We start from the raw sequence: 72,089 nt of genomic DNA, 5'->3' as shown, positions 1-72,089 counted from the left end.
TAGAGCAAAATTGCGACTCTTGTCATAAAATTGCCAAAATTCTAAACTTTTCTTGTAAAATTGCTACTGTTATTGAATAAAATTCCAACTTTTATCATAAAATCACACAAATGTTCAGTTTTTACTGAAAATTCTGACTTGCGTTGAGTAAAATTCTGACTTGTGTTATAATACTGCCAACATTCTAAGTTTTTCTTGTGAAATTCCAACTCATTTTTCACAATAATAGTTTTCATGTTTGCATAGTATGTATATATTATTAATGTTGTAAATACACATCTTTATACTGCAATCTAGTGCAGTGTTTTCAACCACTGTGCCGCGGCATACTAGTGTACCGTGAAATACAGTCTGGTGTGCCGTTGGAGTTTTTTTCTCACAATGTGTCGACTTTTTTCTAATAAAATCTGGAATAATTTCTTATATTCTTTATGATTCTGTAATATTGCAATTTTTCTCGTAAAAATATTACTTTTTTTATGTAAAAGTATTACTTTTTAATTAAAAAATTTGTAAAATAGTGACATTTTTTGAGTAAAATTGTGACTTTTGTCATAATTTTGCCAAGCAAAATTCAGATGATTATTAAAATAGTGCCAACATTCTTTACGTTTTCTTACAAAATTACGACTCTTTTCATAAAATTGCCTAAATTCAAAACTTTTCTTGTAAAATTGCGACTTTTATAGAGTAAAATTCTAACTTTTATCATAACATCACACAAATGTTCAGTTTTTATTGTACAATTGTGACTTGCGTTGAGTAAAAGTAGGACTTGTATTATAATACTGACAACATTGTAAGTTTTTCTTAAAGTATATTTTGGTGGAAATGTGCATTATTCTGATTTAAATGTTCAACTCTTCTAAATACATATGTATATATATATATATATATATATATATATATATATATATATATATATATATATATATATCCATTTTCTACTGCTTATCCCCTTTGGGGTCGCGGGGGGCGCTGGTGCCTATCTCAGCTACAATCGGGCGGAAGGCGGTGTACACCTTGGACAAGACGCCATCTCATCACAGATATATATATATATATTATAATACAAGTCCTAATTTGACTCAATGCAAGTCAGAATTTTACAAGAAAAACTGATCATTTGTGCGATATTATGATAAAAGTTGGAATTTTACTCAAAAACAGTCACAGTTTTACAAGAAAAGTTTAGAATTTTGGCAATTTTATGGAAAGAGTCGCAATTTTGCTCTACAAAAGTCACAATTTTATAAGAAAATGTAAAAAATGTTGGCACTATTATAATAATCATCAAAATGCTTAGCAAAATTATGAAAAAAGTCACAATTTTACTCAAAAAATTTCACTATTTTACAAAAACCACAAAAAAAATTGTCAGTATCGTGATTAAAGTCAGAATTTTATATGACAAATGTCACCATTTTGCAATTAAAAGTAATAATTTTACATAAAAAAGGAATCATTGTTACGAGAAAAATTGCAATATTACATAATCAGAAAGAATATAAGAAATTATTCCCGATTTTATACGAAAAAAAGTCGACACATTGTGAGAAAAAAACTCCAACGGCACACCAGACTGTATCTCACGGTACACTAGTATGCCGCGGCACAGTGGTTGAAAACACTGCAATAGATTGCAGTATAAAGATGTGTATTTACAACATTAATAATATATACATACTATGCAAACATAAAAACTATTGTTGTGAAAAATGAGTTGGAATTTTAGAAGAAAAACTTAGAATGTTGGCAGTATTATAATACAAGTCAGAATTTTACTCAACGCAAGTCAGAATTTTACAAGAAAAACTCAACATTTGTGCGATATTATGATAAAAGTTGGAATTTTACTCAATAACAGTCGCAATTTTACAAGAAAAGTTTCGAATGTTGGCAATTTTATGAAAAGAGTCGCAATTTTACTCTACAAAAGTCACAATTTTATAAGAAAATTTAAAAAATGTTGGCACTATTATAATAATCATCTGAATTTTGCTTGGCAAAATTATGACAAAAGTCACAATTTTACTAAAAAAAAAAGTCACTATTCTACAAGAACAACAAAACAATTTGTCAGTATGGTGATAAAAGTCCGTCTCCAGCTTGGTTCTGGACACAGAAGTCATGTGGCCAGCAAGTTAGATCCAGGTTTGTGAATTTGCATGGACTGGATGAGACTCTGCTGCCAAACTAAGTTATGTGTGGAATTTGCTGATGGCAGAGAGAACAGTTCTGCCTCTCGGTCACTTCTCACTCTTTTTTCTCGTCCTCCTCTCCTTACTTGTATCCTTTTACGTCACCTTTAAATGGGTTGTACTTGTATAGCGCTTTTCTACCTTCTAGGTACTCAAAGCGCTTTGACACTACTTCCACATTTACCCATTCACACACACATTCACACACTGATGGAGGGAGCTGCCATGCAAGGCGCTAACCAGCACCCATCAGGAGCAAGGGTGAAGTGTCTTGCTCAGGACACAACGGACGTGACGAGGTTGGTACTAGGTGGGCATTGAACCAGGGACGCTCGGGTTGCGCACGGCCACTCTTCCACTGCGCCACGCCGTCCCTTGTCACTTCCTCTGCTCTCTCAACAACTAATCTGTGTCTTTGTTGTTGGAGACAAGCACAAAGTTCAATTCCAGCCTGACAGAACTGCTTAACATTCTCGAGTTTTGGATCTCCACATTTCATCTTTGGCCCCCCACCAACCCTACACACACACACACACACACACATACACACACACACACCCCAAAAAATTATTACCTCTTTAGGACCAGCCTTTCTAGATACATAAAGATGTGTATTTACAACATTAATAATATATACATACTATGCAAGTATAACAAAAAATTGTTATGAAAAATGAGTTGGGAAAAATGTCACAGTTTCACAAGAAAAACTTTGAATTTTGGCCGTGTTATAATAAAAGTCGTCATTTTACTCAACGCAAGTCAAAATTTTACTAGAAAAGCTTAAAATGTTGGCAATATTATGAAAATATTTGTAATTTTACACGACAAAAGTCACAATTTTATAAGAACTCTTAAAAATGTCGGCAATATTATAATAATACTCGTAATTTTGCCCTGCGATGAGTTGGCGACTTGTCCAGGGTGTGCACCGCCTTCCGCCCGATTGTGGCTGAGATAGGCACCAGCACCCCCCGCAACCCCAAAGGGATTAAGCGGTAGAAAACTGATGGCTGGATGGATGGATAATCGTAATTTTCCGTGGCAAAATTGTCAGAGTTGCCACTGACAGTTTGTTTGTGTTTCAGCTTCTCCTCTGTGTGTTTAGTATTTCCTGTCTAGTGCTCTTATTTTGGTTCAGCTTCCTGTTTGTCTCCCTGTGTCCTGTTTTCACTCAGCTGCGGCTGATTGCCATCTGGTCACACCTGATGTCAATCAGCCAGCTCCTATTTTACCTGCTTTGTTCCTCCAGTCAGGGTTGAATCATTGTATTGTAGCGGCTGCTACGGGGTGTTAGCGAATGGCTTTGGCCGGGGGGCGGGATTTCCGGGAAGATATAGGGAAGTGACGTTGATAGGGGTGTGGGTGTTCGAGTTGCCCGGGAAGTCGGCTGGAAAGACACATGAGTGCTGTTGTATGGTTGTTTTGCATCTTGTGCAATAAAGATACAATAAAACGGAGAAGTTGTATGAGCCTGCATTCCTGGGAGTATTACACTGGTGTCAGAAGTAAAACGGCGAGTTCGAAGGAGACTTTGTCGCGGTAAGGACGCATTAGCCAGTTAGCGTCAGTCTGTGAGTTAGCTAGGACCGCTAGCCGTTTATCATGTTTAGCTCCGGTGAAAGGAAGTATAAAGTGGAGCGGGATGACGCTGTTTTGGAGCGGGTGACTGTCGAACAGCCACGCTACTGCTCGCACACTAGCGGCTCGTCGACCCGTGAAGATGTAAAGTTTCCGCCGCCGCCACCAGCAACTGCCCCGCACGGCGCGGCCCCCCCACCGTCTGCTGCATCAGTGAAGACGCCAAAATTTGCCGGTGGATCGGATTGGGAGGCGTTCCACGCTCAATTTGAACTGTTGGCAGACGCTAGAAGGTGGGAAGCAAAGGACAAAGCATTGCAATTGGCTTTGTGTCTAGAGGGAGAGGCTCTTTCGTGCCTCCTGCTGCTGGATCCCGAACAGCAGCGATGCTACGCAGCCCTGGTGGGGGCGCTCAAGAGGAGGTTTGGGAGATGGTCTCAGCCAGCACTTCTAAAAACTGAACTGAGAGGGAGGTGCAGGAAGCCTGGCGAGCCACTCCGGGGGCTCGCTAATGACATTGAGGGCCAGGTGCGCCGTGCATATGGTCACCTGCCTGCTGAGGCACGAAACGAACTCGCAACTGACCTGTTTGTTGGAGCCATTACTCCTCCTGACCTGCGCGTGCAAGTGCAGCTTCAGCACCCGAGGTCCCTGCAGGAGGCACTGGAAGCTGCTGTTGAGAGGGAGATGCTGGGAAGTGCTGCTGCAGCTGGGGAACTGGAAATGAAACCCCATCCAGTGAGGGCGGTGTCGTCACACCCGTCTGGTGACATGGCGCCGGCTTGGGCGACAGAAATTACCGAACTACTGAGGGCGGTGACTCTGCAAAATCAATGTGGCCCGCGCCCCATGCAGGTCTGCCGGGGATGTGGCCAACCTGGACACTTTCGCAGGGAGTGCCCTGCCACTCGTCGTGAGCCGGGAAACGGCGCTGGGCCCGCATAGTCGGGGATATGCGGGCCCCTACGGCCACCACGAACCCTGACTCGCCAGCACACGCTCGTCAGGCAGGGGAGGGAGCCCGTCAGCACAGCCAGGGGGGAGGGGGATCCATCCCCCCCAGAAGTAGACGACGACTCCCCTTCTTCTACTCCTCGCTTTCTGGCAACCGGAGGAGCCCAGCGGCACAGCCAGGGGGGAGGGGCTCCGTCCCCCCCAGAAGCAGACGACAGCAGTGTGCCACCAATGGCGCAGGGCTGGACTCGAGGGGGCCCCAAGGGAGGGGGCTCCTGCCATGTTGCTGTCTCTGTCCAGGGGGTGCCTACCGCGGGCCTGGTGGACACAGGGTCATTAGTAACGCTGGTAAGACCAGATGTTCTGCCCAGCAGTACAGCTCCGCACAGTCACTGGCCAGCTTGCTCCTATGGTGGGGAAGGGGTTCCTGTGGTTGTGCGTGGGGGGGAAAAAAAGTCCGCCATCTAGTTTGGGTGGCAGATGTGCAAGACTGATGCATCTTAGGGCTGGACTTCCTCCAAGTCTCTGGGTGCCTGCTAGACATGGGGAGTGGTACACTTAACTTCCCGGGGGGCCCAACAGTTGCCATGGGTACCCTAGTTCCCGGGCCCCTTCCCGTTTCACCGCATGCCTCTGCATTCTGGTTGCCTCACACCGCACCAAGTTACTACTCCTGCCCTCACCCTGTCTCCCTTCAGCCAATGAGGGGGGAGACAGAGCTGTTTACTACCCGGGGATGCCATCCCCGGGCAGCCCCGGCCACATCCCCTTGCCCACTGCCGGGCCCCCCGGTCATAGGAGGAGGGGTGTGGAGAGAGGAGTACGGAGACCTGGAAAAACAGCAACAAGAACAGCTGAAACAGCTGCTGATGGAATTTCAGGGCAGCTTTGCAACAAATGAGAGTGAAGTGGGAAGAACCCACTTGGCAGAGCATGTAATAGACACTGGCTTGGCGTGGCCCATCAAGTGTCACGCGCGCCGCATCCCCCTCGCTCGGCAGCAGGTATGCGACAAGGCCGTGGATGACCTGCTGCGGGCCGACTTTATTGAGCCGTCTGAGAGCCCCTGGGCGGCACCTGTGGTCATGGTCGCGAAAAAGAAGGCTGATGATTGGCGATTCTGTGTAGATTACAGACGGTTGAATGAAGTGACCACAAAGGACTCTTACCCCCTACCCCGTATTGATGAGTCCCTGGACCTAGTTTCCGGCTCTTCGTGGTTCACCACTCTGGACCTTAAGAGCGGATATTACCAAGTACCCCTTTCTCCCGGATCTCGCCCTAAATCCGCCTTCTGTACTGGCCGGGGCTTGTGGCAATTCAAAGTCCTTAGTTTTGGGCTCTGTAATGCACCTGCCACTTTTGCCCGGCTTATGGACAAAGTACTGGCTGGTATTCCACGCCAAGAGTGCCTGGTATACCTGGACGACATCCTGGTACACGGGCGTTCTTTCGAAGAAGCTTTGGGGTCCTTGAGGAGAGTCCTGGAGAGGATTCGAGCAGCGGGCCTTAAACAGCACCCTGAGAAATGCAGTTTCATGCGACGAGAAGTAACCTTCTTGGGACATGAGCTGGGTGCCGATGGCATTGGCGCCATGGGTGAGAAAGTGCGGGCCGTGAGAGACTGGCCCGCCCCTCGAGACCAAGGACAGCTGAAGAGCTTCATTGGGCTTGCCTCTTACTACCGGAGGCACGTGTGGGGTTTTGCTACAATCGCCGCGCCCCTATACCGTTTGCTGGAAAGAGGCAAAGACTTTGTGTGGTCCGAAGGGTGCCAGGAGGCATTCTGGGGGTTGAAACGGGCCCTGTGTGAGGCCCCGGTACTCGCCTCACCTGACCTCGCCCTGCCCTTCTTACTGGACACTGATGCCAGCGGAGTGGGGGTGGGGGATGTACTTGCACAGCCGTGGCAGGAAGGGGAGAGGGTTGTGGCATACTTCAGTCAGAAACTCACAAAGTCAGAGCGTAATTACTGCGTCACCCACCGAGAACTGCTGGCCGTGGTGCTCTCTATCAGACACTTTAAATACTACCTGTGTGGCCTCCCCTTTGTGATTAGGACTGACCACTCTGCCCTCCAGTGGCTAATGACTTTCCGGGAGCCGGAGGGGCAGGTCGCCAGGTGGTTGGAAGAGCTACAAGGATACGACTTTAAAATAGAACATCGGCTGGGCGCTCGCCACTCCAACGCGGACGCACTCTCTCGCCGGCCGTGTGCAGGAGACGGATGTCGTTACTGCGAGCGCAGGGAAGCTCGGGAACAAGAGTGGCGGGCGGAAGGCGCTGAGGGTGTGGCCGTCAGTCAGGCTGATAACGTTGCCTGCAGGAAACTACAGACTGTGACGAACACTGATTGGAGGCACGCACAGGAGGGTGACACAGACCTCCATCCTGTCTTGCAGTGGGTAGAGGCTGGGCAGCGCCCGCCTTGGGAGGCGGTGGCACCATTCTCCAAGGCTACCAAGGGACTTTGGGCCATATTTGACTCACTGCGGGTGTCCCAAGGCGTGCTGCAGCGGGCATTTAAGGCCGCGGCCACGGGTGAAGAACAGTGGCAGGTGGTGGTGCCAAAGGGACTGCAAGGGGCGGTGCTTAGGGCAGTGCATGGGGAAGGTGGGTCTGGACATTTCGGGGTCGCCAAAACACTTAAGCGGCTGCGACAGGGGTTCTATTGGGGTCGGCAGAAGAGAGATGTGGATGATTTCTGCCGCCGCTGCGACCCCTGCGTTGCCCGCAAAGGCCCCACTGGGCGCTCACAGGCGCCGCTCCAACAGTTCCCAGTGGGGTGCCCCATGGACAGGGTGGGGAATGACATTACGGGGCCGTACCCACGATCGGACAAGGGGAACCGCTATGTCCTTTCCGCCATTGACTATTTTACAAAATGGCCAGAGGCATACGCCATTCCCAACCAGGAGGCAGAGACCATTGCTGATGCCCTGGTGGGGGGCATGATAAGTCGGTTTGGCGTTATGGCGTCTCTGCACAGTGACCGGGGCACGAACTTTGAGTCCCGGGTGTTTTCCGCCTTGTGCGAGCGCCTGGGCATCCACAAAACCCGCACTACCCCATTGCACCCTCAGAGTGATGGGTTGGTGGAGCGTTTCCACCGCAACCTGGGAGACCAGCTCGCCATTGTCACCTCCCGCCACCAGCGTGACTGGGACGAACACCTACCGCTGGTGCTGATGGCGTGTCGCTCTGCTGTCCAGGAATCCACGGAGTGCACACCGGCGCTTCTAATGCTAGGGAGAGAGATGCGCACACCAGCAGAGCTGGCCTTTGGCCGCCCTCCTGATGCCCCGGCCTTCGCTGCAGGACCAGAGTACGCCAGGAAATTACAGGACCGGCTGGACTCAGCCCACAGTTTCGCTAGAGAGTGGCTGCAGGAAACTGGTGTGAAACAAAAGCGCTACTATGACATGACGACCCGAGGTAGGGACTTTGTGCCAGGCGAGTTGGTCTGGGTTTACAACCCGATTCGGAAGAAGGGCCGCAGTACCAAGCTGGACAGCAAATGGACAGGGCCCTGTAGGATACTCCAGAAGCTGGGAGAGGTTGTGTATCGTGTCCAGCTGCCCCCCCGGGGAAGGAAAATGGCCCTCCACAGAGACAGACTAGCCCCCTACCAGGGGGCTCCCCCTTCCCCTGCCTCGGATACACAGGTGACCTCTCCCTTGCCCACCCAGCCCGTTCCCAATACCCCGCTTACGCCCCAGGGAGAACCATTTCCCTCCCCCCTTGTGTCCCCCGCCCATTCCAGCTCCCTCCCGAGGACTGGCACACCTGACCCAGTTGTCCCATTCCTGGGGACTGGAAGGGAGCGGCCGAGGCGGAAAAAGAGGCCTCCGGACCGCTTGCAAGACTTTGTGGTGTCCTTAGACTAGGGAAAATGGGGTGGGGGTGTTGTAAACCTATTTTGTGTGATGTAAAGGTTACGTTGTCTACATTGTTTTGTTTGCACTAATGTGTTGCTCTGATTGACATGCTGTTGTGATGTCACCAAATGTTGCCTTTCATGTCAGTCCTCGAGGGCGAGGACTTTTTGTAAGGGGGGGGTGGTGTAGCGGCTGCTACGGGGTGTTAGCGAATGGCTTCGGCCGGGGGGCGGGACTTCCGGGAAGATATAGGGAAGTGACGTTGTTGATAGGGGTGTGGGTGTTCGAGTTGCCCGGGAAGTCGGCTGGAAAGACACATGAGTGCTGTTGTATGGTTGTTTTGCATCTTGTGCAATAAAGATACAATAAAACGGAGAAGTTGTATGAGCCTGCATTCCTGGGAGTATTACAGTATTGTCATTCGGACTTGTCGTTGCCATATTTTCTCTCGTCGTGTCTGTGATTCTTTTCAGGTATTACCTGTCATGCTACATTTTGTCCTGGTCATCGTAGCGGTAAGCTGTTCTTGTTAGCCATTAGTTGTTTCCAGTTTTTGTGTTTGCTATCCACTAGCTTCCATGCTAAAGTTCCTTTTTGTTTTCTAGCTTCCAGTGCTAGCTCCCTTAGTTTGTTATTCTGCCCACGTGCGTGCTTTTTGTTTGTTCTTGTTCTATTATTTAAATTAAATCATGTTTTCCCATTCAATGCCTGCCTCCTTCTCTGCATCATGGGGTTCGTCAACAAATACCCTTGACAAAAATGATGACAAAAGTCATAGTTTTACTCAAAAAATGTCACGATTTTACAAGAACCACAAAAAATGGCATTATTGGGATACAAGTCTGAATTGTATATGACAAATTTTGCATGAAAAAGTAATGTATTTTTTAAAAAGTAATAATTTTTACGAGAAAATATCGCAATATTACAGAAACAGAAACAATGTGAGAAATCGTTCCTAATTTTATAAGAAAAAGTTGACACATTGTGAGAAAAAGACTGCTTTTAGTACATTTATTTTGTTTTTGTTTTATTTACTTCAAGTTATTACAGTATGTCTCTATATACATTATTTAATTTTTTTCATAAATTTTGACTAAAGTGGACACATTTTAATTTCTTACACATGCTTGTTATTTAATATGTTGGCCAGTGGGGGAGCACTTTTAAAACGGACATGCAGTCGATTTGAAAAATGGGACCACCCTCATTTTGATAGATTTCCCCACCAGGGGTGCAAATGATTAGATGCAATGGGTGTCAGGCTTGCCACTGACAGTTTGTTTGTGTTTTAGTTTCTCCTCTGTGAGTTAAGTATTTCCTGTCCTTAGTTCCTGTCTAGTGCTCTTATTTTGTCAGCTTCCTGTCTTGTTCCCTGAGTGCTGTGTTCCTCAGCTGCGGCTGATTGGCACCTGGTCCCACCTGTTGCCAATCAGCCCGTTCCTATTTGTACCTGCTTTGTCTTGTGTCGGTTGCTGGATTATTGTATTGTCGTTGCCACATGTCACTCTTGTTGTGCTACCTGTCGTGCAGATGTGATCGTTTCAGCTATTACCTGTCGTGCTACATTTTGTCCTGGTCGTCGTAGCGGTAAGCTGTTCTTGTTAGCCATTAGCTGTTTCCAGTTTTTCTCTTTGCTATCCCCTTTTTGTTTCTTGCTAGCTTCTATGCTAAAGGCATTTTGTTTATTATCCACCCACGTGTGCGCTTTTGGTTTGAACCCTTTGTTTAATTTTGTCTTAGTATCTTTATTAAATCATGTTTGCTCACTCCATGCCTGCCTCCATCTCTGCATCTTGGGGTTCGACGTCAAATAACTTTGACAATGGGTTTCCATATGTCTCAAGAAGGGTAAAAATACAAGCACACACACACACACACACACACACACACACACACACACACACACACACACACATTCTTGTATTTGTTACCTTCTTGAGACCCCTGAAGAAGGCCTCCCTCTTTAGGACCACCCTTTCTAGATATATAACGATGTGTATTTACAACATTAATAATATATACATACTATGCAAGTATAAAAAACCTTGTTATGAAAAATGAGTTGGGAAAAATTTCCCAGTTCCACAAGAAAAAAATCGAATGTTGGCCGTGTTATAATAAAAGTCATAATTTTACTCTACCCAAGTCAAAATTTTACAAGAAAAACTGAACATTTGTGCAATATTATAATAAAAGTTGGAATTTTACTCAATAACAGTCACAATTTTACAAGAAAAGCTTAAAATGTTGGCAATATTATGAAAACATTTGTAATTTTACACAACAAAAGCCTCAATTTTATAAGAACACTTAAAAATGTTGGCAATATTATAATAATCATCTGAATTTTACTTGGCAAAATGATGACAAAAGTCATTTTACTCAAAAAATGTCACGATTTACAAGAACAACCAAAAAATTGTCACTATTGTGATAAAAGTCAGAATTTTAAATGTAAATTTTTCCATGAAAAACAAATAATTTTACAGAAAAAAGTAATAATTTATTCGAAAATATTGCAATATTACATAAACAGTAGGAATATGAGAAATTCGAAAGGCGACACATTTTGAGAAAAAGACTATTGTTAGTTAATTTATTTATTTATTTATTTATTTATTTAATTTACTTCAAGTTATTACAGTATGTCTCTATATACATATTTATTTTATTTTTATATTTGATTTTGGCCAAAAGGGTGAATAAAAACATATTCAGTCTGAGGCTGGACTCCCGACTGAGACCAGGAAAAAAAAACCTTAATAACCATAGCCCATACAAAGAAGTTACAAAGAATACACATGACTTGCAACAGCCACGCATCACATTGGGTTCCAACCGTGCGAACAAAATATTGATATCATAAGTCTGTAAATATTGATGAAAAATGGCCTGGACCAGGCGGGTTTTAAGGAAAGCCCCAACCTTCGTATGTTGTCCGAAGGAGGGGGGCTCACCTTACTTTGCAAAGCCCTTCTTTCAAGGAACAATTTGACTGTGATGTGGAGTGGATTCCTCTGAAATGATCAGGGAGGATTCATTCAAGCCAATCAAAAATAATTGATTAAGTGAAAGTGACCTACTGTTACCTCAACCATCTTGTTTCTGATAAAAACTGACATCAGGTGCTTCCCTGCGGTGACATAGATAACAAGATGATAATAGATCGCTTGTACACGTTGGCATCATGACCTTCGACCTCAGTTACTTGAAACATTCACAATCGGTTGAGAGTGATCATTGGAACTAGCAATAATCACTCTGAGGCCATGTATACACTAACCCCTATATATATACATATATATATATATATATATATATATACATATATATATATATATATTAGGGCTGCGAATAATATATATATATATATATATATATATGTATATATATATATATATATATATATATATATATATATATATATATATATATATATATATATATGTATGTATGTATGTATGTATGTGTATGTATATAATGGTAAAACCTCATGATAAAATCATGGCATAATAACTAAAAAATAAAGACAACCGCTAAATAGTTTTCCTTGTCTTACTTTAGCCAAAAATACAACAAGCACATTCTGAAAAATGACGTACTACAACTAATCTAACTAATCTTCTTGCAAAAGTTAGTTGAAAAAAAAGAAATGATGCAGTTTCAAGAACACCAGGAACTTAGACTTTGTCTCAGTGTTTATGCAAAGCAATTAAACTTTAAACACTTCATGTTCAGCATTCTCATCCTAAAGACGTGTTTGGAAAAGGGAGCGAGTGTTTCCTCAAACCGCCACGTTCGTGACATCCGCGACTGCCACGACACATTCATTTATTCATCAATCCATCCATTACCCATTGTTTCGTTCGGGGATCGCGAGGGGTGCTGGAGCCTATCTCAGCTACAATCGGGCGGAAGGTGGCGTACACCCTGGACAAGTCGCCCCCTCATCGCAGGGCCAACACAGATAGACAACATTCACACTCACATTCACACACTAGGGACCATTTAGTGTTGCCAATCAACCTTAACCTAATTTATCCATCCATCTTTTCATTTTCTACCGCTTGTTGCGTTCAGGTTTGCAGGGGGTGCTGGAGCCTATCTCAGCTGCATCCGGGCGGAGGGCTGGGTACACCCTGACAAGTCGTCACCTCATCACAGGGCCAACAGACAGACAGACAACAGTCACACTCACATTAATTTATCGTCATTAAAATATTACAAATATGATATAATCAAAATAATTGTCAAAATGACACCACAATAGCTGAATTAAAGGGAACATATCTACAAACTCAACCAATGTGAACGTGGTAGATTTAAGCATAAAAACAACAAATGTATGAATACAGATTTCTACAATGGAGTTCAGGGTGCTCATCGCGCCGTCAACAAATTGCGAGCGCTGCACAGAATTCTAACTACAAAGATACTGGTCATGTTGACTTAGGGAATTTGCATCATACCGTTTTGTTATTGTGTCTGTTGACTGGATGATTTACAATTTTTAATAAAAAGGTATTGTGAAATGAATTATATTTACATAGCGGTTTTCTCTTGTGACTCAAAGCGCTTTACATAGTAGAACCCATCATCTAATTTACATTTAAAGCAGTGTGGGTGGCACTGGGAGCGGGTGGGTAAGGTGTCTTGCCCAAAGACACAACGGCAGGGACTAGGATGGCGGAAGTGGATATCGAACCTCGAACCCTCAAGATGCTGGCACGGCTCTACCAACTGAGCCACGTCTCAACCGCATCAGTCTGCCGCCAATCACCTACGCTGATTGGAATGGAGGCAGCCAATCCAGAGGGCGCTTTTAAAGTCAGCTGACGCGTCATCTTTTAAAGCAGGGGTCACCAACCTTTTTGGAACCAAGAGCTACTTCTTGGGTACTGTTTAATGCGAAGGGCTACCAGTTTGATACACACTTAAATAAATTGCCAGAATTAGCCAATTTGCTCAATTTACCTTTAGTAAATAAATCTAATATATAAAAAATGGGTATTTCTGTCTGTCATTCCGTCGTACATTTGTTTTCCTTTTACGGAAAGTTTTTTGTAGAGAATAAATGATGAAAAAAAACACTTAATTGAACGGTTTAAAAGAGGAAAAAACAGGAAAAAAAAAAATCTATTTTGAAACATAGTTTATCTTCAATTTCAACTCTTTAAAATTCAAAATTCAACCGAAAAGAATAAGAGAAAAATTTGCTAATTCAAATCTTTTTGAAAAAATTAAAAAAATAATTTATGGAACATCATTAATCATTTTTCCTGATTAAGATTAATTTTAGAATTTTGATGACATGTTTTAAATAGGTTAAAATCCAATCTGCACTTTGTTAGAATATATAACAAATAGGACCAAGCTATATTTCTCACAAAGACAAATCATTATTTTTTCTAGATTTTCCAGAACAAAAAATAAAAGAAATTCAAAAGACTTTGAAATAAGATTTAAATTTGATTCTAAATATTTTCTAGATTTGCCAGAATATTTTTTTTTTATTTTAATCATAAATTTGTAAAATATTTCACAAATATTCTTTGTCAAAAAAAACAGAAGCTATGATGAAGAATTAAATTAAAATGTATTTATTATTCTTTACAATAAAAAAAATAAATGTATTTGAACATTGATTTAAATTGTCAGGAAAGAAGCGGAAGGAATTTAAAAGGTAAAAAGGTTTGTTTAAAAATCCTAAAATCATTTTTAAGGTTGTATTTTTTCTCTAAAATTGTCTTTCTGGAAGTTATAAGAAGCAAAGTAAAAAAATAAATGAATTTATTCAAACAAGTGAAGACCAAGTTTTTAAAATATTTACTTGGAGTTTCAAATTCTATTTGAGTTGTTTCTCTCTTAGAATTAAAAATGTCGAGCAAAGCCAGACCAGTTTGATAGTAAATAAATACAATTTAAAAAATAGAGGCAGCTCACTGGTAAGTGCTGCTATTTGAGCTATTTTTAGAACAGGCCAGCGGGCAACTTGTCTGGTCCTTACGTTGGTGACCCCTGCTTTAAACAGTGTCATGTGGGTTACATTGGAAATACAATTGCGACATCCAGTGGACACATTTAGAATAGCAGTTTCTTTCATTTAAAAAAATTGCAGCTCCTTTTTAGATTTAGTAAACTAATTTTGCGGACCGTGGGCCGGATTAAACCTGTTCTCAGGCTTTTTTTTTTTTTAGATCACTACTTAATTTAGGGGCTGGGAATTGTGTAAAATTGTGGGAGCACAATTCAGTGCATGTAAAATGATTGCTTGTGGATTGTGTATAATGAGAAAAGTGCGTACAAGTGTGCACAACATTTTTTATTATGTACATTCTGAATTGTGTGCCTATTTACATTGGAATCCACGCACAGTTTTAACAAATGAGGCCCCTGGTTAGCTGTTTTCTTATTACTAGAAAGGGCCCATTTCAGTCGACCTTGACCTACGTGGTTTTTGTAAAATTATAATTTTGGGGTGGGTCTTCTCTATGAATAATCATACGTGTTTGGGTTGGAGGCCGAATCAGGCAAGTTTCGACATACTGTACTAAAGTTGGCTTAGACTTTGAGCTGATGACCAACACACTCTGATGAAGGAACAACGTAATCTGATAACAGCAAATGACTCAATCAAGTCCTCATCAAATGCTGTAATACAGGCTTTAAGGTACCGTATTTTCTGGACCATAGGGCGCACTGGATTAAAAGACGCACTGCCAATGAGCCGGTCGAGTCAGGTCTGTTTTCATACAAAAGTCGCACCGGATTATCCATCCATCCATCTTCTTCCGCTTATCCGAGGTCGGGTCGCGGGGGCAACAACCTAAGCAGGGAAACCCAGACTTCCCTTTCCCCAGCCACTTCGTCTAGCTCTTCCCGGGGGATCCCGAGGCGTTCCCAGGCCAGCCGGGAGACATAGTCTTCCCAACGTGTCCTGGGTCTTCCCCGTGGCCTCCTACCGGTTGGACGTAGGGAGGCGTTCGGGTGGCATCCTGACCAGATGCCCGAACCACCTCATCTGGCTCCTCTCGATGTGGAGGAGCAGCGGCTTTACTTTGTGTTCCTCCCGGATGGCAGAGCTTCTCACCCTATCTCTAAGGGAGAGCCCCGCCACACGGCGGAGGAAACTCATTTCGGCCGCTTGTACCCGTGATCTTATCCTTTCGGTCATGACCCAAAGCTCATGACCATAGGTGAGGTTGGGAACGTAGCTCGACCGGTAAATTGTGAGCTTTGCCTTCCGGCTCAGCTCCTTCTTCACCACAACGGATCGGTACAACGTCCGCATTACTGAAGACGCCGCACCGATCCGCCTGTCGATCTCACGATCCACTCTTCCCTCACTCGTGAACAAGACTCCTAGGTACTTGAACTCCTCCACTTGGGGCAGTGTCTCCTCCCCAACCCGGAGATGGCATTCCACCCTTTTCCGGGCGAGAACCATGGACTCGGACTTGCAGGTGCTGATTCTCATTCCGGTCGCTTCACACTCGGCTGCAAACCGATCCAGTAAGAGCTGAAGATCCCGGTCAGATGAAGCCATCAGGAACACATCATCTGCAAAAAGCAGAGACCTAATCCTGCGGTCACCAAACCGGAACCCCTCAACGCCTTGACTGCGCCTAGAAATTCTGTCCATAAAAGTTATGAACAGAATCGGTGACAAAGGACAGCATTGGCGGAGTCCAACTCTCACTGGAAATGTGTTCGACTTACTGCCGGCAATGCGGACCAAGCTCTGGCACTGATCGTACAGGGAGCGGACCGCCACAATAAGACAGTCCAATACCCCATACTCTCTGAGCACTCCCCACAGGACTTCCCGAGAGACACGGTCGAATGCCTTCTCCAAGTTCACAAAGCACATGTAGACTGGTTGGGTAAACTCCCATGCACCCTCAAGAACCCTACGGAGAGTATAGAGCTGGTCCACAGTTCCACGACCAGGACGAAAACCACACTGTTCCTCCTGAATCCGAGGTTCGACTATCCGGCGTAGCCTCCTCTCCAGTACACCTGAATAAACCTTACCGGGAAGGCTGAGGAGTGTGATCCCACGATAGTTGGAACACACCCTCCGGTCCCCCTTCTTAAAGAGAGGAACCACCACCCCGGTCTGCGAATCCAGAGGTACCGCCCCCGATGTCCACGCGATGCTGCAGAGTCTTGTCAACCAAAACAGCCCCACAGCATCCAAAGCCTAAAGGAACTCCGGGCGGGTCTCGTCCACCCCCGGGGCCTTGCCACCGAGGAGCTTTTTAACTACCTCAGAGACCTCATCCCCAGAAATAGGAGAGTCCACCACAGATTCCCCAGGCACTGCTTCCTCATAGGAAGACGTGTTGGTGGGATTGAGGAGGTCTTCGAAGTATTCCTTCCACCTATCCACAACATCCGCAGTTGAGGTCAGCAGAACACCATCCGCACCATACACGGTGTTGATAGTGCACTGCTTCCCCTTCCTGAGGCGGCGGACGGTGGTCCAGAATCGCTTCGAAGCCGTCTGGAAGTCGTTTTCCATGGCTTCCCCGAACTCCTCCCATGTCCGAGTTTTTGCCTGAGCGACCGCTGAAGCTGCACACCGCTTGGCCTGTCGGTACCTGTCCACTGCCTCCGGAGTCCTATGAGCCAAAAGGACCCGATAGGACTCCTTCTTCAGCTTGACGGCATCCCTCACCGCTGGTGTCCACCAAGGGGTTTTAGGATTGCCGCCTCGACAGGCACCAACTACCTTGCGGCCACAGCTCCGATCAGCCGCCTCAACAATAGAGGTGCGGAACATGCTCCACTCGGACTCAATGTCCAGCACCTCCCTCGTGACATGTTCGAAGTTCTTCCGGAGGTGGGAATTGAAACTTTCTCTGACAGGAGACTCTGCCAGACGTTCCCAGCAGACCCTCACAATGCGTTTGGGCCTGCCAGGTCTGTCCGGCATCCTCCCCCACCATCGCAGCCAAGCTCCGCCCCTCTCTTCACCCGAGTGTCCAAAACATAAGGCCGCAAATCCGATGACACAACTACAAGGTCGATCATGGAACTGCGGCCTAGGGTGTCCTGGTGCCAAGTGCACATATGGACACCCTTATGTTTGAACATGGTGTTTGTTATGGACAAACTGTGACGAGCACAAAAGTCCAATAACAAAACACCACTCGGGTTCAGATCCGGGCGGCCATTCTTCCCAATCACGCCTCTCCAGGTTTCACTGTCGTTGCCAACATGAGCATTGAAGTCCCCCAGTAGGACAAGGGAATCACCCGGGGGAGCACTTTCCCGTACTCCCTCGATTGTACCCAAAAAGGGTGGGTACTCTGAACTGCTGTTTGGTGCGTAAGCACAAACAACAGTCAGGACCCGTCCCCCCACCCAAAGGTGGAGGGAGGCTACCCTTTCGTCCACTGGGTTGAACTCCAACGTGCAGGCTTTAAGCCGGGGGGCAACCAGAATTGCCACCCCAGCCCGTCGCCTCTCACTGTCGGCAACGCCAGAGTGGAAGAGGGTCCAGTCCCTCTCGAGAGAAGTGGTTCCAGAGCCCTTGCTGTGCGTCGAAGTGAGTCCGACTATATCCAGCCAGAACTTCTCCACTTCGCGCACTACCTCAGGCTCTTTTCCCCCCAGTGAGGTGACGTTCCACGTCCCAAGAGCTAGCTTCTGTAGCCGAGGATCGGACCGCCAAGTGCCCTGGCTTCGGATGCCGCCCAGCTCACATTGCACCCGACCTCTATGGCCCCTGCTATGGGTGGTGAGCCCATTGGAGGGATGACCCACGTTGCCTCTTCGGGCTGTGCCCGGCCGGACCCCATGGGAACAGGCCCGGCCACCAGGCGCTCGCCATCGTGCCCCACCTCTGGGCCTGGCTCCAGAAGGGGGCCCCGGTGACCCGCGTCCGGGCGAGGGAAATCTGGGTCCATGTTTTGTCTTCTTCATAGAGGTCTTCGAGCTGCTCTTTGTCTGATCCCTCACCTAGAACCTGTTTGCCTTGGGAGACCCTACCAGGGGGCATAAAGCCCCGGGACAACATAGCTCCTAGGATCATTGGGACACGCAAACTCCTCTACCACGATAAGGTGGCAGCTCAGAGAGGAGCACCGGATTATAAATCGCATTAAAGGGGTCATATTTTTTTTCTAAATGTAAATCACTTCCTTGTGGTCTACACAACATGTAATGGTGGTTTTTGGTCAAAATGTTGCATTGATGATGTTTTACAGATCATCTTTAAAGGCCTACTGAAAGCCACTACTAGCAACCACGCAGTCTGATAGTTTATATATCAATGATGAAATATTAACATTGCAACACATGCCAATACGGCCTTTTTAGTTTACTAAATTGCAATTTTGAATTTCGCGCGGATGTATCATGCTAAAACGTTGTGGTATGATGACGTCACGCAATGTAGAGGACATTTTGGTCCAGCACCGTTCACAGCTATAAGTCATCTCTTTTCATAGCATAATTCCACAGTATTATGGACTTCTGTGTTGCTGAGTCTTTTGTAATTTGTTCAATAAATAATGGGGACATCAAAGAAGAAAGATGTAGGTGGGAAGCGGTGTATTCCGGCCACCGTTAGCAACACAAACACAGCCGGTGTTTCCTTGTTTACATTCCCGAAAGATGACGGTGAAGCTTTACTATGGAATAGAGCGGTCAAGCGAACGTGGTTCCCTACCACATGTCGACCGGCAGGTTTCGGTGAGAAAATGGTGGTAATAAGTCGGCTCTTACCGTAAACATGAGCAGCGAGCTTGCGTCGTTCCTCCTGCACCTGTCAAAGAGGCAGCTGCGACTCTCTTGACTCCTCCCACCGGCCGCCCCCGACCGTCAGATGCTTCCACCGTTGTTGGACGGAGAAAAAAAAAATCTCAGCTCGGCCTGCCTTCGCCTCGTCGAGAAACGTGGCTTCCCTCGGAGACACTGGCTGTCACCCCACCCGTGGCCACACCCCTCCGACTTTCAGGCTCTACAGGTACGACCATATAATCTCACTAAAACACTAGTAACACAATAAGCAGATAAGGGATTTTCCAGAATTTTCCTAGTAAATTTGTCTAATAACATCTGAATCGCTCTGCCGTCTATTTTTTTTCTAGTCCTTCACTCTCACTTTCCTCATCCACGAATCTTTCATCCTCGCTCAAATTAATGGGAAAATCGTCGCGTTCTCGGTCCGAATCGCTTTCGCTGCTGGTGGCCATGATTGTAAACAATGTTCAGATGTGAGGAGCTCCACAACCTGTGACGTCACACGCACATCGTCTGCTACTTCTGGTACAGGCAAGGCTTTTTTATTGGCGACCAAAAGTTGCGAACTTTATCGTGGATGTTCTCTACTAAATCCTTTCAGCAAAAATATGGCAATATCGCGAAATGATCAAGTATGACACATAGAATGGACCTGCTATCCCCGTTTAAATAAGAACATCTCATTTCAGTAGGCCTTTAAGTATGCCCTGAGATACACCTGTGCCAAATTTGGCGCTTTTAGACAAAAGTGAACGAACACACCCTCAAATCTCCCTAAGGGCCTCCACTAATGTTCATGTTCGAAATAAACTAAGAAAGAAAGAAAGAATAAAAGAATGTGTGGCGGGCCACTAAACAATTAGCTGCGGGATGTAAATGCCCCTCCGGTGGCCATGGATGAAGTACTGGCTGTCCAGAGTCAGGACCCAGGATGGACCGCTCATCCAGAGTCGGGACCCAGGATGGACCGCTCGCCTGTGTATCGGTTGGGGACATCTCTGCGCTGCTGATCTGCTTCCGCTTGGAATGGTTTCCTGTTGGCTCCGCTATGGACGGGACTCTCGCTACTATATTGGATCCACTTTGGACTGGACTCTCATCGTTATGTTAGATCCACTATGGATTGGACTTTCACAATATCATGTTAGACCCGCTCGACATCTATTGCTTTCGGTCCCCTGGAAAGGAGGTGGGGGTTGCCCACATATGCAGTCCTCTCCAAGGCCTCTCATAGTCATCATTGTCGATGTCCCACTGAGGTGAGTTTTTCCTTGCCCTTATGTTGGCTCCACCGAGGCTGTCGTTGTGGTTTGGGCAGCCCTTTGAGGCACTGGTGATTTAGGGCTATATAAGTAAACATTGATTGATTGAAAAACAAACAGCCTGAATGGCAGCTTTGTGTCAACATTGCAACTTTTCCCCGTTAGATTTCACCACATTCTACTTTTTTTTTGTGTTTTTATTTTTTTTATTTTTGCAATAGCATTTTCAGAATGTGAGGCGGGCCACTAAATAATTTGCTGTGGGCTGTAAATGGCCCCCGGGGGTCCGGTCCAGACCCCCTTTTTAGACCAGTTGATCTGCTGTTTCTTTTCTTTTTTCTCCTATGTCCCACTCTCCCTTGTGGAGGGGGTCCGGTCCGGTGGCCATGGATGAAGTAATGGCTGTCCAGAGTCGGGACCCAGGATGGACCGCTCGTCCAGAGTCGGGACCCAGGATGGACCGCTTGCCTGTGTATCGGTTGGGGACATCTCTGCGCTGCTGATCCGACTCCACTTGGGATGGTTTCCTGCTGACTCCACTATGGACGGGACTCTCGCTACTATATTGAATCCACTTTGGACTGGACTCTCACCGTTATGTTAGATCCACTATGGATTGGACTTTCACAGTATCATGTTAGACCCGCTCGACATCCATTTTCTTTCGGGGGTGGGGAGGATTGCCCACATATGCGGTCCTCTCCAAGGTTTCTCATATTCATCATTGTCATTGTCACCGACGTCCCACTGGGGTGAGTTTTCCTTGCCCTTATGTGGGCTCTACCGAGGATGTCTTTGTGGTTTGTGTTGTGGTTTGTGCAGCCCCTTGAGACACTGGTGATTTAGGGCTATATAAGTAAACATTGATTGATTGATTGGTTGATCGATTGAAAAACAAACAGCCTCGATGGCAGCTTTGTGTCAACATTGCAACTTTTCCCTGTTAGATTTCACCTCATTCTACCTTTTTTAGTGTTTTTTTTTTTTTTTTTTTTTTTTTGCAATAGCATTTCCAGAATGTGAGGTGGGCCACTGAACAATGCTGCGGGCTGTAAATGCCCCCCGGGCTGCACTTTGGACAGCCCTGCTTTAATGTTATGTTGATTGATTTATTTTCATTGTATTCCTTTCTTTGATTTTTTTTTTTTTTTTTTTTTTTAATGAATGAAATGAAGAAATGAGCCGAACGCCGCAGAATTGCTGGTCCGCCGCCTACGCGAGGGAGCGCGCCCCCGAGGCCAACTTGGACAACTGTGCGCGTCCCCGAGCGGCCGCTACTTAGCGCCTGGCGTCTCGCCTCTGCTCCGCCGAGCTTCGCGGATGTGTGTCTGTCGAGCTAACCGACCAAAGACGCACTACAGTCGGCTGCTGTCGACCCCCTCGCCGTGGACTCACCCCTGCGTTCGCTACGGAATAAAGGATATTTCGTCCGAGGTAAGATGGCCGTGACAGCGGGGCAAGGAGGGGGAGTCCCGGCCAAAACAACAGCGGACGTTAGCTTCCCTTCATTAGCCGGATGCTAACGTTGCCGAAGCGGTGTCGCCAACTTCTCGGCTTATTTCCCCCGCTAACCGTGTCGTTTGCGGGGTGTTTAAACTACCGTCGTTGCTGCCTTTTGCGGTACTTTCAACTGAACGCTGCGTGGAAATGCGACGTTGTTCGGTGTGTAGGCTACATGCAAAGCTAGCGCTAGCCTATGCTAAGGCTGCTACTCCCCGTCACGACGAGGCCTTGCGGGTCTAGCGCGGTGCTTGTGTGGACCGCATCCGTGCTTTCCTTTCAAAATATTTATTTTTACGTCAAATGTAGCGTAGAATGTGTCAGGGAGAGCTGGATGTGTTTGAGGGAAAATTGTGACTTCATACAACCCGTGCACCTAATGTATGGAATAATTCTGGTTGTGCTTACCGACCTCGAAGCCATTTAATTTGGTACATGGTGTAATAAGTGACCAGTAGATGGTAGTCACACAAGAGATACATGTAGACTGTAATATGACGCCAGTAAATGACACCAAAACTTTATATGTTCTATTGAAAATAAAGGACATTACATTTACTTCAAATGTAGCATCGAATGTGTCGGGGAGAGTTGGTTGTGTTTGAGAGAAAATTGTGACTTCGTATGACCCGGTGCGCCTAATGTACTGAATAATTCTGGTTGTGCTTACCGACCTCAAAGCCATTTTATTTGGTACATGGTGTAATAAGTGACCAGTAAATGGTAGTCACACAAGACATACATGTAGACTGCAATATGACGCTAGTAAACACCAAAACTTTATATCAATCAATGTTTATATATACAGCCCTAAAGCACTAGTGTCTCAAAGGGCTACACAAACCACTGCGACATCCTCGGTAGGCCCACATAAGGGCAAGGAAAACTCACACCTAGTGGGACGTCGGTGACAATGATGACTATGAGAATGCCCCCCCCCCTCTAGGGGACTGAAAGCAATGGATGTCGAGCGGGTCTAACATGATACTGTTCCATTTAAAAAAAATACATATATTACATTTACGTCAAATGTTATGTCAAGTGTGTAGGGGTGGAGTTTGTGTGTTTGAGAGAAAATTGTGACTTGGTAGCGACGGTGGTTGCTGTGAGTGACTGGGCTCAAAGTGGAGGTTTGAGTGTCAGCAATTAAAAAGATTATAACAGTATGTTACCTTTTTTATTTTTAATCAGGTAATTGATTTGGAGTCGATCGTGTGAGTCGAATGATCAAGTCAAATGAGATGCTCCAGTAAAGATGTCCACGCATGTGGTTGTTGTTTTTGGATGGGAAAATTGTGATATTAAAGGCCTACTGAAACCCACTACTACCGACCACGCAGTCTGATAGTTTATATATCAATTATGAAATATTAAAATTACAACACATGTCCTTAATTTTTCAGGGCATTTTACCCAAATATCTCCGAACTGTTGAGCAGGGGAAAGTGTTGCCATAACAACGCCGACTGAGCCAAGCATCAACAGCAGTGCTTTAACACGGATAGAGGATTGTTTTTGAGGGCAACTTGCGAAAACGACTCAAACGCATCGCAACGTGTTGTAACTGTCTTTTAGGTTAATATTGTAATTGTTTAAGAACACAAGTTCCATATCACTTCTGACGTAGACCCCTATGGGGTGTTGTGGTTTTGACAGGCGGCATCAGGGTTGTCCATATTGCCAAACCCTTTTTATGGTTTGCATGTTTTTAAACCATGGGAGTGTAGGGCTGCACAATTAATCGGCATAAAATCCACTTTGAGGTTTAAATTAGGGCAATTACTGTATTTTTCAGACTATAACGCACTCTTAAAATCCTTTCACTTTTTCCAAAAATCGACAGTGCGCCGTATAACTAGGTGTGCCTTATGTACGGAATAATTCTAGTTGTCCTTACCGACCTCGAAGCCATTTTATTTGGTATATGGTGTAATAAGTGACCAGCAGATGGTAGTCCCACAAGAGATACATGTAAACTGCAATATGACGCCAGTAAACGACACCAAAGCTTTAAATGTTCCATTTAAAATAAAGAACATTTCATTTATGTAAAATGTAGCGTCTAGCGTGTCGGGGAGAGTTGGTTGTGTGAGAGAGAAAATTGTGACTTTGTAGCGACAGTGGTTGCGTTGAGTGACCGGGCTCAAAGTGGAGGCTTGAATATCAGCATTTAAAGACTATAACAGTATGTTACCTTTTTGTTTAATCAGGTAATCGTTTTGGAGTCGATCGTGTGAGTCCAATGATCAAGTCAAATGAGATCCTCCAGTAAAGATGCTCACGCATGTGATCGTTGTTTTAACGCCGCTGTATGACATTGACCTTGTTTGTCTAATCAAAAGTTGCTTTTGTCATCCATTTGTGCCAACACGGGGAGTTCTACCCCATTTTCTTCCAACTGTTGAGCAGGGTAAAGTGTTGCCATAACAACGCTGACTGAGCCAAGCATCAACAGCAGTGCTTTAACACGGATAGAGGATTGTTTTTGAGGGCAACTTGCGAAAACGACTCAAGCGTATAGCAACGTGTTGTAACTGTCTTTTAGGTTAATTTTGTAATTGTTTAAGAACACAAGTTCTATATCACTTGTGACGTAGGCCCCTATGGGGTGTTGTGGTTTTGAAAGGCGGCATCAGGGTTGTCCATATGGCCAAACCCTTTTTATGGTTTGCATGTTTTTAAACTACGGGAGTGTAGGGCTGCACGATTAATCGGCATAAAATCGACTTTGAGGTTTAAATTAGGACAATTACAGATTTTGTCGGACTATAAGACGCATTTAAAATCCTTTCACTTTCTCCAAAATATAACCGTATAACCCGGTACGCCTAATGTACGGAATAATTCTGGTTGTGCTTGCCGACCTCGAAGCCATTTTATTTGGTACATGGTGTAATAAGTGACCAGCAGATGGTAATCACACAGGAGATACATGTAGACTGCAATATGACGCCAGTAAACGACACCAAAACTTTATATGTTCCACTTAAAATAAGAAACATTACATTTACGTCAAATGTAGCGTCTAGTGTGTGGGGAGAGTTGGTTGTGTTTGAGAGAAAATTGTGACTTTGTAGCGACGGGGGTTGCTGTGAATGACCGGGCTCAAAGTGGAGGCTTGAATGGCAGCATTTAAATAGACTATAAAAGTATGTTACCTTTTTGTTTAATAAGGTAATCGTTTTGGAGTCGATCGTGTGAGTCGACTGATCAAGTCAAATGAGATGCTCCAGTAAAGATGTACTCGCATGTGGTGGTTGTTTTTATCGCCGCTGTATGACATAGACCTTGTTTGTCTAATCAAAAGTTGTTTTTTGTCATTCATTTGTGCCAACACGGGGAGTTCTACCCCATTTTCTTCCAACTGTTGAGCAGGGTAAAGTGTTGCCATAATAACGCTGACTGAGCCAAGCATCAACAGCAGTGCTTTAACACGGATAGAGGAGTGTTTTTGAGGGCAATTTGCGCAAACGACTCGCAACATATTTTAACTGTCTTTTAGGTTATTTTGTAATTGTTTAAGAAGCGGCGGAACATAATTTCAATATCACAATTTGTTTCACTTCTGACGTAGGCCCCTTTGGAGTGTGGTGGTTTTGAAAGGCAGCGTCGGGTTGTGAATGTGAGCAAACCCTTTTTATAGTTTGCATTTTTTTAAACTGCACATTTAATCGGCATGAAATAGACTGAGGTTTAAATTACCATATCTTCTGGAATATAAGGCGCACCGGATTATAAAGCGCACTGCAGATGAGCGGGTCAATTCAGGTCTATTTTCATATAAAAGGCGCACCAGATTATAAGGTGCTTTAAAAGGGTCATATTATGATTTTTTTTTTTGTAGATGTAAAACACTTCCTTGTGGTCTACATAACATGTAATGGTGGTTCTTTGGTCGAAATGTTGCATAGATGTTTTACAGTTCATCTTCAATTCGCTTTCTGACAGTCATTTCAGGATCTTATTTACATTGCTCAACTTCGACAGCGTTTTCTCCCCGTCATCTTTGTTGTTGCGGTGTAGCGTGCAAGGACTGGGGTGGAAGAAGTGTCAAAAGATGGAGCTAACTGTTATAACGACATTCAGACTTTACTTCAATCTAACAGAGCACCATCTTCTCATCCATGGCTCACTAGTGCAACAACGCCGGAAATGTGTCCCGTGAAAAACAGTCCGACCGGAACGCTCCTAATAAAGTTCCGTGGGTGAATTATGTAAACCCACTACACTGGTAGTTTTTAGCGCTTCCATAGCAAGATAAAAGTAAGAAATTTATACTACTTAATATTAGAAATGGCAACAGCAGAGGATGAATACCCCATAACAAGAAGATAGAGGAAAAAGAAAAAGCTAATCGGCAGGGACTACAGTGGCGAACCTGCGCAAACTTTCAGGACTTAGGCAGATCTCAAATACATATCAGCAGGTACCAGAAGGTAGGAAAAGTTGGTTTTGCATATTGTCAAACAAAACGCCAGATAATGTCTGCTAATGGGTGCCATTTTGCAGTCTGCATACACACACCATAGTGATACTTGTATCTCTGACTACGGTAGCCGTAATAGGCCAACAATCCATCAAGCGGTGCGGCTTCAAAATCGTACGTCGTATGTAATGTTCATTGTCAATGGAACATTTAAAGTTTTGGTGTTGTTTACTGGTGTCATATTGCAGTCTACATGTATCTGTGTGACTGCCATCTACTAGTCACACTTATCATTACACCAAGTACCAAATTAAATGGCTTTGAGGCTGGTTAGCACAACCAGAATTAAACTGTACATTAGGCGCACCGGGTTATAAGGCGCATTGTCGATTTTTAAAAAGAAAGGATTTTTGAGTGCGCTTTATAGTCCGAAAAATACGGTAGTGCAATTACGTAACCGCACAAAGCTGAGGGTTTTTTTCTTTCTGCCGTCACCGGCATTTGAGTGACAGGCATGCCAATTGTTGAGCCTCGCGTTTGTTCATCTCTCGCTGTAAACTTGGAGAAAGGCGTCTCAAAATTATGATTACAAAGCCAAATGTCCTGTTGTGGTAATCTTTCAGCCTCTAATCCGGGGGACAATATGAAGACATCAACACAGATGAACAAGAGAGAATGCTGTGATGAAAAGCTGATGTTCAATATTTTAATTTTTCCTTACAGAAATAAGTTAATTTTATTTTTTTGTTCATTTATTGAGAATAATAGTTATTTACCTTGCAATTACAGTACAATTGTAAATAATACAGGAATGAGAAATAAAAGTTTATATATTTTTTAAATGGTTACTTCCATTATTATATATTATGATGAAATTACTTTATGATCACTGTGTAGTTTTTTATTTATTCAGTTTAAGAGCATGATGTAGCTAAAAGTTCTGAGTCTGTCTGCATAAAGCCAAATATATTTAAAAGCAAATTATTGCATATTATGTGGCACCTTGAGACGAGAATATGTTGATTGACAGTACAAAAGTAACATGTCTTCTTCGCTCTTTACTTCCTCACACTTATGCATTTTTATGCCTAGTGTGTGAATGTGAGTGTGAATGTTGTCTATCGGTGTTGGCCCTGCGACGAGACAGCGGCTTGTCCAGGGTGTACGCCGCCTTCCGCCCAATTGTAGCTGAGATAGGTTTCAGCACCCCCCGTGACCCCGAAAGGGATAAGCGGTAGAAAATGGATGGATGGATAAATGTGTAAAACATAATATCGAATCGCAATCACAATTTTGGAGAGAAAATTGCAAATAAGTTTTTTTTTTTTTCCAAAATCAAGGAACTTATCAATCTATGGAATGTTCTTCCTGTTTGTGAAGTAGTTATTTTTCCATCCATAAGTGAAATGTGTCATTCGGAATTTTGAATTTGAAGAAAATACTTTTTTAAATGGGAATATTCTCAAGGATCAAATGTGATCCCACTTTTTTGATAGGTGTCCTGTACACTCTAATGTAGAGTATCGGGTGGGAGAGTGGCCGTTCCAGCAATTTGAGGGTTCCAGGTTCAAGCCCGGGTTCCGCCATCCTTGTCACGTCTGTTATCCTTCACCCTTCCTCCTGATGGGTTGTCGCTCTGACCTTACATGGCAGCTTTCGCCATCAGTGTGTGAATGTGGAAATAGTGTCATAGCGCTTTGAGGACCTTGAAGGTAGAAAAGCGCTATACAAGTATAATCTCTTTACCATTTCCTGAAAAATCGCCAACTTCCTATGTGTTTTGTGAACGTAGTACAAGAACATGGTGTTGGCAGTAAGGCTGCACAATTAATCAAAATCGAAATGACATCGAGGTTTAAATTAGTGCAATAAATAAATGCAAGAGGCTGAGGTGCAATGTCATTTGAGTTACAACAATGTTTGCCAATCAGAATTGTTCAGCCTCGCGTTTGTACGTCTCATTTCAAACGGGAAGAAAGACGTCTTACTTTTTGCATCTCTTTCAGCACCTGAGTGTGTTTATTTAACAGCAGAATTAACTGAACAGAGTGACCACTCTTGTCAGTCATTCACAGTCTTTGTCTTGGCGATGCAAGTGATGCGCCGCCGTCCTCACACTCACAGTACAGAGAGCCTTGTGACTCGCTAGTGGGACGTGCCACAAACCAACACAAATTAGGAGGGAAAAAATACGATTATAAAGCCAAATGTCTCTTTGTGGGAATATTTCACCTTCAAATCGGAGGGGCGATATGAGCCAATCTACACAGACGAACACTTGAAAATGCCGTTGAGATCACATGAAGGCAATTAACTGAAAGACAATGTTTGACCTCAAAATGCACTTGAAGATATTAAATATCTATTGAGGTTACGTTTTTGCTCAAAGAAATAAGCCCATTGTATTATTTTGTTGGTTCATTTAATTAGGATAAAAGGAAAAAAAACACAAAGCAAGGCCAGCGACACTCGTGTCCTTATAAAAAAATTAATATAAACTACACAGGCGCTACCAAACACAGACCGGTTTCGGCAATGTCTTCGTCAGTGTGCAATTTTTGACCGGAAGTGATGCACTTAAATAGTCACAGCTGTGGTCAATCAATTGATATAATAATAATAATAATAAATCAAGGACAACTTCAAAAATGAAAGTGCCGTGTCATAGGAAAGTAACGCAATAAAAAATGCCAGGATAGCAGTTACTTACCATCCCATTACAGTACAATTGTAAACAATTCTACAGTAATGAGAAATAAAAGTTTGAATCATTTTAAGTTAAAGTACCAATGATTGTCACACACACACACACACACACTAGATGTGGTGAAATTTGTCCTTTGCTTTTGATCCGTCCCGTTCACCTCCTTGGAGGTGAGGGGAGCAGTGGGCAGCATCCGTGCCGTGCCCAAGAATCATTTTTGGTGATTTAACCCCCAATTCCAACCCTTGATGCTGGGTGCCAAGCAGGGAGGTAACGGGCCCCATTGTCATAGTCTTTGGTATGACTCGGCCGGCATTTTAACTCACAACCTACCGATCTCAGGGCGGACACTCTACCCACTAGGCCACTGAGTAGTTTATCGGTTATTTCTTCAGTTAAAGAGCATTATGTAGATACAAGTTCTGAGTCTGTTTGCATAAAATAAAAACATTTTTGAAGTAAATTAATTGTGTATTGTTATGTGGGGCACCATGAGACAAGAATATGTTCACCGTCTAAAAGTAACATGTCTTCCATCACCTGTTATTTTTGCAGTTATATGCATTTTCATGTATGAAATATAAAAATATCAAATCGCAATTTTGGAGACAACAATCACAATTAGTTTTTTTCTCAATCTTAGAGCCCTAAACGGCAGTGTTGGTAGGTCTCAGACACATTAACTACTTTGTTTTACCTTGCAGTTTGTTGAGGTGCTTCACCAGTTTAAATTAGCATATTTCCTTGTCTGAATGAGTCAACATATTGCTTCCTTGCGCCTTTTTTCTATTCTATTTCATGCATGATCATTTTCTCTTTTGGTCTTGCAGACCACAACAAAAGATGATGCCTAATGACTGCTGTTTCAACTTATTAGCTAACTTCATTACACTTGTCAGATAGGCATTAAGTCTTGAGCAAAGGAAAGTATAGCATGGTGGAAACCTGAGATCATGGTTCACAACTGACAGAGAAACACAATTTGCAGCCCTGCTGAGTGATCGGTTGTCATTCTGAAATGAGAAATGTGATAGAATCAAAAATGTAGCCCGCTGTCACAAGTTCTACTGTTTGACACAGCTTCTTTAAAAAGTGATATCAATGCATTATGCGCAGATGCTGTGTATGCAAGGTGCTCAGATGTCCTAGCAGAGCCTATTTAGTGACCTCTTCTGCCCTATTGATTGTGGGCTTTGTCATCATTCTTCTCCTGTCATCCAGTCAGTCTTTTCTCATTTTAATTTGTTGCCCATATGAGTTGGATCCATCCAGTTCATGCCTCGAAGTGTCTTAAGTACTATTGTAATGTAGATTGTTTCTGTAATTGTTTACACAGTGTTGGCGCTAGGAATTTTAAAATGGGGTCCCACTTTTTTGTCACCGTTTAGAAAACATATAACAAATACCGTATTTCCTTGAATTGCCGCCGGGGCGCTAATTCATTTAAAACCTCTTCTCACTCCTGTGCTTACCAAAGGCACGCGATAAAAGTAAGCATGCACTAATTATTTTAAAACCTCTTCTCACTTACCAAAGGTATGGAGTAAAAATTTGAGTGGGATGTAAGCTTGGACCTTAAATCCTACTGAATAGCTCTTAATCTTTTTCCTTTTATGCGATTTCAAATTACCGGTATTGAAATCAGCCTCCTCCATTTTGAAAATGATGACAGGGGAAGTGTCACTCGTGACGTCATGAGTTTGACCAGGCGGTAATACTAAGCATGCGCTGATTATTTTGTGAAGCGAGTTTGTAAGGCAGGCGCATACTATATGCCCTGTGGCAATTCAAGGAAAAACGGTATATGCATTATCCTGTTATATCTCACATTCTGTATTGTGTTTTGGAAAAAGGTTGTCATAAACTTTACTTAATTCATAAACAAAATAATACAAAAGAAAACACATTTTTATGCATATGTGAATTTATTCAGTAATAAACATTTATTCACTTTCTTCTTTCCTTCATGGATCTCAACTTTACAGCTGCCGGTAGTTTTTCTATATTTTTATTAAGTTGTTGTTGTATTTATTTCAGTATGAAAGTATTAAATGTTTTTTGCTTCTGTCATGAAATATGTTAACGCTTAAATCTCTCGAGTCTACGTCTACTTCAGATCTATCCGTGAATTCTAAGTTGTTGTTTTTTTCTTTTTTAATGTTTGTCTGTTTTCTGTCCTTGTTGTCAAAGAAAACAGTTTTTTTTTTATGGCAAATGCACAAAATATGCAAAATCTTCCACAAAAATTTTTCAAAGTGGAATATTTAATGTGAAGTAATCGGAGCCTTGGATAGGTCAATATGAATTGAATAACGTTGACCCCCGACTTAAACAAGTTGAAAAACTTTTTCGGGTGTTACCATTTAGTGGTCAATTGTACGGAATATGTACTAAACTGTGCAATGATTGTGACTTTGATTAAATATTATGTTTTGAGAAATAATAGAAAATATAACTTCTCTTGTTGCCTGCCTTATTTGTATTTGACTTAATTAAATGTTTGGGAAGCAATTTATTAAACAAAACCAGTTTTCTTTTATGTAAAATAGAAATTGATCAGAGCTGTTTATTTCATGGAGGAATGTGGTCGATCAGAACTGGCATCTGATGTTATTAAAGTATATATTTTGAATCGATTATGAATCGAATCATTACTCCCAAAAATTCACCGCCCTAGTTACCGTTGACTGTGAGCTATTGTCCTCTTAAGGTGTGTAGTGAAGTATGTTTAGCTATTCCACTTCCTGCAGGGATGATACTTGTAAGAAACAGTTTATTTGTTGCCATGATTTAGAAGTAGCTAAAACACTACGGAGAGACATAAGCCGCTAGCTATGTTGTAAAGTACCGCTTGCAGTGCTTTAGCGTTTATGATTCCATCTTTATTGTTGGGTTTAAATACGTCCACTCTCCATCTTCTGTTTTGACACTTTCTGCTTGCAAGTGCTGTGTGTGCGTGTATTGACTAACATGTGCTCGTACGCCAGCATTGTCAATGCGGCATACAAGCCAGATATAGGACATACTGTATGTGTTTGGGCATATAAAACGTTGTGTCCTTTTTATTTTGTCATGTCTTTGAAAGGTGCATTGGTACAGGGTCCCTTGATGCACCGTTAATGTTACAGTTGTCTATTTTGGTCAAGGCTACTTTTGTAGCCGTTTGTCGGGGCTTTCCGACAGTGGCGGGCGGTCTGCTCTGTTAGCAGCTAACTGTACAGCCTGGGCAAACGATTGCGGTTGAAAAAGGAAAGAAAGTCTTCCATTCATTTTCTGCTGCTGATCCCTTTCTGGGTTGCGGGGAATGCTGGAGCCTATCCTGGCTGCAATCGGTCGGAAGGCGGGGTACACCCTGGACAAGTCGCCAACTCCTCACATCTCGTTACTGCTTAATGTGTCTTCGCAATGTAATGATTTCTTTGGATGTGCACGCAGCTTGGCCGTGCAGCTGGTTGTGCTGTGTTGTTGTTGGTTCATCTGCACGGGAGCGTTTCAGGGTTTCAACATCAAAAGAACGGTGTGGGGTCGTGTTCCGGGGTTGAAATGCGTGCCTGTGGGTAGGGCTGGGCGATATATACGATATATCGCGGGTTTGTCTCTGTGCGATATAGAAAATGACTTTATCGTAATATTCGAGTATACGTTCTCACGCAGTAGCTTTTGGCTGCGGGCGTACATTTCAGGCTCTTCTCACTCTTTCCTGTCTCTCCTCAGACAATCAGACGCACATTCTTACATACGTCAGAACTGTCACGTCATACGTCACATACACACCCTCGCCCAGCAGAGAAGTAGCGGCGCGGCTAACGTTAGCTGCTAACGTAGCCGTACGAGGAAGAAGGTGCGGATCTGGTAACAATTGAAGGAAGACTTCATTCCCAATAAAAACAGCAGAGGGTCCCTCGTCTGGCGGTGGTTCAGCTTCAAGTGGGAATATGTCGAACGGACAACCGTAATTTGTCAAGTGTGGGGGGAAAGCGTTGCTATAAAAAGTAGCATTACTGCTATTATGTAGCATCATTTGAAAAGTAACTCGCTAGAGAATGAAGAGAATTTAATAACATCCACAGTAATCTACCACATAGTGAAGGACAAATACTATTTGATTTCCTATTATAAAGCTAATTTTTATTTGACACTTAAAATGTCTCTGACAATCTTGCACTTTGTTTTGGAAATTACTTCAATGTTTGTGCCATTGCTTAATAACTTTAATAAATATACTTTTGGTCAATTGACTTAGTTGTGATTTCCCTCTCTGCATGAAAGTTTAAAAGTAGCATATATGAATACATTATGAAGAACAATGTTTTAATGTATACACATAGAATCATCATACTGCTGTGATTATATGCATCAAGTGTGCATTCAAGGCCAAGGCAAAATATCGTAGCTGTGATTATATGCATCAAGTGTGCATTCAAGGCCAAGGCAAAATATCGTAATATATATCGTATATCGCGAAATGGCCTAAAAATATCGCAATATTAAAGGCAATATCGCCAAGTGTGGGTAACTCTGCAGGAGGTGAGGGCACCAGTCTACTAATGCATTTATTTTTCCTAATATTTTCGGGAGCTACTAGCTGATCTATTTTCAACGTCTTGTCGCTTGGTTTTAATCGCTTTCACATTAGTCCACTGTCTATTGGTCGCCTCCTAGTGGTTGGCTGACTGTTGGATGTGAACGTGCTTGGTTTGAAATGAAGCAATGCCTGTTTTTTAAAATGTTAATATCGCTGATGATCACAGTCATTTAATTGTAACTGCCAAAACTGTGATCACGCTTATTAGCCCTAGTTCTAATCTTTTTATGGCTGTTAAGTAGAGGAGACACGGACATTAGCGTGGATTTACATTAGCCTTTTTTTTTAACTCACATGCGTAAAGCACTTGCGCAATGTACTTAACATGTAAGCAAATACCTCGCCATGTCAATTCCAGTCCAAAAATTGCAATTTGTTTAGAATCAAATTCAGTACTGGCCAAAAGTTTGGACTCACCTTATTTCAATGTGTTTTCTGTATTTTCATGACTATTTACATTGGAGATTGTCGGTGAAGACATCAAAACTATTACATCTTTGAAGTGAACTCTTTAAGGTGACTACGCCCTGAAGCTCCTCGAAAGAATGCCAGGAGTGTGCAAAACAGTAATCAGAGCAAAGAGTGGCTATTTTGAAGAAACTAGAATATAAAACATGTTTTCAGTTATTTCACCTTTTTTTGGTAAGTACATAACTTCACATGTGTTCATTCATGGTTTTGAGGCCTTCAGTGACAATCTACAATGTAAATAGTCATGGAAATGAAGAAAACCCATTGAATGAGAAGGTGTTCAAACTTTTGGCCTGTGTATATTCATTTTTTTACGTACAGAATAAGGTAGAAAATGGATGTATTGATAGCCTATTGGAGCACTATTTATTGACCAGTGAAGCGCAGAAATTTGTTTGTCGAAAAAAAGACTTTGCTTACCGAAATCGGATGTTGTGATGAAGTATCCACGCCTGCTGGTGGGCTGTCTTTCCCCGCACATACGAATGACGTAGTTCGCGCAAAGCTGACGAGAGAAGAGGAACATGTTAGTTAAATAAGTGATTGTAGACCACGCCAACTATTTTTGCCCCTGCTTCAACCCATGCAGTGTTTTTTGTGCTACTCGTAGTGACCAAATACCCTGACCCAAAATCAGATGTAAGCGTTGAAAAACTTAGACCATGTCCACACAAACTTTAAAAACTCAGTGTTCGATGCCTCTTGGCCTTTTGTCCACACGCAAATACATATTTTTGCAGTTTTCAATACGTTAACCGGGATGAAGAGTTTCAAAACTCTTGTCTCCAGGGTGTAGGTAGACCACTTGAATGCAGAGTAATGGCTTGTCCCCTTCTGATGACAATACAGTTGTGCGCCGTCGTTGTCAGTACATTGGTAAACAGAACGGTCTTGCTGGCTTTAAACACAATAAGATGACGTATCGTATGTTTAACCGTAAACATACATTTAACCTTTGCATTGCTCAAAAATATGTAACATTGCACTTAAAAGGATGCTGCCTTTGCTGCACTGTCAAGTAATGTGCAACACTCCAATGACAGCTGCTTTGGGTAAGATCTCTGTCGGACCCGTCAAGCTGATTGGACAACATTGACAAGCAAGACTTTGTTTTGTGTCCTTAGAAACGTCTGACATTAACTCATGTTATCAACCCTTATTTAACAACAGAAAACCAAGTTACTGGGTTGGTTTCATTCCATGCAGTTGCTTAAAGGGGAACATTATCACAATTTCAAAAGGGTTAAAAACAATAAAAATCAGTACCCAGTGGCTTTTTGTATTTTTTGAAGTTTTTTTCAAAATTTTACCAGTCCCGGAATATCCCTAAATAAAGCTTTAAAGTGCCTTATTTTCGCTATTTTCGAAACCACTATCCATTTCCTTGTGAAGTCATACAGGGCTGCCAATACAAACAACATGGCGGTTACCACAGCAAGATATAGCGACATTAGCTCGGATTCAGACTCTGATTTCAGCGGTTTAAGCAATTCAACAGATTACGCATGTACTGAAACAGATGGTCGGAGTATGGAGGCAGATAGCGAAAACGAAATTGAAGAAGAAATTGAAGCTATTGAGCGAATAGCTATTGACGCTATTCGGCCATAGCGTTGGTGTACCTAATGAAATGGCCCATAGCATGGCTGCCTTATTAGCATCGCCGGTAAAATGTGCGGACCAAACGATCAGGACTTTCGCATCTTGTGACACTGGAGCAACTTAAATATGTCTATTGGTAAGTGTTTGTTTCACATTAAATGTGGATATCTAGTTTCAAATGTACATACAACTAGTGTAAATAGCATGTTAGCATCGATTAGCGTAGCATGTTAGCATCGATTAGCTGGCAGTCATGCCATGACCAAATATGTCTGATTTGCACATAAGTCAACAACATCAACACAACTCACCTTTGTGATTTTGTTAATTTAATCGTTGCAAATGCATCTGCAGGTTATCCATACATCTCTGTGCCATGTCTCTTAGTATCGCCGGTCAAATGTGAAGACACTCTGGTACATTCAATGGGGGTCTGGCGGCAGATTTCTTGCCAGTGGTGCAACTTGAATCCCTCCCTGTTAGTGTTGTTACACCCTCCGACAACACACCGACGAGGCATGATGTCTCCAAGGTTCCAAAAAATAGTTGAAAAAACAGAAAATAACAGAGCTGAGACCCGGTGTTTGTAATGTGAAAATGAATATGGCGAGTGTGTTACCTCGGTGACGTTACGTTCTGACGTCATCGCTAAAAGACCGGTAAACAGAAAGACGTTTAATTTGCCAAAATTCACCCATTTAGAGTTCGGAAATCGGTTAAAAAAATACATGGTCTTTTTTCTGCAAAATCAAGGTATATATTGACGCTTGCATAGGTTTGGTGATAATGTTCCCCTTTAAGAAGCGTGATGCCAATAAGTCAGCAGTGGCTGATTTGCTGGTCTTCTGATTGTACGAAATGTGCATGACCGCGGAGACTGAGTGCAACAGTACAGGTAACCTACAGTACGGTCCATACCTCCATGTTTGGACCATGGTTTCGGGTCATTTTCTGTGTTTTTTTTTGGTGTAAAGAGAAGCACTTCTTTTCCTCTCAAATTTATTTTATTTTGCTTGTCATTAAACTGCTTTTTGCAGTAAACAAAGTATGACTGGTGTACTGAATATTAAAATACTTTTCAGTAAAGTTAACAGTTACTAAACAACACTTTCAAATGGTAAATTGCCTTTTTATTCGTTATTTGTATACGTCAGTGTTTCTCACCAGTGGTTTGGCAAACGACGAGTAGTAACCCAGATTAGAGTTTTTTTTAAAAAACAGAAATACTATACCTCAGTGGTTCTCAAATCGGGGTACGCGTACCCCTGGGGGTACTTGAAGGTATGCCAAGGGGTACGTGAGATTTTTTTTTTTAAATATTCTAAAAATAGCAACAATTAAAAAATCCTTTATAAATATATTTATTGAATAATACTTCAACAAAATATGAATGTAAGTTCATAAACTGTGAAAAAAAAAATACAACAATGCAATATTCAGTGTTGACAGCTAGATTTTTTGTGGACATGTTCCATAAATATTGACATTAAAGATTTCTTTTTTTGTGAAGAAATATTTAGAATTAAGTTCATGAATCCAGATGGATCTCTATTACAATCCCCAAAGAGGGCACTTTAAGTTGATGCTTACTTCATTTTTCAACAAGTTTTTAGTTATTTTTATATCTTTTTTTCTAAACCGTTCAAGAAAGACCACTACAAATGAGCAATATTTTGCACTGTTATACAATTTAATAAATCAGAAACGGATGACATAGTGCTGTATTTTACTTATCTCTTTTTTTTTTTTCAACCAAAAATGCTTTGCTCTGATTAGGGGGTACTTGAATGAAAACAATGTTCACAGGGGGTACATCACTGAAAAAAGGTTGAGAACCACTGCTATAGCTTATGTTTATTGAAAATACATTGTTTGAATTAAAGGTAATGTAAAATAACGTGTATCGACAAAAAAGTTTAATGATCATTTCAGGAAAAAATACGTTTTTATCTACGTAGTCAAACGATTTGAACAAAGTGTCTGCAGAGTTGTTGTTTTTTACTGCATATTATATCTTGAGGACTTCAGATTAATTTAGTAGGTATTTTTATCCTCGGGCTAGACCAGGGTACCCAAACTTTTTGCCTCCAAGAGCCAAAGTGAAAATGTGCCGACGGGCTGCGGTACAGAAACAGTGATTTTAAGCGTGAACCACAAGTAACCAAATATTTTCTATATTTGGTACCAATAACGATGATGGTCAACTAGTTAGCCTTGCGAACATGTCAACGACGATTGTGAGCTTTTAAGGTGTACCAAAATTTTACACTTTTGATATCAATATTGATCCAGTCCGATATTAGCAGGAAACACATGCTTTTATTATCTTGGTGTGGAATGTTAGAAAATGTTTGATCAAATGAAACTAATCAGAATAATGGAAGGTATGACAAACACTACCCTATTATTTACTGTATAGAATGGACTTATGCTGTTGTCAAATTGAAGTGCAGTGGTGGTTTTTAGCGACACCTCGTTATCGCAGAAATTAACGAAGTCAAGCCTCATGACAGTGCATCGAATGATGCAGACACATTTGTAACTGGATGTTTTCTAATACACTTCTGCCTTGGGGACTGTATGTGTAAGTAATATGCTACTTTAGTTATTTGATATTTGTTTATATTAACAAATGTGCTGTTTTAGCAATATTGTTCAATTAAAAATATTTGTTACTTACAATATGTCTAGCTTGTTTGCTATTGTGTGCTTAGTTGTTGTGTAGCTGCTAGGTCCTAGTAGCCTAAAGCTGCCTGTGTTTAGCTGTTTTGTAAATGACTTGACTAAAATAGAAGAAAAGACCAACGGTGTGTGTTTATTGGAGGACGTTTGGATGTTAACTGGCTGTCTAGTAGTAAAACTAAAATTGTTTAGATGCAAGCCGGTATAATCAGATGCTTGTTTTTTCTGCTGGTATTGGACCGATATGTGATATCCATATTGGACCGGGTCTCCTTGGGAGCTCAATAGGTCAATAAGGATAGTTATTACATTTGGGAAGCCACTATTTTGAGGGCCAAATCAAACCACTCGACGGGCCAGTTTTGGCTGCCGGGTCCCACTTTGGGCGCCCCTGGTCCAGCCCAATAGACCAGTCACAGACAGTCTGTGCCTGCCTGCAAGTCAGAATTTTCACACACACAACATTGGCTTCAGAGGTCAGTGAGACGATGTCACTCACTGAAGTTGCCGCTCCTTCCAAATGTTTCAACTTCTTTGCGAAAGTGTTGGAAATAATAATTTTTCCTCTGGACTCCACTTACAGCTATGTAAAAGGGACGATGCACAATGGTGAATGGACATTAGGTCATGGGGAGCCTGACTTTTCATAATCGTGGATAGGCACGCACATATACAGTTGGGCAAAAAAGTATTTTGTCAGCCACCGATTGTGCAAGGTCTCCCACTTAAAATGATGACAGAGGTCTGTAATTTTCATCATAGGTACACTTCAACTGTGAGAGACAGAATGTGGAAAAAAAAAAACAACAGGAATTCACATTGTAGGAATTTTAAAGAATTTATTTGTAAATTATGGTGGAAAATAAGTATTTGGTCACTTTAAACAAGGAAGATCGCTGGCTCTCACAGACCTGTAACTTCTTTAAGAAGCTCTTCTGTCCTCCACTCGTTACCTGTATTAATGGGACTTGTTTGAACTCGTTATCTGTATAAAAGACACCTGTCCACAGCCTCAAACAGTCAGACTCCAAATACTACTATGGCCAAGACCAAAGAGATGTCGAAGGACACCAGGAAAAGAATTGTAGACGTGCACCAGACTGGGAAAAGTGAATCTACAATAGGCAAGCATAGGGGTGTAACGGGACACAAAAATTTCGATTCTGTACGTACCAACAAAATATACATTTTTTGATTATTTAACAAATTTGCTAAATCTTCCACCAAAAATATGTTTCTTAATGGAATATTTGATGTGAAGTAATCGGAAACTTGGATAGGTCAATAATTCATAACATTGATTTTGATTCAATAGTATGTTTTGAGCAATGACAGTTTGAAAGAAAAAAACAAAACAGCTTTGTTTTATTAGTCAACGTTGTAACTTATTCTAAATTACATTTAGCCTTTAAGCTTTTTTATTTCACTTTTGTTTATGTTTTTGTTTATTTTAATAGTATTTTTAGAATGTGGCGTGGGCCTTTAAAACATTAGCCGTGGGCCGCAAATGGCCTCCAGGGCACACTTTTGACACCCCTGCTATAGGTAATAAAAAATAAAATCTGATAAATCTATGGATAAAAAGCAGAGCCTGGCGACGCATGCGTGTTTTATCATCTCTCTCTCTCTCTGCCCCTCCCTCACGAATGCTGCTGCGTGCAGCACTTTTTGTTTTTGTTTTTAACCCCTTCTTAACCCTGAACGAACATTGAAAATACACGCAAGCCTAATGCCGGACATTCAAGGCATTTAAGAAACTCCACCTGGACAGCTCCGCAAAGAGGACATATCCCGTGAAAAGAGGACGTATGGTCAGTCTATTTGCCAGTCGTTGCTAGCATGCCGTGTGTTGTTGTTTTTTTGATTGATTGAAACTTTTATTAGTAAATTTGCACAGTACAGTACATATTCCGTACAATTGACCACTAAATGGTAACACCCAAATAGGTTTTTCAACTTGTTTAAGTCGGGGTCCACGTAAATCAATTCATGGTGCCTCGGTGTGCATTGTTTACACAATGTGCGCGGTGCGCTATTTGATATGTCCGTGTCATTCGGTACACCTCAGAACCAAACCGAAATCCCCGTACCGAAACGGTTCAATACAAATACACGCACCGTTAAACCCCTAACTAATATCATTATTTGAATAGAGCCTTAATCTTGGCCTCTTCATACATGGCTTTAGTATGCAATTAGTGATGTGATGATGCTGTCTTTTGAAAGCTCGATGCTGCAATACTGGAGACCATGTGTTCCGGCCGTTCTACAAGTGGCGGTATGGAATGAGCATTACGCCGTGAAAAGAACAGGCGGTGAGAAAATTAGGTTTGGAGTCAGTGAGGGCAGCTGTTGGTACAGCCTGCAGTCAGACAAGGCTGAAATATGAGCCCTGCACATGCAGTGGGACGAAGTGAGCGGGAAAGAGGGAATGTACGAGAGAGAGAAGAAAATATTCACTGTGGCAAACAAAGTTGAAGTTTTTCACCCCAAAGCGGACTAGGTGCATGGAGACAACTTGGTTTCATCAAGGATTCATAAGACGGTACAATTAACTGACTTATTATTTTGAGTAGTGTATACCCTTTATGGAGGGTAAGAGAGTAAACATGCTCTGTTGGTGCTGACATTGTACACCATCCCAACTCCTCTCACACAAACACACCCTCCAGTGCCGCCTACCGCACTCCAGGAAAGGGAGAACATGGAAGTCAGGCATGGAGACCGTGTGGGAATTTCCCTCTTACTGCTTTTTTTTTCCTGGAAAACTATGTGACCAGATCTGTTTTCCAATCCTTCCACAAACCAGCTTGTATTCATTTTGGGTAGTGTTTTTCCAAACTAATCTTTTTAAATAAAGGAAATACCGCTTAAAGACTGCCGACAGTTCAAACTCACTAGTCCTTTTTTTTCGACAAATGGATACTGTAAAAAGGAAAACGTCAATGTTTGAAATTGAGCTTCATATTAATATTTGCTTGGTTGACCACATATTAACAGACCTATAGCAGCTTTTGAAGTAATATGGAGTACAAGCTGTGACAAAAAAAAAAACTTCTGTGATACTATTTTATTGTTGTATTTCACTACAGTGTACCTCAACCTATTTTGTGTTGTTTTCTTATCCAGTGACATTGCTTTGGCCTATTTTGATGGATCAATGCCCCACAAAAAGAAGGTTGGGTGCTAATTTAAGAACATGGAAATGAGATTGTTGGTGTTTGTCAGTCATCTGTTGTTTATTCCAGTTTTTCATGGATCCTAATGCATGTTTCCTTAATGGGAATACCAGGAGACTGAAATACGATCCTCTGGTGGTGTGTTTAGGGCAACAGTAGCAATTGTCAACATCATTGAGGAGTTTCAATGGAGAAGATAAGTGACAGGGTCCTTAAATGCTTGGCCAAAACCTTTTTCGTCCATATAAACTCTTAAGTTGAGTTGCATACCACTAGGGCTGGGTGACATGGCCTTTTTTAATATCTCTCTTTTTAGGCCATGTCACGATACACGATATATATATATATCTCGATTTTTGTCTTGAATGAACATTTGATGCATATAATCATAATGATTCTATGTGTCTACATTAAAACATTCTTGTTCATACTGCATTAATATATGCTCATTTTAAACTTTCATGCAGACAGAGAAATCACAACTAAGTCAATTGACCAAAACTATATTTATTAAGCAGTGGCACAAACTCGTGTCATTTCAAAACAGAAAATGCAAGATTGTCAGGGACATTTTAAAACAAACTAGTGCACTTTTATGCATGATGCCACTAAGATGACTTATCAAAACAACACTAAACTAAAGTGCGCTTTTTGTACAGAACACCACTACAATGGTTTAAAACAAAAAGTGCACTTTTATGCATGATGTCACACTATAATTCTATAACTGTCAAATAAAAATTAGCTGCATAATAGGAAATCAAATAGTGTATGTCCTTCGCTATGTGGTAGGTTACTACGGATGTTATCTCCTTCTGTTGTTGACTATTTTTTTTCATATGTGTTGATGTGGAAATGGTTGCTTGGGGATTTTGTTGGTGTGGCACCGGCGGAGATGTTGACATGCGGAGTTTCAAGCACTCGTCATTCTCTAGCCGGTGACTTTTCAAACGGTGCTACACATTAGCAGTGCTCCTACTTTTTGTAGCAACGCTTTTACTTGACATATTAATGTTGTTTGCTCAACAACTTCCCGCTTGAAGCCAAACCACTGCCAGACGATGGATCCCCTGCCGTTTTTCTTGGGAATTAATTCTTGCTTCAATTTGTTACCAGAATCGCACCTTCTTTCTCTCGTATTACTACTCTCACTGCTCCGCTAGCATCACAGCTAATGTTACCCATGCTGCTACATCTCCGCTCTGCGGGAGCGTGCATTATGTGACTTATGTAAGAAGGTTTGCTTGTTTTAAGTCTCTGTGAAAAGGAGAGACAGGAAAGAGTGAGAAACTCCTGAAGTGTGATGCCCGCAGCTAAAAGCAACTGCGTGAGAACGTACAGTGGGGCGAAAAAGTATTTAGTCAGCCACCGATTGTGCAAGTTCTCCCACTTAAAAGGATGACAGAGGTCTGTAACTTTCATCGTAGGTAAACTTGAACTGTGAGAAACAGAATGTGAAAAAATAATCCAGGAATTCACATTGTAGGAATTTGAAATAATTTATTTGTAAATTATGGTGGAAAATAAGTATTTGGTCACTTCAAACAAGGAAGATCTGGCTCTCACAGACCTGTAACTTCTTCTTTAAGAAGCTCTTCTGTCCTCCACTTGTTACCTGTATTAATGGAACCTGTATATAAGACACCTGTCCACAGCCTCAAACAGTCAGACTCCAAACTCCACTATGGCCAAGACCAAAGAGCTGTCAAAGGACACCAGGAAAAGAACTGTAGACCTGCACCAGACTGGGAAGAGTAAATCTACAATAGGCAAGCAGCTTGGTGTGAAAAAATCCCCTGTGGGAGCAATTATCAAAAAATGGAAGACATACAAGACCACTGATAATAAATCCCTCGATCTGGGGCGCCACGCAAGAACTCATCCCGTGGAGTCAAAATGATCATGAAAACGGTGAGCAAAAATCCCAGAACCACAATGGGGGAACCTGGTAAATGACCTGCAGAGAGCTGCTACCAAAGTAACAAAGGTTACCATCAGTAGCACACTACGCTGACAGGGAATCAAATCCTGCAGTGCCAGACTTGTCCCCCTACTTAAGCCAGTGCATGTCCGGGCCCGTCTGAAGTTTTCCAGAGAGCACATGGATGATACAGCAGAGGATTGGTAGAATGTCATGTGGTCAGATGAAACCAAAGTATAACTTTTTGGTATAAACTCAACTCGTCGTGTTTGGAGGAAGAAGAATACTGAGTTGCATCCCAAGAACACAATACCCACTGTGAAGCATGGGGGTGGAAACATAATGCTTTGGAGCTGTTTTTCTGCTAAAGGGACAGGACGACTGATCCGTGTTAAGGAAAGAATGAATGGGGCCATGTATTGTGAGATTTTGAGCCAAATCCTCCTTCCATCAGTGAGAGCTTTGAAGATGAAACGTGGTTGGGTCTTCCAGCATGACAATGATCCCAAACACACCGCCCGGTCAACGAAGGAGTGGCTCCGTAAGAAGCATTTGAAAGTCCTGGAGTGGCCTTGCCAGTCTCCAGACCTCAACCCCATAGAAAATCTGTGGAGGGAGTTGAAAGTCTGTGTTGCTCGGCAACAGCCCCAAAACATCACTGCACTCGAGAAGATCTGCATAGAAGAATGGGCAAAAATACCAGCTACTGTGTGTGCAAACCTGGGAAAGACCTATAGTATTCGTTTGACTTCTGTTATTGCCAACAAAGGTTATATTACAAAGAATTGAGTTGAATTTTTGTTATTGACCAAATACTTATTTTCCACCATAAATTACAAATAAATTCTTTAAAATTCCTACAATGTGAATTCCTGGATTTTTTTCTTCTTCACATTATGTCTCTCAAAGTTGAAGTGTACCTATGATGAAATATACAGACCTCTGTCATCATTTAAGTGGGAGAACGTGCACAATTGATGGCTGACTAAATACTTTTTTGCCCCACTGTATACTCGAATATCACGATGTAGTCATTTTCTATATCGCACAGAGACAAACCTGCGATATATCACCCAACCCTAATCTTAATGCATGTTTCATTAATCGGGATACCAGTAGAGTGAAATACCATCCTCTGGTGTTGTGGTGTGTTTAGGGCAACAGTAGCAATTGTCAACATCAGTGACGAGTTTCAATGGAGAAGATGAGAAGTGACATGGTCCTTAAATGCTTGACCAAAACATTTTTCGTCCGTATAAACTCTATAAGTTGAGTTGCATACCACTCAATATTCCACCTTGGACCACCTTGTTCAGAATGTGTCAATGTGTGGCCAAAAAGAACAGGAAAAGACCTAGAGCTAGGCAGATAATACAATATCAATATATATCGCGATGGACACATACTCTATCAATATTAAATGCGTTCAATAAAATATTAAATTTTTTTGGTCGGAAGAAACCAGAAATTATGAAGCAAGATTTGTTTCATGAAGCCAGCGAGCAGGAAGTGTCACTGAGCAATGGGAGAGACACGCTAACAGCCAATCACATAACTACTACAGAGTGTTACATCGTTCCAGTTTTTCGGCTCCCAGTCCCAGACCGTAGTCTAGTAGTGCAGAGGAGACGTTCCCTCCAAGGCCAATGTTTTTGTTGGTCTGCTAAGCTCCGCATTCAGGTTGGAATGATAATGCCGCCAACTGGTGACAATTTGTTAGCTTTCTTATTTCTGCAGGACACAACCGGACACATTCAGCAGTCGCCACTATTGCTGCACTTGCATTCTACCCCTTTGCTCTCTTTAGTCCTCATCCACTCACTGATGTCACTTCACCAACAGTACACATTGCCATTCTTAAAGGATTGCACACATACCCTACTTTCATAACACTAGTGTCTTTCTGTCTTGCTACGGATTTTCTTCATGGAGTGAGAAGAGAAACTGTAATACATTGACATATTAACTCAATAACAGAAACTTGTCTTTGTCTTTTTGATGTTAATGGAGACGTGTGGTAACATTCTGACACTTCCAATGTGTCTGTTTAATGAGTAGCTTCTCAAACTTCTCTATTGTGTTCAATAGCTTATACATTACTGCCATCTGCACTCTTCCTACCTGGCTACCAGACATCTTCTCTACTGATAAATAACACCTTTTTGGAAAGGTAGAAATTGTTTTACTGTCTTTATTGACAGACTTAAATAAGTCGCAAAGTGTGTGAATAGTTATTGATATCGATCAATACACAAAAAGTATATTGTGATGTAGTTTTCGGCCATATCAACCAGCCCCAAAAAGCCCTAAAGGTAAAAAAGACTATATACTACCACTTTTAACCCTCTTATTGTTTGGCCTCACCAACAATTGATGTGAGCCTTTTTTTTTTTTTGTCTGAGAAACTCCCTGCTTGGCATTCAGCATCAAGGGTTGGAATTGGGAATTAAATCACCAAAAATTATTCCCAGGCGTGGTCACCGCTGCTGCTCACTGCTTCACTCACCTCCCGGGGGGTTAATCAAGGGGATGGGTCAAAAGCAGAGAACAAATTTCACCACACCTAGTGTGTGTGTGACAATCATTGGTACTTTAACTGAAACTTAAATATAGACTACATGAATCGTCACAATTATTTTTGGCCATAATCATACAGCCCTCAACCAGACCCAACTTTAGACTGTCAGGGAGTACTGCATGTAGTTCAAGTTGAATTGTAACATAAATGGTTCAACAATTATTACATTTCTAAATTTTATTTCTCAGACAAAAAAAAAAAAAGGCTCACATCAATTGTTGGTGAGGCCAAACAATAAGAGGGTTAAAAGTGGTAGTATATAGTCTTTTTTACCTTTAGGGCTTTTTGGGGCTGGTTGATATGGCCGAAAACTACATCACAATATACTTTTTGTGTATTGATCGATATCAATAACTATTCACACACTTTGCGACTTATTTAAGTCTGTCAATAAAGACAGTAAAACAATTTCTACCTTTCCAAAAAGGTGTTATTTATCAGTAGAGAAGATGTCTGGTAGCCAGGTAGGAAGAGTGCAGATGGCAGTAATGTATAAGCTAATTGTGACGATTCATGTAGTTTATACTTAAGTTTCAGTTAAAGTACCAATGATTGTCACACACACACTAGGTGTGGTGAAATTTGTTCTCTGCTTTTGACCCATCCCCTTGATTAACCCCCCGGGAGGTGAGTGAAGCAGTGAGCAGCAGCGGTGACCACGCCTGGGAATAATTTTTGGTGATTTAATTCCCAATTCCAACCCTTGATGCTGAATGCCAAGCAGGGAGGTAATGGGTCCCATTTTTATAGTCTTTGGTATGACTCAGCCGGGGTTTGAACTCACGACCTACCGATCTCAGGGCGGACACTCTAACCACTAAGTAGATTCCAATTTAAATCACGATTGTGTGAGCACTGATATGCTAACGCAGGGATCACCAACCTTTTTGAAACCAAGAGCTACTTCTTGGGTACTGATTAATGTGAAGGGCTACCAGTTTGATACACACTTAAATACATTGCCAGAAATAGCCAATTTGCTCAATTTACCTTTAACTCTGTTATTATTAGTAATTAATAATATTTATCTCTGTAGAAACACTGATTGTCTTAATGATTTCTCATATTAAATTATATAAAAACAGAAACCTTTTTATAAATATATTTTGACTCTTTAAAATTTAAAATTCAACCGAAAAAAAGATGACAAAAACTAACTAATTTGAATATTTTTTGAGAAAAAAAATAAATTGATGGAGCATCATTAGTAATTTTTTCTGATTTAAGATTAATTTTAGAATTTTGATGACATGTTTTAAATAGGTTTAAATCCAATCTGCACTTTGTTTGAATATATAACAAATTGGACCAAGCTGTATTTCTATCCATCCATTTCTACCGATTATTCCCTTTGGGGTCACGGGGGCCGCTGGTGCTTATGCCAGCTACAATCGGGCGGAAGGTGGTGTACATCCTGGACAAGTCGCCACCTCATCGCAGGCTGTATTTCTAACAAAAGACAAATTATTTTTTTTAATTTTAATCATAAATTTAAAGAAATATTTCACAAATATTCTTTGTCGAAAAAACAGAAGCTAAAATGAAGAATTTAATTAAAATTGATTTATTATTCTTTACAATAAAAAAAATAAATTTACTTGAACATTGATTTAAATTGTCAGGAAAGAAGAAGAAGGAATTTAAAAGGTAAAAAGGTATATGTGTTTAAAAATCCTAAAATCATTTTTAGGGTTGTATTTTTTTCACTAAAAATGTCTGTATGAAAGTTATGAGAAGCAAAGTAAAAAAATAAATGAATTTATTTAAACAAGTGAAGACCAAGTCTTTAAAATATTTTCTTGGATTTTCAAATTCTATTTGAGTTTCGTCTCTCTTAGAATTAAAAATGTCAAGCAAAGCCAGACCAACTTGCTACTAAATAAATACAATTTAAAAATAGAGGCAGCTCACTGGTAAGTGCTGCTATTTGAGCTATCTTTAGAACAGGCCAGCGGGCGACCTGGTGCATGCGGGCACTGCGTTGGGGACCCCTGTGCTAATGTTTTTCCCTTTTAACTTTTCAACAGTTTACCCCAGACTCATACAACTTGATAATTTGGCAGCTCTTAGCATGCTAAGGTTAAGATTTCTGTCTGGCTTGCCTGTATTGGCGGATCACACGCCCCAGCGGTGGCTTTCACACGCAATTCCTGCCGGTATTACACAGATTTTAGTTCTTAAAGTGTTTACTACAGTTCAGCAATATACTTGCAGTGGTAGGTTTGTAAACGTGATATTTATCATGTAATTTGTAATAAAACAGTCTACGAATGTGCAGATATTCTTTAAATAGTATGCGGTACCCAGTGCCGATGAATGCCTTTCAATGCCGATCACAAATGCAGATCCTATCTTGTATTTATTTTACGTCCCCTGACTGACAAGCTAGTAGTAGTTAGCCTGTGTATCTCCGTATAAAGGGTGGAGCTGCTTTTTACTTGATAACAATCACATCCATTACGGATAATCAACTGCACTAGTACTCTGTATCTTCAGCGTAATCAAGTGTTATGATGAGACTAAATGTTATACATGTTATATATAAACTGAGAGCACGCAGAAGCAGGCATGCTAAAAAAAGCTGAGATAGGCGCTAAACTTGCTTGGAACCACAGAAGAAACAATTGGTATGTTAACAAATTCTGTGAATAGTTCCCTATGCACGGGAAGACTTTTGAGGTCAAAGAATTTTAGTGAGGTTCTTGATTTTGTTTGTTTTTTGTGGACTTTGTTTGGCTTTTGTCAAACATTTGTATGTAATAAAAGAGGATTATGGAACTAGTTTAAATATTGTGCTGATGTTAAAATGTCAACAGCACTCAGTCACCGTATATATACATATATATTGAAAAACGTACAGTGAATACATAGGTATTTGTGTTGGCCTATCCCTGTCATGTATAATTGGAATCAGCAGCATAAATCCTTGATCAGAACATCCTTAAAGTAGTGTAATAAAAAGGCTAAATGTGATTTATCCATTTAGTAGAAATAGTCATAGTTTGGTGTGGCAGAGACGCCGCATTACTGGACTTCAGGATGAACCACTTTTTTTTACTGCCCCCATGGCCTTTAAATGTGCTTAAGTAAAATTTAGATGTGATATTTATATTTTTTGTTAATATTGCAGACGATCACATTCAATTGTGGCAGCCAAAATCATGATTAAAATAACCGTGCAGCCCTTGTGTAGCTACATTTATTTTACCTTTGCAATGCACTTGCTTAATCAAAATACCTATTGATTTTTATAATTTGTAATATTTCATCCTGGAATGGCATTTGACTAGTTTTTTATTGATCAAATGTTTTGCTATTTTTTTTTTATTCTGAAATCAATACCTGGCTGTTTCCAAATTTGATTAACAATTATTTTCACATCCTTTTCTCATCAGTCAGTTGATCAATTATCATGCCCAGCTTTTTTCCAAATTAATCCAGACCATCACAATTTCTCTTTCTTTCTCTTTTTTTTAGAGGTCCTCACGTTTCAAGAGAAGACGAAAGCCTTATTTGGAAATCTTATGGACGAAGGTGAGTGTTCCTTTTTGTTTTTGTCATCTTAAGAAGAGCTTAGTGCGAACGGGGAAAAGGCAGCTCAAAATATAAACAAAGGTTTTTTTTGAAGAGCAGTGTAGGTAACGGAGCAAAGTACCTAATGACCATTTTTTTCTGTGCCCTCTTTGTGGCATATCCCAACCAAATATGTTGTTGCTACCAGTTTGAAGGGCTTACCATTCGAAAATGTTGTTATGCCATGTCATTTGTATGTGCCTTTTGTCCGCATTTTCCCCACAACAGAAAATACCCCCTTTTCAGCTTATTTAACCATGTAGATTTTATTATTAGTTTGCCGGTTTGGGTATTATAAAAATCAGATAAAACCTTACTTTCAATGTTTTGGCTCTTCGCAAGTAAAAAAAAGGTTATGTATGGATTTTAGATTGATGCATCATCTATTGCCAATAAATAAACTGAACAAAACCTATACTATATTTAGTCAGCACGAGATCTTAAGTGTGGCAGATTTCTACTGATTTTGGTGCATAATTTGCATGCTACAAACTGCCTATTGTAGTGCAGGTTATACGCTTATTAGTATTTGAAATTAACAAGTTACTTGAAGCAGCATTCACTGACAAAAGTTTGTGTTAAAGCCGCACTAAATAACTTTTCAACACAAAAACTACAAATATTCTGATTTGCTTTGGCGCATACATCACTCCCTTTTTACCCGTTCGTAAAAGACACGTCGATGCGAACGCTGCTTGCCTCCAGAAAACAAAAAGAAGAGGAGGAACCCCTACATGCAATTACTGCATCCATAGCCAAAGCTTCAAACCAACCTAAGAAACTAAAAGTTTTGCCTGAAAGGACAAAAACAGAAAAACAAAGCTTACCCGAATAAAAGGACAGTCAGGATCAACATTGTCTCTGCTTTCACTTGCTAATATGAGTTCAAAGATGAAGGATTTCTGCCGATGCTGCCTTCGCTCTGTTCCTACAAAACTAGGAAGTAAATGTTGATGCTCAAATAAAAATGATAATTCTAATGTTTGCTTTCGGAAATGTACGTGGTAGCAGCCGCCAGCTTGATAAATTGCAGTTACACAATACTTCCTTCGGTTTTTTTTAACTTTGGACATGTACCCGCCCCGATACATTCCTGATAGTAGCGTCATGTTTGTAGCGCAATCCTGGATCATTTCTTGATACTGTCTGCTTTTTAACATCAACATAGTCATTAGAGACTTAAGTGGTGGGAATATAACAGTGGACATCATGTCAGTTTGACGCTGTATGCGCTAGTCCACATGAGAAATGTGGTCTTCTTTCTGGCAAAACACTACCGCTCTGTTCCACCGGCAGCTCCAAAATCAACCAAAACTGAAAGTTCTTAAGTAGGGCTCAAAGCCACAGTTTACATCTTCATGTCATGTCCTATTGACCGCTGACCTATGATTGCTAAAGATCTCATGTTGTGTTTTTACTTAACTTATGATTTGTATCTAAAGTAAGCACATTTTTTATAGTTTGTTTAATGTTAAGTGGAAGCCACCTTAAATTAATAGCAAGATAAAACGGTTGAGAGATGGGATCTCATAACATGTAATGGTGGTTCTTTGGTCAACATTTTGCATTGATTAAGTTTTACAGACCATCTTCAAGGCGCTTTCTGACAGGCTTTTCAGGATGCGCCGTTTTTGTGCTCCCACTTTGACTGCGTCTGCTTCCCTTCAGCCATGTTTAAGTTTTTAGCACTCCCATATGGAGTCTACCGACTATGTGCTACTATGTATTACAAATGGCAACAGTTTAGGATGCATGTGCATGTACAAGCCAGTCTGCCCCACAAGAGTAAAATAAATAAATGCATTTAAAAAAAATAATAAGGAACTTAGTGACTATGTCGGACTGCAATGGCGGACTCGTGCAAAGCTCTTTGGTAGAACTTTACCAAATATGAAGATTTCCGCTGATGTCACTAATAAGGAAAAACGTCACAAATTGGGCAAGTTTAAAAAAAAATGTGTCGACGAAATATGAAGGTAGGCAATATTGTTTTATAAACATCTCCGCCATGCCTCCATTGATTGATTTAAACTTTTTGGGACATATGCAGATTCCAAATTCACAAAAATATGTACCAATGCGTAAGAAAAGTTGGTTTGCCATAATAGGTCCCCTTTAAAGCGGATTAGCTGAATGGCTCATTGCCTGTAAGGATCTGCCTTTACTGGTGATATCAGTTGTGCATGATAGCTGACTTTGACCCTGGCCTTGGCCGAGCTCAGTGTCCTGCGCTAATTTAGTCCCATTGCTCTTGCGTCTGCTACTTCTGCTGAGAGTATGGTTGCCAGCTAAAAAATGCTATTAATAGTTGCTAAGGCATTATCCCTATTGCAGCAGATGTTCAAGCATAGGGATTGTGTACGCATTTGATGAAGCACTAACCTTAGCTATACAGATGCAGCTTTAAAACCAGATGTAAACCCAAAGACTCTATGTGCATGTAATGCATTGCCTTTTATGTTGTACTGCACTGTCGCTGGGTTACCCTGAGTATTGCTAATACTACCCCGTGTTGATGTTATAAATAATAGGGCTTGAAAGTGTGATACTATTAATGAACAAAAACACAAATACCTGTCTTTAAATATATAGATAACGTTTATCTGGAGCATTACGTGATGTTGTCGCGTTCACACCCCAACACTGTTTTACCAAACATACTGAATAATCCTGATAAATCGGTATTTCAGTATTGATACAAATGTCCTAAATATTATTTTGCCCATTATCGTGCAGTCCTATGTAGGACTAGACCTCATATATGGACACTATTTTTATCTATATAGACAAAAAGTGCAGTTACGTTTTATGTCCATAAGGTGCCATCTTGCGAACATTTCACCCATCCATCCATCCATTTTCTACCGCTTATTCCCTTTTGGGGTCGCGGGGGGCGCTGGCGCCTATCTCAGCTACAATCGGGCGGAAGGCGGGGTACACCCTGGACAAGTCGCCACCTCATCGCAGGGCCAACACAGATAGACAGACAACATTCACACTCACATTCACACACTAGGGCCAATTTAGTGTTGCCAATCAACCTATCCCCAGGTGCATGTCTTTGGAAGTGGGAGGAAGCCGGAGTACCCGGAGGGAACCCACGCATTCACGGGGAGAACATGCAAACTCCACACAGAAAGATCCCGAGCCTGGATTTGAACCCAGGACTGCAGGACCTTCGTATTGTGAGGCAGACGCACTAACCCCTCTGCCACCGTGAAGCCCTGACATTTCACATTTATTTAAATTTATTTGTAGTGTAATTTTGTTTCTGCCATCTTACTTTGTTTATAATGCTTGTGTTGCTTTCATATGCACATTCAACTTTCTACTTCAATTTTGAATGTTTGATTTTTAAGTAAGACTTGGTTTAAGGATTTGAGTATGTCGTTTTTGAACATTTTTTGCAAGTTTAAAATTACCGCCATAATAATAACCATCATAAGAAATGTTCATATTGTGACATCCCTTGGTTTCTCCATGAGCCTTTACCGACCCGTATAAAAACTAACTCCATTGACGAGCAAGATACAAGACACGTTTGGTAGCAGTCTCAAATCTCGTCTGTTGTACATACCTATATTGATTAGTTCCACCAACTTTACTTATCTTTTTAATGGGAACTGCATTTTTTGGGGGGGGGGATTTTGCCTATTCACAATCCTTATGCGTGAGTGACCTGGCAATGGCTATGTATTTTTTTTTTTTGCATTCTAAATCTTAAATAAATGCGATCAAAAGTCCGCTTACAATAGAGCCTATGGACACGTGTAATTCTGCCTGTAAATTCCTTAAAACATCCAAACACCTTCATTGAAGTTTTATATACATGATGTAAGTATATATAATGTAGTAACAGGCACATTTATAACATTTAATATTTCCTTTTTTAATTATTTTAAGCCTGCACGGCACATTAATTTCAAAAAAGCTTTACGTTTTTTTTTCTTCATTACTGATTATTACTCACTGCAGATTTCATGAGAGCCAACAAACATAATAGAACATCACTTACTGTGCAATGTCGGCTGTCATTAGAATGCAGACTTCTAGGATGTTCATTATTTCCCATATAGATGAAGAATGTCTCATTTTCTTCACAATGAAATGTGGTGGAGGACGGTGGGGGGACTAAGTCCTAAATGGCTGTCAAAGTGTACCAACTTGTCAGATTCCCGTTCAGGTGAGATGCATGATTTATGATCTAGAATCCGATTACAGGGGGCGAGGAAGCAGATGACCACTCTAATGTAAACATCGGAACACACTGTAGTAATCACCGCTCTACTATAAATAGTTTGTCTGCGTTAGTGCTTATAATAATATCTCTAATACTTGGTTATTACCATATTTTTCAGTCTATATGTCAGTTTTTTTCATAGTTTGGCCAGGGGTGTGACTTATACTAGGGAGCGACTTATGTGTGAAATTTTTAACCCATTACCGTAAAATATCAAATAATATTTATCTCATTCACCTAAGAGACTAGACGTATAAGATTTCATGGGATTTATCGATTAGGAGTGACAGATTGTTTGGTAAAGGTATAGCATGTTCTATATGTTATAGTTATTTGACTGACTCTTACCATAATATGTTACGTTAACATACCAGGCACCTTCTCAGTTGGTTGGTTATGCCTCATATAATGTACACTTAGCCTGTTGTTCACTATTCTTTATTTTAAATTGCCTTTCAAATGTCTATTCTTGGTGTTGTGTTTTATCAAATAAATTTCCCCCAAAAATGCGACTTATTCTCCAGTGCGACTTATATATGTTTTTTTCCTTCTTTTATTATGCGTTTTCGGCAGGTGCGACTTATACTCTGGAGCGATTTATACTCAGAAAAATACGGTATTCAAGTCACGAAATGTAAATGGAGAAATGTTGGCACTTTTTAAATGGATATTTATCAGATTTTATGTGCGTAACAGTGGGGCTCCCATTGGCTGCCATGTAAGCTGACTTTAATTTAGGTTTATTTAATATTTAGAGTGCACTAAAAAATAAAAATCTGTACATCATGTCTTTCATAATGATTGTGAACGATAGACAAAGCTCCAAGAATACTGCAGTTCCCCTTTAAGGTAGCGGCTCTTTGGAACAGGGTCCAATTTGTTTTAGAACGGTCTATAGATTTTTCTTTTCTTTCATTCGATCCATTTTAATGCAGTCTGATGCTCTGCATCACAATACCACTGCTTGAGTGCAACCATGTAAACAAAAACTTTGTCCAGCAACATTGGCTGCCCATCCCTCACAATGCTTTGCTAAATCACATCCCCTTTCGAGCCCTATAGAAATATTTGCAGTTTTGTCCAAAGAAAAGTGTTGGATGCTAGAATTCTGCGACTGTTGGTGTCTGCATCTCTATGTTGCAGTGCCATCCCATCACTAATTTTTCCTTGGTCTTCTTCACTTGCAAGTTATCTTCTAACTTCCGCCTATTTTTTCCTCTAAGTTCTGGGTTTTCTTGTTTGGTGTCAGAGTGTGAGCATGGCCTTTTTTAAAGGATGAGTTATGAAGGGTCGCAGTTGTCGTCCTTCTTAAGCCTCTCTTTGCCTAATTGAATATTTTTAATTCCTTTTGTGTATCCTTCTGTCCTGATAATTATTTTTGCTGTGCACTCTCTTCGCTGATTGGTTTTTCACTATTATTAACATTATTACCAGATATTGCTTACACGAACAATGATTTTTAAAATCTACTCTTCATCGATTATATGGGCAATTAGTCGACTAATAAGATTATGAAGCGTACGTCTATTCAGTAGCTCTTATTTAGCCACCGGCTTTTAAATTCAGATTGTTATATTTTAAGCATATGCTACGATTAATTTTCTCTTAGCATATGCCAAACTTCACTTGAATATTAACCAGGTATAACTTTACTAAAGTTCATGAAAGTAACTACTTGCTCCAGAAATATTATTACTGTCATTAGGCTGTTATACAAATAAGTCAAAATGTTGTCTATTTTAAAGCAAGGACAAGCAAACTGATGATTTAAAAAAAAAAAAAAAAAAAAAAAAGAATTGTTGATTTGATTGATTTCTCTCATTCGCTACATTGTTAGCCACCTAGAACAGTGGTTCTCAAATGGGGGTACTTGAAGGTATCCCAAGGGGTACTACCGTAATATATTTTTTTAAAATATTCTAAAAATAGCAACAATTCAAAAATCCTTCATAAATATATTTATTGAATATTATTTCAACAAAATATGAAAGTAAGTTCATAAACTGTGAAAAGAAATTCAACAATGCAATATTCAGTGTTTACAAATAGATTTTTTTGTGGTCATGTTCCATAAATATTTGTTTTTTCTTTAAAGAAATATTTAGAATTAAGTTGATGAATCCAGATGGATCTCTATTACAATCCCCAAAGAGGGAACTTTAAGTTGATGATTACTTCTATGTGTTGAAATGTTTATTTATAATTGAATCACTTGTTTATTTTTCAATAAGTTTTTAGTTATTTTTACATCTATTTTTCCAAATAGTTCAAGAAAGACCACTACAGATGAGCAATATTTTGCACTGTTATACAATTGAATAAATCAGAAACTGATGACATAGTGCTGTATTTAACTTATCTGTCTTTTTTTTTTTTTTTTCCAACCAAAAATGCTTTGCTCTGATTAGGGTGTACTTGAATTAAAGAAATGTTCACAGGGGGTACATCACTGAAAAAAGGTTGAGAACCACTGACCTAGAACATAGCATAACTACTGCGGCGCTCGTATCACCCCTTTGTGGTGACAAAATATAGCAGTAATAACTTCCTTACACACTTTCTGCAAGTTTTGACGGTAGGGTCAAGGTGTCGGGTGGGCCGACTTGCATGAACCTGATGGTGCAACAGGGTTTAACGCTGCTTGCAGCTTTAATTATTTTTATATTTGCAATTCTGACAAAAGAAATAAACCAAACATAAATGTCCACTGCAGAGGAAGCTCACTTTCCAGAGGCTATTGCCGTTGTTAACCCCACATCATGCCTGGGTTGTGTAGGGATAACATATTTTGTACATGTAAACAGGATTTATTGTTAGGGCATTTTAAAATCTTTCCAAAAACGCAACATCTTGTAGAGTAGATGAAATATATTTAGTAAAAAAAAATAATTCTGAGAAATATTTATCATTTGTATAGAAAAAATCAACATTTCTGTTACAAGGACCCGTTTCCTCAATGAGCTCAGTCAGGGTGGTGGCGAAAGATTTGGCTGATGTGCATGTTTGTGGCGCCACCTCATCTTATTTTGGTGGGATCCTTCTTTTCCAGATTTGTCTTATTATCATAAAAGCCAAAGTTAGTCCACACTTTTAACTCAGGCAATACTGGTGCATCTTTTTTTAACGTCTCTGCCATATTAGCACCTTTCCTTTTTGTTTATTTCATGAAAAGTTAAAAAGGCAAATATGGGGCACTTATCTTACTGTAAAGTTAAATATCAAAATAGTTTGCCATATTGATATTTTGTCACACTCCGAGTGGAGTTAAACAAGCTTTCATGCACACATCATAGTGGGTATTTTCAAAGACTAACACCATAGCCATAGTATTTTGTAATGTAATTTAACAACGCTGCGGTTGTCTGTCCATCTGGCTTAGCCCTGCAATGAGTTGCCGACTTGTCCAGGGTGTACCCTGCATTCCGCTGGAGTGCAGCTGGGATAGGCTCCGGCCCCCCTGCCACCCTGAAAGGGACAAGTGTGCCACAACATGGTAGTAGTGCAGAGCTGTGGTGTCAAAATCAGATGCTTTGGAGTTATAACCGAGTGAAGCCATGTCTTTTGATTTGTGACCCCTCCCCTCCATTTCTCTGTGTCTCCTGACCAGAAATGAGTCGCCAGACTGCCACCGCGCTGCCCACAGGAACCTCCAAGTGCCCCGCCTCGCAGCGTGTGCCCACCCTGTCGGGGACAACCGCCTCGAACAGTGACCTGGCCAGCCTGTTTGAGTGCCCGGTGTGCTTCGACTATGTCCTACCCCCTATCCTGCAGTGCCAGTCGGGGCACCTGGTACGTGATTCCAGTTTGTTGAACAGTGCACAATGTAATAAGAATAACACTTGCTAATGTTGCATCAGATGTTTTTTGGGATATTTCAGGTCGGCCTGAGTGATATAGCCTAAAAATAATATAACTTTTTATGAAATAATTATCAAATAATTAAAATAGGTGTTTCCTCTGGGATACATTACTTCAGTCTTGATCACATTACTCCCATAGCTAAAATATAGCATTGCACATTGCATACAAATAAACTCAAATAAATCAATAAAGATAATGATAATTATGGGTGTGGGAAAAAATCAATTTGAATACGTTGTGCGATTCAGAATAGATTCTCATTTAAAAAAAATTTTTTTTATTTTTTATCAATCCAACAAACCACTACACAGCAATACCATAACAATGCAATCCAATTCCAAAACCAAACCTGACCCAGCAACACTCAGAACTGCAATAAACAGAGCAATTGAGAGGAGACACAAACACGACACAGAACAAACCAAAAGTAGTGAAACAAAAATAAATACTATCAACAACAGTATCAATATTAGTTATAATTTCAGCAAAGCAGTGATTAAAAATCCCTCATTGACATTATTATTATTAGACATTTATAAAAATAAAAAAAAAGAACAGTAGTGTCACAGTGGCTTACACTTGCATCGCATCTCATAAGCTTGACAACACACTGTGTCCAATATTTTCACAAAGATAAAATAAGTCATATTTTTGGTTCCTTTAATAGTTAAAACAAATTTACATTGCAATCAGTTGATAAAATATTGTCCTTTACAATTATAAAAGCTTTTTTTTTTTTTTTTTTTTAAATCTACTACTGTGCTTGCATGTCAGAAGACTGGGGTAGATCCTGCTGAAATCCTATGTATTGAATGAATACAGAATCTTTTTGAATCGGAAAAATATAGTTTTTGAATCGAATCGAAAAAATTGATATATTAACGAATCGTGACCCCAAGAATCGATATTGAATCGAATCGTGGGACACCCAAAGATTCGCAGCCCTTCTAATAATGAATAAATAGTACTGTATTTTTCAGGTTATAAGTCGCATTTTTTTCATAGTTTGGCCGGGGGTGCGACCTATATTCTGGAGCGACTTATGTGTGATATTATTAACACATCACCCTTAAAAATAAAAAAATATCTATCTCATTCACGTAAGATACTAAGCGTATATATCAGCAATCGTCACACACAGATCAACCAATAAAAATTTGGCAGGGGCGGGTCATGGCAGAAGTACATTGTGGGGGGAAGAAAAAGGTGCTACCTGCTACTACTTCCGTACCTGATTTCAACATTGGCAGTAACTTTATAGAAACTGAGAAGGGCTGAACAAAAATGGCACCGAAAAGGAAGTCAAATACTGCAGGTTAGAAGCTGGAAGTAGTAAAATATGCAGCAGAAAACTGCAATCGAGCAGCTCATTTGGTTATTTACTATATGCGTCATAACGTACACTTATTTAGCCTGTTGTTCACCATTCTTTATTTATTTTAAATTTCCTTTCAAATGTCAATTCCATGTGTTGGATTTTATCAAACAAATATCCCCCAAAAATGCGACTTGTACTCTAGTGCAACTTATGTGTTTTCCCTTCTTTATTATGCATTTTCGCCCGGCGCGATTTATACTCTGGAGCAATGTATAATCCGAACAATACGGTAATTATAAATAATCCATCAGATCAATAGTTCGAACTTAAAACTTCCTATCTTGAATAAAAAATGTATGTAAATAAAAATTTAGTATTATACATTGTAAGCTAATCATGAGTTTATTTAGTGATCAGTGCTCCTTTTTCACCATGCTACCTTCTGTAAATGATTCCACCACAGTAGGCTACTTTTTATCTGGAGTTGCATTCGCTGCACTCTGCTTTGGTTTCAGATGAGTGTGTTGTGCGGCTGCCTTTTTTGAATAAACTTAAGCAGCGCGCAGTCATTTGTTCCAGGCCTATTGCTGCAAAGCAAAATCACTGACACTTTTCTTTTCTTTGGAGCAAATGTCTCGCTCTTGCTTGTGTTGTTAGCATTAGCAGTGTTTTGCTAGGTGTGGGACTTACTGCTAAGGAAACAAGGGGGGAGGCCGAAAGCTATACAGAAGCTCCCTGGGCCAAAAATTGTCGTAGCGAGATAAGAATTCATTTTTTTAAATTGTCTGCAACAAAAAAATCTAATTTATCATTGAACCGATTTATCGCCCAGGCCTAAATTTAGCTTTGGGACTTTTTTTTAATAAATACACAAAAATGTCTCCTCAAAATGCTTTCGCCAGGTGGCCAATGTGCCAAACACATTTAGTGTTGATTTGACAGTGCACCGTAAACATAAGCGGGTGGCCTATAACTCTCGTTGTTGATCAGGGCAATAAAAGTCAACTACTAAATATTGTCAGAAATAAAAAGCGGAAGAAAAAATAAATTACAATTTTTTTTTTTTTTTGCATTGTCAAGTAGAAATGATCAAATACCGTATTTTTCGGACTATAAGTCGCAGTTTTTTTCATAGTTTGGCCAGGGGTGCAACTTATGTGGGAAATTATTAGACACTTAGACTTCATTTTTATTATCATTCAAATTTGAACTTTACAGCACAAGAACAAAGTTTCGTTACATAAGCTCATGGTATTTCAGGATAAAAAAAACAATAAATATATGATTATATATATAAAATAAATAAATATATATAGAAAAATAGATTACTGTACAGTTTACTGTACTTAACAAATTATTAACACATTATCCTAAAATATCAAATAATATTATTTAGCTCATTCACGTAAGAGACTAGACGTATAAGATTTCATGGGATTTACCGATTAGGATTGACAGATTGTTTGGTAAAGGTATAGCATGTTCTATATGTTTGTTATTTGAATGACTCTTACCATAATATGTTAGGTTAACATAGCAGGCACCTTCTCAGTTGGTTATTTATGCCTCAAATAACGTACGCTAATTCAGCCTGTTGTTCACTATTCTTTATTTATTTTAAATTGCCTTTCAAATGTCTATTCTTGGTGTTGGGTTTTATCAAATAAATTTCCCCAAAAATGCGACTTATACTCTAGTGCGACTTATATACAGTATGTTTTTTTTCCTTCTTTATTATGCATTTTCGGCAGGTGCAACTTATACTCCGAAAAATACGGTATAAGTGGAAGAAAAAATAAATTACAATAATTATTCTTTATTTTATTTTACACTGTCAAGTAGAAATTATCAAATTAATCTCAAAACAACTGCCAAGTAAAGGGAATGCAGCTAGCGGAACTCTTAACATTTTTCTGATTGTCTTCCAGAGTGTATGATGGGAAAATTACTTTGAGGGCCAATGTCAGTCTGACATGTGTTCATTATTAGAATAATAAATATTGATTTCCTCTGTGGAGCTTTTTCACATTCCGGGCAAATTGAATAAAGCACAACTGACCTACTCTTCCCCATCCTCGATTATAAAGTGTGTGTGTGTGACTGTGCATTTCTCAGGTATGCTCCAACTGTCGGCCCAAGCTCACCTGCTGTCCCACGTGCCGAGGGCCGCTGGGCTCCATCCGAAATCTGGCCATGGAGAAGGTGGCAAACTCTGTCCTCTTCCCCTGCAAATATGCTTCATCGGGCTGCGAAGTCACGTTGCCGCACACGGACAAGACCGAGCACGAGGAGCTGTGCGAGTTCCGACCGTACTCGTGCCCGTGCCCTGGCGCGTCCTGCAAGTGGCAGGGCTCTCTGGACGCCGTCATGCCTCACTTGATGCATCAGCACAAGTCCATCACCACATTGCAGGTCAGCCTTCAGCTAACTACTGTCCAAAGTGCCCACTTGGTGGCGCTTCAGTCAATGTTTTGATGGGGAGATTTGTGCTTCCAACCTTCTTGTACTTGTGTGAATACTGACAAGCATTTATACATATAATTGTTTTTAATACTCCTGTTGTTGTTACCTCGCTATGGGGGAACTATAACCACAAAGGGCCACAATGTGATTCCTGCAATGTAATTTTTGTAACAACACTTACAGCAAGAACTGAGAGGTCTGCCCTTTACTGTTTAAAAACACAGGAACACTTTTATTGATGAAATGCTAATCTTTCTTTAAATTGGTTAAGTGCTTTTTTCAGCTTCTAAAGGGTTGACATGAAAGGAATACACATTATGTAACTTAAACTCCTACACACGCTTATTATACAAGCCATATTAAAGGGGCTGCATGTATTTACACAGATGTTTAGAGGGTGCTAAATTTCCAATGTTGCAGCTTCTCATGAGTTTCAAAAACACATATTAGGAGTTAAACCAATCTCCATCTAGGGCTGGGCTATATGCCCTTTTAATATCTCTATTTTTAAGCCATGTCACGGTACACAATATATATCTCGATATTTTGCCTTAGCCTCGAATGAACACTTGATGCATATAATCACAGCAGTATGAGGATTCTATGTGTCTACATTAAAACATTATTGTTTATACTGCATTAATATATGCTCATTTTAAACTTTCATGCAGAAAGGGAAACCACAATTAAGTCAATTAACCAATACTGTATTTATTAAACAGTTTTTAAGCAGTGGCATACATATCCATCCATCCATTTTCTACTGCTTATTCCCTTCGAGGTCGCGGGGGGCGCTGGAGCCTATCTCAGCTACAATTGGGCAGAAGGCACTGTACACCCTGGACAAGTCACCACCTCATCGCAGGGCCAACATAGATAGACAGACAACATTCACACTCAGGAAGTGAACAAAAGTTTTAGCAAATGTTATGTAAAAGAAAAGGGGTAGGATTAAATAAGCTCTGCTTCTTCCCACTCTTTTTCGAACATGTTGAAAAGAGGGACTGGAAATTGTGATGTATCATGTTGTATGCTTGCATGTTCGAAAATAAACTCAAACTCAAACACTAAGATTCACTCCGGCTCCCTCCCACCTCCAAAAACATGCACCTGGGGATAGGTTGATTGGCAACACTAAATGGTCCCTACTGTGTGAATGTTGTCTGTCTATCTGGGTTGGCACTGTGATGAGATGGCAACTTGTCCAGGGTGTACCCCGCCTTCCGCCCAAATGCAGCTGAGATAGGCTCCAGTGACCCCGAACGGGACAAGCAGTAGAAAATGGATGAATGAATATTAAAGTATATCAGTGTATATTATGTACAGTATGTACAGTGTACATACTGTATATTATGTAAAGATGTTATATTTTACATCGCTATATTTAGTTTATTTATACCTGCATTGTCCTTTCCATTCTTACTTTTTCCATCGTAACTGAGCTACTGTGTGGAACAATTTCCTTTATGGATCATCAAAGTTAGAAGTCTAAAAAGTAGGACATCTTGGTTGTTAGACGGGCCCACTTAACGCGGCCTAGAATTGTGCTTTAACAACATTTAGATCACTTTATGGAAGTGGTCCCCAAACTTATTGACTCGTGGGGGGGGCGCATTGGGTTAAAATAATTTGGCCGGGCTATCTAGGTTCGGAGGTGTACCGAACGAGTTCCACACGGACATATTAATTAGCGCAGCGCACGTTGTGTAAACAATGCACACCGAGGCACCATGAATTGATTTACGTGGACCCCGACTTAAACAAGTTGAAAAACTTATTCGGGTGTTACCATTTAGTGGTTTATTTTACAGAATATGTACTGTACTGTGCAATCTACTAATAAACGTTTCAATCAATCAAGAAAAAAACAACACACAGCATTTCAGCAACGACTGGGCTACGATAGACTGACCACACCTTCTCTTTTCACCGGATATGTCCTCTTTTGCGGAGCTATCCTGGTGGAGTTTCCTAAATGCGTCAAATGTCCGGCATTTTAAGTTAGGGTTGCGTGTATTTTCAATGTACGTTCAGGGTTAAGAAGGGGTTAAAAACAAAACAAAAAGTGGTGCACACAGCAGCATTCGTGAGGGAGGGGGAGACAGAGAGAGCGAAAGAGTTATGATAAACGCGCATGTCGCCAGGCTCTGCTTTTTACCCAGAGATTTATCAGATTTAATTTTTTATTAGCTATAGCAGGGGTGTCAAAAGTGTGCCCCGGAGGCCATTTGCGGGCCACAACTAATGTTTTAAAGGCCCATGGCAAATTCTAAAAATACTATTAAAATTAATAAAAAAAGTGAATTAAAAAAGCTTTAAGGTTAAATGTAATTTCCAAAAAGTTGCAACGTTGACTAATAAAACAAAGCTGGTTTTTTTTGTTTCAATCTGTCATTGCTCAAAATATAATATTGAATCAAAATCAATGTTATGAATTATTGACCTATCCAATTTTTTGATTACTTCACATCAAATATTCCACTAAGAAAAATATTTTTGGTGGAAGATTTAGCAAATTTGTTAAATAATAAAAAAATGTATATTTTGTTTTTTTCTTTCTGTACCGAAAAGCAGTCTTCTTCACAGTCCAGCTGGTTTTTGGCCAAACCAAAAAGATATATATATATTTTATTTTTATTACTTTATTTATTTTTTAGCCCAAGTCTCACCCCCGGCCAAACTACCCAAAAAAAAACGTGACTTACAGTCCGAAAAATACGGTGTGTGTGTGTGTGTGTGTGTGTGTGTGTGTGTATATATATATATATATATATATATATATATATATATATACACACACACATAATCGGGCGGAAGGCAGGGTACACCCTGGACAAGTCGCCACCTCATCGCAGGGCCAACACAAACAGACAACATTCACACTCACATTCACACACTAGGGACCATTTAGTGTATGCCAATCAACCTATCCCCGGGTGCATGTCTTTGGAGGTGGGAGGAAGCCGGAGTACCCGGAGGGAACTCACAAATTCACGGGGAGAACATGCAAACTCCACACAGAAAGATCCCGAGCCTGGATTTGAACCCAGGACTGCAGAAACTTCGTATTGTGAGGCAGATGCACTAACCCCTCTTCCACCGTGAAGCCCTATATATATATATATATATATATATATATATATATATATATATATATATATATATACACACACACACACACATATACGCACTAATTGACTGAAAACATGACATCAAGTGCTCACTCCATCGATGGAAAAATGCATTTTTAGACAATATGATTTGCCTGAGTGGCTAGGAGACACAGAGTAACAAGCAGTAGAAAATGAATAAGGACAAATTTTTTAAAAATGTTTCTATTTTTTTTTTAAACTTGGGACTTCCCACCGGCTGGATTTTGGACGCTGGCGGGCCGTAGTTTGGGGACCCCTGCTTTATGGCCTGCTTCTCTGAAGTGCATATTTGAGTTCAGTCAGCCATTAAGACTCCTGTGAGGGAGCAAAGATCAATACATTATATCTCAACATAAGAGAAAGTTTGCAGGCAATATTGGATATAGATCTTGCAAGTATGCGGAGTCAGTCCACACTATGTGGCTGCTTGAAAATTGTTTTGAAAACATCTGAGCTGAAACATTTGTTGAACTTTAGGATAAATAATGACTGGTCTTGATGCTATTTTTTTCCACCCCCAGGGGGAGGACATTGTATTTTTGGCCACAGACATAAACCTGCCTGGCGCAGTGGACTGGGTAATGATGCAGTCTTGCTTCGGCTTCCACTTCATGCTGGTGCTGGAGAAGCAGGAGAAGTACGACGGCCACCAACAGTTCTTTGCCATCGTGCAGCTCATTGGGACTCGCAAGCAGGCAGAAAACTTTGCGTACCGGCTGGAGCTGAACGGCCACCGGCGTCGCCTGACCTGGGAGGCCACGCCACGCTCTATCCACGAGGGCATCGCCACAGCCATCATGAACAGCGACTGTCTGGTGTTCGACACGTCCATCGCACAGCTCTTTGCGGAGAACGGCAACCTGGGCATCAACGTGACCATCTCCATGTGCTAAGAACTCGCTCGGAAAAGGGGGTCATGAAGTTCTAGATAGTTGGGGGAGGGGCATTTTGAGGGGGGGGTCACTCGCGACCCCACTTTGCTCTCTCGCTCTCTGCCGCACCCTTTGAAGACTCTATCGAAATGGACTGTCTTGTCAGGCAGCCACGTAGACACAGGGGGTGGCTGGAATGGATGAATGGACGGATGGATGGACATGAGGACATAACTGTGTAGAGCTGGCCATAGCCTTATAAACACAACACAAATTAGTTTATGAGAGTCACACGTGCGCGCGGTCTCTATTAGTTGTAAAGATGGACGTCCAAAAAGCTATCAGTGTCTTCTCCTTCCCGTTATTTAGCGTCATCGTCACACACTACACAATTCAACACGGACTCCCGGTCTCTGCTCGGCAGTTAGCCAGCTCGCTATCTCGCCGCATCGCAACGGATCTTCCGGATCACATCCAGCAACACTTGTGGTCCTCCAGCCGGCGGACGAGACAACCCGACCTGCTCCAGTCTAAATTCCGTCCCGTTCGGCGGGAGTGACGTGGCGAGCCGGACTCTTGTTTGGATGAGCTGATTGTCGGTCATCGCTGTTACGACCCCTCCCCTCCACGTGATGACTCTTGGACTTGCCCTCGCCGTACATTCGCCAATGCAAGGGATCACAATGGTCGAGTGCTCACAGATACTTGCCAGTGTGTGTGTCTGGAAGTGTGTGCGCAACCACCAAACCGGTCTCAGTTGAGTTTAAGTCACATTTTCTTCGAGATTTACTAGGTTGTTGTTTTTTCTAAGTGCGTGCACGTGCGTGTGAGCGAAAGAAAAGTAAACAATCAGCCTGCTTACCTCCTCCATGTCTCCTCTGAGCATCCACACAGGACAGTCACCCTGCCAAGGATGCTCCCGGTATTAAATGGTAATCCTTATTATTATTTTCCTTTATTTTCCAAAACAAAAAGGCATTTGTAAAATTGTGGCTAAACTTCTGTGTTTTGTAGTTAAAATTATTTTCTCCTCTCTCCTGTCCTCCGCCCAGTTGGATTGTTCTTTCCTTTCCTCCCTCCCGTTTGTCTCTCTGTCCTCCTGTGGTAAGTCGTATGTTTATTTTATTTTATAAATGTGTGAGCAGGGCGGGCGGCTCTCTCCTACTCTTCATGTGGAGTCTCAGTAATCTTGCTGCTCTCCCTCAACTTGACCCTGCCTTGACCTTTTTGTTTTAACATGTCATTAAATAAATTTATCTTTTTCATACCAGGTTGTTTTGTTTTTTTTTTGTCCTAAACCTCAGCTAAATTTTCAAAATGTATACTGTGTGTGAGTTTATAACATTTTATATTGCTTCATTTGTTTACAATATTTTATTTAGTCACTTCTACACCAACGTAAACCATTTTTTTTGCTCTGAATCCGTAGTGCACGTTTTGTATAAAGGTTACCTGCCGGGTCAATGACAAAAATATTTTTTTAACTTTATTTCCAAAATTGACAGAAATAAAAACATTCTATACATTTATAGAAAACTTATACATAGATTTGCATAAACGAAAGTGCCAGTTGCGAATTAAAGTCAAAGTAAGAATGATTGTCTCACACACATACACACATTAGGTGTGGTGAAAATTGTTCTCTGCATCCACTTGATCACCTCCTGTGAGGTGAGTAGCAGCGGTGGCCTCGCCTGGAAATCATTTTTGGTGATTTAACCCCCAATTCAATCAATCAATGTTTATTTATATAGCCCTAAATCACTAGTGTCTCAAAGGGCTGCACAAACCACAGCGACATCCTCGATAGAGCCCACATAAGGGCAAGGAAAACTCACACCCAGTGGGACGTCGGTAACAATGATGACTATGAGAAACCTTGGAGAGGACCGCACATGTTTAATCTTTCCATGTATATATTGTCCTTTGGACCCCCTGTTAAAAGGTGCTTCTGGCTTATTTGGGGGACCCTTTCACGTACCAACATCTTTAAATGATGATATTCAACACTTTTGTAATTCCTATATGGTATTGTGAATAAACCTGTAAACTTGTGGGCAACCCCCCACCCCCCAAGGGGAACCGAACGCAATGGAAGTGGAGCGGGTCTAACATGATACTGTGAAAGTTTGATCCATAGTGGTTCCAACGCAACCGTGAGAGTCCAGTCCAAAGTGGATCCAACACAGCAGAGAGAGTCCCATCCATAGTGGAGGTGGGTCAGCAGCGCAGAGATTTCCCAGCCGATACACAGCAGAGCGGTCCATCCTGGGTCCCGACTCTGGACAGCCAACCCTTGATGCTGAGTGCAAAGCAGGGAGGTAATTGGTGCCATTTTTATAGTCTTTGGTATGACTCGGCCGGGGTTTTAACTCACAACCTACCGATCTCAGGCCGGACACTCTAACCCAGGGGTAGGGAACCTATGGCTCTAAAGCCAGATGCGGCTCTTTTGATGACTGCATCCGGCTCTCAGATAAATCTTAGCTTACATTGCTTTACATGATAAGTAATATTTCTGCTGGTGATCACAGTGTTAAACATAACGTTCAAATTATAAAACATTCTCATGCATTTTCATCCAACCCTCCGTTTTCTATCGCACCTGTTCAAGATGTCGCACTAATGGAAAGATATTTATTATTGGTTAACTTTTAGAATAACAGTGTTATTAAGAAGAATAACATACTTATTATACTCTTAAAATGTTGGTCTTACTTAAAAATGCACGCATTTCGTTGTATTCAATGTTAAAAAATATTATATGGCTCTCATGGAAATACATTTTGAAATATTTGGCTTTCATGGCTCTCTCAGCCAAAAAGGTTCCCGACCCCTGCTCTAACCACTAGGCCACTGAGTAGATATAACCTTACCCAGGCGAAGTCAATCGATGCCAATGTCTAATCCAGTGTTTTTTTTAACCTTTTCTGAACCAAGGCACATCTTTTTTTAATTCAAACAATGAAACCCTGCAGCAGTTATTGACAGTAAAAAGTAGTTCTCGCAATTGTAGGACATGAATTCAAACCATAACAAGCATGCATCACTATGGCTCTTGTCTCAAAGTATGTGTAGTCACCACCTGTCACATGACGCGGTGAATTTTTTTTGTGTTTTTCTGCGTGTACTGTTTTAGTTCTTGTCTTGCGCTCCTATTTTGGTGTTGTCTTATACAGATGTACATTGTGGACGCCGCTGCAAGTCTTTGCTGTCGTCCAGCATTCTGTTTTTGTTTACTTCTCAGCCAGTTCAGTTGTAGTTTGGTTTTGCTTAAGCCTTTCGTTTCTTTTTGGTTTAAGGATTATACACCTTTTTTTTTTTTTTTACCTGCATGTTGCCTCCCGCTGTCATCTTCATATGTTGATCACGACATCTACAAAGCGATTAGCTACCTGCTGCCACCTACTGATAACGAAGAGTATTACACGGTTAAACTGCCGAGCTCTTGACCGCACAGACAATAATTACTGGTTAGCAAAAAAAATATTTTGAACCCAATTAGGTGAAATTGCATAATTTCCCATGACAGACTATCAAACTTGTTGCTGTTCGACAAATCTGGCATCGATTTCCTTTGCCTTGTCCGCCAGTCTGTCTCAACTTGACAACAGCTAACTCGTGTTCGCCTAACTCGGGGGTTGGCAACCCGTGGCTCTAGGGCCGCATGTGGCTCTTTAGAGCAGTGGTTCTTAAATGGGGGTACGTGTACCCATGACAAGGGGTACGTGAGATTTTTTAAAAAATAGCAACAATTCAACAATCCTTGATAAATATATTTATAAGTTCATAAAATGTGAAAAGAAATGCAACAATGCAATAGTCAGTGTTGACGGCTAGATTTTTTGTGGACATGTTCCATAAACATTGCTGTTAAAGATTTATTTTTTTGTGAAGAAATGTTTAGAATGAAGTTGATGAATCCAGATGGATCTCTATTACAATCCCCAAAGAGGGCACTTTAAGTTGATGATTACTTCTATGTGTAGAAATTTAGATTTATAATTGAATCCCTTTTTTGTTTTTAAGTTTTTAGTTATTTTTATATCTTTTTTTTCCAAATACTTCAAGAAAGACCACTACAAATGAGCAATATTTCGCACTGTTATACAATTTAATAAATCAGAAACTGATGAAATAGTGCTGTATTTTACTTCTTTATCTCTTTTTTTCAACCAAAAATGCTTTGCTCTGACTAGGGCATGGGTCGGGAACCTTTTTGGCTGAGAGAGCCATACAAGCCAAATATTTTAAAAAGTATTTCCGTGAGAGCCATATAATATTTTTTTTAAGACTAAATGCAACTAAATGCGTGCATTTTTAAGTAAGACGAACATTTTTAGAGTATAATAAGTCTCTTATTGTTTTTACTAACATTGTTATTCTGAAGCTAACCAACAATAAACAAAATACTTCTTACCATTAATGCGACTTCTTGAACAGGTGCGGTAGAAACCGGATGGATGGATTAAAATGCATGAGAATGTTTTATATTTTTGACGTTATTTTTGACAGTGATCACCAGCAGAATTATTCATTACTTATCGTGTTAAGCAATGTCAGCTAAGATTTATCTGAGAGCCAGGTGCAGTCATCAAAAGAGCCACATCTGGCTCTAAAGCCATAGGTTCCCTACCCCTGGACTAGGGGGTAATTGAATTTAAAAAATGTTCACAGGGGGTACATCACTGAAAAAGGGTTGAGAACCACTGCTTTAGCGCCACCAGAATGGCTCTCTGGAGCTTTTTAAAAAAATGTATGAAAAATGGAAAAAAATGAGGGTAAAAAAAATTGAATATATTTTTTGTTTTAATATAGTTTCTGCTGGAAGACACACATGACACAAACCTCCCTAATTGTTATAAAGCACATTGTTTCTATTAAACATGCTTCATTGATTCGAGAATGGCGAGCGCCGTTTTGTCCTACTCATTTTGGCGGTCCTTGAACTCACCGCAGTTTGTTTACATGTATAACTTTCTCCTTTCTAGGACGTGTTTTATGACACTTCTTTTTCTGTCTCATTTTGTCCACCGAACGTTTAACGTTGTGCATGAATGCACAAAGGTGAGTTTTGTTGATATTATTGACTTATGTGGAGTGCTAATTTAGACATATTTGGTCACGGCATGACTGCAAGCTAATCGATGCTAACATGCTATTTAGGCTAGCTGTATGTACATATTGCAACATTATGCCTTATTTGTGGCTATATTTGAGCTCATTTAGTTTCCTTTAAGTCCTCTTAATTCAATGTATATCTCGTGACACACTATCTGTATGTAATATGGCTTGTAATTGTTTTATATTTGGTCCAATATGGCTATTTCAACATTTTGGGTTGCCGACACCTGGCCTAATTTAAGTCTTCCCCCCCCTTTTTTTTTTTTTTACCGCAGTACCATTTTAAGGAGAAAAAAGAAGCAATGGGTTTTAATCTGAGCTCCTTGATGTTCGACCAGGAAACTACAGGTGGCCACATTGACCACGAGGTAGGTGCTGACTTTGAATGATTGATTGATTGAAACTTTTATTAGTAGATTGCGCAGTAAAGTACATATTCCGTACAATTGACCACTAAATAGTAACACCCCAATAAGTTTTTCAACTTGTTTAAATCGGGGTCCACGTTAAAGGCCTACTGAGAGCCACTACTACCCACCACGCAGTCTGATTGTTTATATATCAATGATGAAATATTAACATTGCAACACATGCCAATACGGCCTTTTTAGTTTACTAAATTGCAATTTTAAATTTCCCGCGGAGTTTCTTGTTGAAAACGTCGCGGAATGATGACGCGTGCGCTGACGTCTCGAGTTGGAGGGGACATATTAGCGCGGCTAAAAGTCGTCTCTTTTCATCGCATAATTACACAGTATTCACTGGTTGTGAGTTTTCCTTGCCCTTTTGTGGGTTCTTCCGAGGATGTTGTAGTCGTAATGATTTGTGCAGTCCTTTGAGACATTTGTGATTTGGGGCTATATAAATAAACATCGATTGATTGATTGAGTGACTAATTCCCTGATATCGAGATTTACTGTAAGCATTAAATAAAAGAAAATAATAATAATTTGACTTATTTCTAACATTTTAGTGACTGAGACCCTCTATGCTCCCCAGGAGCCCTAAGGATTAAAAAAAAAAAAATCCATATATTTTGTTATGGTTTGAATTGGTTATGCTTAAATTTTTCCGTGTTCGGCCCTCTGTGGAAAAAGTTTGGACACCCCTGCCTTACGAGAAATAGCGGGAATATAAGAAACTACTTCACAGTCTCACTGCTGGATTTTGTTTTTTTGTTCTACAAAGTTACTGAATCGATTTTCAA

At 40.9% G+C, this 72,089-nt stretch overlaps 1 protein-coding gene across 4 annotated transcripts; it reads left to right on the top strand.

Annotated features, from left to right (window-relative positions):
* The first annotated feature begins 21,860 nt into the window (after positions 1-21,860).
* Positions 21,861-67,025, top strand: siah1 (siah E3 ubiquitin protein ligase 1). Of its 4 annotated transcripts, none has more exons than XM_061917075.1 (6): positions 21,861-22,065; positions 49,757-49,813; positions 57,472-57,585; positions 57,700-57,881; positions 61,387-61,683; positions 65,408-67,025. In XM_061917075.1, exons 4-6 carry the CDS (start codon positions 57,702-57,704, stop codon positions 65,777-65,779), a joined length of 849 nt encoding a protein of 282 aa, XP_061773059.1. In that variant the 5' UTR covers positions 21,861-22,065; positions 49,757-49,813; positions 57,472-57,585; positions 57,700-57,701; the 3' UTR covers positions 65,780-67,025. The 4 variants fall into 4 exon arrangements, with proteins under 4 accessions (XP_061773059.1, XP_061773057.1, XP_061773060.1 ...); XM_061917076.1 differs by lacking the exon at positions 21,861-22,065 and adding an exon at positions 40,272-40,412; XM_061917073.1 differs by lacking the exon at positions 57,472-57,585 and having other exon boundaries at positions 21,863-22,065.
* Positions 67,026-72,089: the final 5,064 nt, after the last annotated feature.

Source organism: Nerophis ophidion, linkage group LG12 (genome assembly GCF_033978795.1).
Source record: "Nerophis ophidion isolate RoL-2023_Sa linkage group LG12, RoL_Noph_v1.0, whole genome shotgun sequence".
Taxonomy (NCBI): domain Eukaryota; kingdom Metazoa; phylum Chordata; class Actinopteri; order Syngnathiformes; family Syngnathidae; genus Nerophis; species Nerophis ophidion.
The sequence above is the reverse complement of the archived record's forward strand: the minus strand, read 5'-3'. Positions and strand labels throughout refer to the sequence as shown.

Coding starts and splice junctions, on each gene's coding strand:
- siah1 (XM_061917073.1), top strand. Junction 57,882..61,386: donor AGTGCCAGTCGGGGCACCTG/GTACGTGATTCC, acceptor TGCATTTCTCAG/GTATGCTCCAACTGTCGGCC. Junction 61,684..65,407: donor AGTCCATCACCACATTGCAG/GTCAGCCTTCAG, acceptor TTCCACCCCCAG/GGGGAGGACATTGTATTTTT.